General features: G+C 45.5%; 1 protein-coding gene across 8 annotated transcripts; it reads left to right on the top strand.

Moving 5' to 3' along the window:
* Positions 1–27618: 27618 nt before the first annotated feature.
* Positions 27619–68818, top strand: LOC141271879 (uncharacterized). 8 transcript variants are annotated; one of them, XM_073682087.1, is made up of 11 exons: positions 27633–27691; positions 55675–55917; positions 58828–58979; positions 62300–62392; positions 62468–62546; positions 62768–62917; positions 63043–63222; positions 63306–63429; positions 63513–63610; positions 63787–63877; positions 67021–68818. In XM_073682087.1, exons 6-11 carry the CDS (start codon positions 62840–62842, stop codon positions 68331–68333), a joined length of 1884 nt encoding a protein of 627 aa, XP_073538188.1. In that variant the 5' UTR covers positions 27633–27691; positions 55675–55917; positions 58828–58979; positions 62300–62392; positions 62468–62546; positions 62768–62839; the 3' UTR covers positions 68334–68818. The 8 variants fall into 8 exon arrangements, with proteins under 8 accessions (XP_073538184.1, XP_073538182.1, XP_073538183.1 ...); XM_073682084.1 differs by having other exon boundaries at positions 58738–58979; XM_073682083.1 differs by lacking the exon at positions 55675–55917 and having other exon boundaries at positions 27619–27691; positions 58738–58979; positions 62310–62392.
* Positions 68819–72089: the final 3271 nt, after the last annotated feature.

Raw genomic sequence — 72089 nt, 5'->3', positions numbered from 1 at the left:
GGGAGGCCCTGGCCTGGCTAAATCCTCTATGGGAGAGAGGAGACCCCCTGGTGTCCGACTTGCCTGCCTTTCTCACGGCTTTCCGGAAAGTCTTCGACGAACCTGGACGGAAGACCTCATCCGCATCATCTCTGCTACGCCTCCGTCAGGGAAGTCTCACCGTGGGCCAATATGCCATACGGTTCCGTACCCTTGCCTCGGAGCTGGCCTGGGATAACGACGCTCTGGTATCTGTCTTCTGGGAGGGTCTGTCCGGCCGTATTAAAGATGAACTTGCCGGTCGAGACATTCCTACCACTCTCGATGACCTAATAACTCTTGCCACCCGGATTGACCTACGGTTCCAGGAGCGTGCCAAAGAAGTCACCCGTGAGAGGAGGTTTCCACGTCTAGCTCCTACTTTTCAGAAATCCGTCACTCCCTCCGTTTCTCCCCAGGTACACTCTCCTGAGCCTATGCAGGTCGACCAGACCAAGATGGTCAAAACCCGTCAGGACTTACGCCGTGCCGAGGGGAGCTGCTTCTACTGTGGCAGTAAGGAGCACCGGATCCGTACCTGCCCGGAGAGGTCGGGAAACGCCTGTGTCTAGGTTCGCTCAGAGAGGTCGACCTAGACAAGAATAAATCCTCTCCATCTCTGCTGCTGTCAGTCTCAATTATCTGCGGGGAGAATCGTTATTTCGAACTAGCCCAACTTGACTCTGGAGCGGCCGGGAATCTTATTTCACAGGCCCTGGTAGAAAAATACCGCATTCCCACCAAACCTCTGGCTATACCATTATCTGTCGCTGCTGTGGATGGGGGCCTCTTACCACGTCCCATCCAACTCATCACCGAATCCGTAACTCTGCAGGTGGGAATGCTGCATTCTGAGAGCATCTCTTTTCATGTTCTGCCTGGACTCTCTCACGCCCTCTTACTAGGTCTACCTTGGCTCCAGAGACATGCACCCGTGCTTGACTGGCAGACCGGAGAAGTCCTTCGCTGGGGACAGGACTGCCATAAGACCTGTCTGGTTCCCGTCCATCCCGTCCGTCCTTCTCCTACCCCAGCTAATCTACCTGGACTTCCGATTCCTTATTGGTCTTATGCTGATGTCTTTAATAAAAAGGAGGCAGAGACACTACCCCCTCATAGACCATACGACTGCCCTATCGACCTGTTACCTGGTACTACTCCTCCCCGTGGGCGTATTTATCCATTATCCGCTGCTGAGACCCGGTCGATGTCCGAATATATTGAGGAGAATCTGGCCAGGGGATTCATCCGGAAATCTACCTCCCCGGCGGGAGCAGGCTTCTTTTTCGTCAAAAAGAAGGACGGCTCTCTCCGTCCCTGTATAGACTATAGAGGCCTTAACCAGATCACGGTGAAGAATAAGTACCCCCTTCCGCTCATTCCGGAGTTATTTGATCATCTGAGGGGGGCTAGAATCTTCACCAAACTGGACCTCCGTGGGGCGTACAACCTGGTTCGTATCCGTCAGGGGGATGAATGGAAGACGGCATTCAACACCCGGGACGGCCACTATGAATATCTGGTATTGCCCTTTGGTCTCTGTAACGCTCCTGCCGTCTTTCAAGAGTTGGTCAATGACATCTTCCGGGACCTTCTCTACTCCTGCGTAGTGGTGTACCTGGACGACATCTTGGTCTTCTCTCCGGATCTCCAGACTCACCGGAGGGACGTTCGTCAGGTCCTGCTCAGGCTCAGGCAGAATCACCTCTTCGCTAAATACGAGAAGTGCCTCTTTGAGCAGACCTCGCTTCCGTTTTTGGGCTACATTATTTCTCAGACCGGCCTACGAATGGATCCAGAGAAACTGTCTGCCATCGAGAAATGGCCTCGACCGGAGGGGTTGAAGGCCATTCAGCGATTCCTGGGCTTCGCCAACTACTACCGCCTCTTCATACCACACTTCTCTTCCCGGACTGCCCCAATTTCCGCGCTCACCCGTAAGGGTACTAATCCCAAAGAGTGGCCGCCCGAAGCAGAGGAGGCCTTTCTTTCCTTAAAACAGGCCTTCTCTTCCGCCCCGGTGCTGCATCGCCCGGACGGCAACAAGCAGTTCTTCCTGGAAGTTGACGCCTCCTCCTCTGGAGCCGGAGCGGTACTTACTCAAAAATCATCTTCCGGGAGGATGGTAACTTGTGGCTTCTTCTCTAAACTCTTCTCCTCCTCAGAGCGCAATTATTCCATAGGAGACCGAGAGCTATTGGTCATCAAACTGGCATTGGAGGAGTGGCGTTACCTGCTCGAGGGGGCTCTTCACCCGGTAATAATTTACACTGACCACAAGAACTTAGCTTACCTCCAGCATGCCCAGAGACTTAACCCGCGCCAAGCCCGGTGGTCCTTGTTTTTTGCTCGCTTTGATTTTGTTCTTCATTTTCGCCCGGCTGACAAAAACGTCAAGGCGGACGCCTTGTCTCGATCCTTTCTGGTGTCTGATCTCGAGGAAGATCCGAAACACATCATCGATCCCGCCAGAGTAATGCAGGTGGCTCCCGTGAGTCTAAATCGTCTCCCTCCCGGAAAGACGTTCGTATCTGTACCTGATCGGGAGAAGATCCTTCACTGGGGTCACTCGTCTAAACTGGCTGGCCACGCCGGTCAGAAAAAGACCCTCCAGCTTATTACCCGGCACTACTGGTGGCCTACCCTGCACAAGGACGTAATAGACTTTGTTTCTGCCTGTGTGTCCTGCGCCCGCAACAAGGTTCCGAGACATCTGCCAGCCGGTCGCCTCCTTCCGCTTTCTGTACCTGCTGCCCCCTGGCAGCATATAGCAATGGACTTTATAACTGACCTCCCAGTCTCTGCCGGTTGTACGGTCATTTGGGTGGTCGCTGACCGCTTCTCCAAGATGGCTCATTTCGTTCCCCTGCCAGGCCTCCCGTCTGCACCCGAGCTAGCTAAAGATTTTATTCGTCACATCTTTCGTCTTCATGGCCTGCCCCTCCACATCGTGTCGGATCGTGGGGTACAGTTCACCTCACGCTTCTGGAGAGCCACTTGTAAACTGCTAGACGTCACCCTGGACTTCTCTTCCTCTTACCACCCACAGTCCAATGGTCAAGTGGAGCGGATCAATCAGAACCTGACCAGTTACCTCCGGCACTTCGTTAATGCCCATCATTCAGACTGGGTGGATCTCCTACCATGGGCCGAGTTCTCTTACAACAATCACGAGAGCGAATCCTCCTCCAAATCCCTGTTTTTTGTAGTCTTCGGTCAGCATCCTCGGATTCCTTTTCCTGTCTCCACCTCTGTGGACAACCCGGCTGCGGAATCTCTCGTTAGCAAATTTTCCTCCATTTGGGAGAGTACCCGATCCGCACTCCTTCAGTCGTCCGAACGGATGAAAAGACACGCTGACAAAAAACGCCTGGATCCTCCACAATTTGGTCCTGGAGATAAAGTCTGGCTCTCATCTAAATATGTCCGACTCAAGATACCTTCTTACAAGTTAGGGCCTCGGTTCATCGGTCCTCTGGAGGTCATCAGTCAGATCAACCCGGTGGCCTATAAATTGAAACTCCCGGCCAACTTACGGATCCCTAACTCCTTCCATGTATCTCTCCTCAAACCTGTGGTACTTAACTCTTTTTCCAAGTCTACAGGTACGCCTCCTGCTCCGGTTTCTGCTGAGGACGAGTTTGAGGTAGAGAACATTCTTGCCACCAAAAGGGTAAGAGGAAAGACCTTTTTTCTAGTAGATTGGAAGGGGTTTGGTCCTGAGGAGAGAACGTGGGAGCCCCGGGAGAACATCCATGCCCCTCTCATCCTAGCTAAATTTCTGTCTGGCCTAAAAAAGGGGGGGCCTAAAGGGGGGGGTACTGTAGCGCCGGCGTCCCTGCCCTCTGCTAGGCAGGGACGCTGTTCCCCTCACCTCTCTGCTCCTAGCCCGGCGTCCTCCTCCCGCTCTGCTGGCAGCGCGCGCTCCTTCCCGGCCACTGTGCTTAGGGCGCGCGCGCTCCCTCCCTCTTAAAGGGGCCGCGCGCGCCGTCCTAAGGAGTCCCCGGCCAATGGCCGGAGGACTTCACCATATATAAGGCACCTCCTCCAAAATGGAGGTGCCCGAGCAATGTTGTTGCACTGTTCACTACTCTGCTTCAGCCCTCAGGTCCCGTTGCCAGTTACCTGCCAGATTCCTGCCAGTTCGCTGTCTGATTCCTGCCTGATATTCTGCTTACCTGCCTGCTAGCCTGAGGTCCGACGGTCTGCCTACCGACTCCTGTCAGTCTGTCTAGGACCAGCTTGCCCGCTCACCTGGGAGCGCTCCTCTGCTACCTGCCTGCTAGCCTGAGGTCCGACGGTCTGCCCTCCAACTCCTGTCAGTCTGTCTATGGACCAGCTTGCCCGCTCACCTGGGAGCGCACACCTGTTACCTGCCTGCTAGCCTACCTGGAGGCTCCGCCGTCACGTGCTGTGACCACCTGCCATTCCAGAGACTCCTGCCCGCTCACCTGGGAGCGCACACCTGTTACCTGCCTGCTAGCCTACCTGGAGGCTCCGCCGTTACGTGCTGTGACCACCTGCCATTCCAGAGACTCTCGCTTGCTCACCTGGGAGCACACATCAACCATCTGCCTGCTAGCCTACCTGGAGGCTCTGCCATCACAGGTCGTACCTACCCTTTACCCAGAGACTGCCCCGGTCACTTGCCGTGACCTCCTGCCCGTTCATCCAGAGACTGCCCCGGTCACTTGCCGTGACCTCCTGCCCGTTCATCCAGAGACTGCCCCGGTCACTTGCCGTGATCTCCTGCCCGTTCATCCAGAGACTGCCCCGGTCACTTGCCGTGACCTCCAGCCCGTTCACTCAGAGACTGTCCCGGTCACCTGCTGTGACTGCCTGCCCGTCTTCCCTGGTCGCCACCCGCTCCCTTACAAGGACCGCCCCCTTGTATAGTAGCTCAGAGGTTCCGCCTCCCAGACCCGTTACAGTATGGGGGCCAGTATTCCGTATGGAGCCTTATATGGGGGCCAGTATTCTGTATGGAGCCTTATATGGGGGCCAGTATTCCGCATGGAGCCTTATATGGGGGCCAGTATTCCGCATGGAGCCTTATATTGGGGCCAGTATTCCGTATGGGGGCCAGTATTCCTTATGGGGCCATATATGGGGGCCAGTATTCCGTATGGGGCCTTATATGGGGACCAGTATTCCGTATGAAGCGTTATATGGGGGCCAGTATTCCGTATGGAGCCTTATATGGGGGCCAGTATTCTGTGTGGAGCGATTCACCGGTTTCTGAGCTATTGTGGAATTTACAATAGATATCACTCATGTAATGTAAGAAGTGAAATCTTTGCATTGTACTATATATATATATATATATATATATATATATATATATATATATATATATATATATATATATATATATATATATATATATATATATATATATATATATTTCTCCGCCGTATCTCTGCATCATGAATCGTGGTATGTGTTAAAGGGGCCCACTGAGACTCTTTCGCTCGGGGCCCGGAAAAACCTGGAGCCGGCCCTGGGTCTGAGGATCTCATCTCGGTACTTAATGGCAGTCAGGCTCCCTCTGGCGAGCACATGGAGGGCTGTGCGGCACTCCAACGAAATGCCACCCCACACCATTACTGACCCACTGCCAAACCGGTCATGATGAAGGATGTTGCAGGCAGCAGATCGCTCTACACGGCGTCTCCAGACTCTGTCACGTGCTCAGTGTGAACCTGCATTCATCTGTGAAGAGCACAGGGCGCCAGTGGTGACTTTGCCAATCCTGGTGTTCTGTGGCAAATGCCAAGCGTCAACCCCCATCTGTGGACGTCGAGCCCTCATACCACCCTCATGGAGTCGGTTTCTAACAGTTTGTGCAGACACATGCACATTTGTGGCCTTCTGGAGGTCATTTTGCAGGGCTCTGGCAGTGCTCCTCCTATTCCTCCTTGCACAAAGTCGGAGGTAGCGATCCTGCTGATGGGTTGTTGCCCTGCTACGGCCCCCTTCACGTCTCCTGGTGTACTGACCTGTCTCCTGGTAGTGCCTCCAGCCTCTGGACACTACCCTGAAAGACACATCAAACCTTCTTGCCACAGCTCGCATTGATGGGAGGAATAGAGCTAAGCAACAGTACATGTGAAAAAGACTTAGGTATACTAATAGATCATAGACTGAACATGAGTCAACAGTGTGATGCAGCAGCAAAAAAGGCAAATACAATTCTGGGATGTATTAACAGAAGCATACAGTCTAGATCACGTGAAGTCATTATCGGTCTTTACTCCTCTTTGGTCAGACCTCATCTGGAATACTGTGTACAGTTTTGGGCACCACATTTTAAAAAAGACATCGACAAACTGGAGCAAGTTCAGAGAAGAGCGACCAGAATGGTGACTGGTCTGCAAACCATGTCCTATGAGGAACGGTTGCAGGATTTGGGAATGTTTAGCTTGCAAAAAAGAAGACTGAGAGGAGACTTAATAGCTGTCTACAAATATGTCAAGGGCTGTCACATTGTAGAAGGATCATCTTTATTCTCATTTGCACAAGGAAAGACTAGAAGCAATGGGATGAAACTAAATGGGAGGAGACACAGATTAGATATTAAAAAAAACTTTTTGACAGTTAGGGTGATTAATGAGTGGAACAGGCTGCCACGAGAGGTGGTGAGTTCCCCTTCAATGGACGTCTTCAAACAGAGGCTGGACAGACATCTGTCTGAGATGATCTAGTGAATCCTGCTTTGAGCAGGGGGTTGGACCAGATGACCCAGGAGGTCCCTTCCAACTCTACCATTCTATGATTCTATGATTCTATGTGCCATCCTGGATGAGCTGCACTACCTGAGCAACTTCTGTGGGTTGTAGAGTCCGTCTCATGCTACCACGAGTGTGAAAGCACAACCAACATTCAAAAGTGACCAAAACATCAGCCAGAAAGCATTGGTACTGAGATGTGGTCTGTGGTCCCCACCTGCAGAACCACTCCTTTATTGAGGGTGTCTTGATAATTGCCAATAATTTCCATCTATTGTCTATTCCATTCCATTGTTGCTTCCTAAGTGGACCGTTTGATTTCACAGAAGTTTGATTTACTTGGAGTTATATTCTGTTGTTTAAGTGTTTCCTTTATTTTTTTTTGAGCAGTGTATTTGTGATTGAATAACATAATCACTTCTGTGGTTCCAAGTGTTAGGATTTTCAGACATGGAAAACCACAGAAATGTAATTTTAACCCAAATTATGGATATATCATAGTCATGTTTGGTGTGTCTAGGATGGTGTAAGTATGCTTGGAAATATGGCAGTCATATTATTCTAGGAAGGATAAGCCTTTGGGGAAAATCTAATATATAAAGGTGTGTGTGTGTGTGTGTGTGTATATATGTCCGTATGTATGTGTGTATGTCCGGGATTGGCATCTGCACCGTCGCAGCTACAGCCACAAAATTTTGCACAGTCACACGTCTGGACCCCGAGAGCGTCATAGGCTATGTTGTGAGGCAAAATTTTAACCCCGCGCATTCCAATTCACCAGACAATTTTGCCCCTATCTACATAATGGGGAAAAAGTGAAAGGAAAAGTGTTGGAGGCAAATTGACAGCTGCCACATGTGAACAAGGGAGAATTAAAGAATGAGAGCGATGGCGCCAAAGAGTATATACCGTACAGTTGCTAAGGTGGGGCCCCGACATGGGATACTCATACTCACCACACACGGGGATATGAACACACACACAAAATGCGCCACACACTAGCACGTGCTTGAACACATATACCACCCTCAGCACACACAAAACTCATCTCACAAAGATTTATCAGGCTGCCAATAGCAACCAATCACAGCTCAGCTTCTATTTTGCTACAGTTAATTAATCTGAGCTGTGATTGGTTAATATAGTCAACATAGGACATTTTCAGTATAACAAAGCTTGTGTAAGGTAATAAGATGTCAGTTAGGGTGTGTTGGTGGAAAGGCTGATGTCAGTCACATTACTTCTATGTGAGAGGATATAGAAACTGCCAGTTACAGACTATTTTTACCACAATAATGCCTCATAAGAAAAGGAATTTCATGACACGAATGTCAGCTGATGCGAAAAGAAAAGCCGCATTACGGGCCAATGAAAAATGTGAAGACCAAGAAACAAGGATGACACACATGAGAACAGCAGCTGCTTCCTCAAGAGCCAATGAACTTTCTGAGGAGAGGGAAGCGAGGCTGGCACACAAGAGAACAAGAGCTGCTTCCTCAAGGGCCAATGAACTTTCTGAGGAGAGGGAAGCGAGGCTTGCAGACATGAAAACAAGAGCTGCTTCCTCAAGAGCAAATGAACTTTCTAAGGAGAGGGAAGCGAGGCTTGCAGACATGAAAACAAGAGCTGCTTCCTCAAGGGCCAATGAACTTTCTGAGGAGAGGGAAGCGAGGCTTGCAGACATGAAAACAAGAGCTGCTTCCTCAAGAGCCAATGAACTTTCTAAGGAGAGGGAAGCGAGGCTTGCAGACATGAAAACAAGAGCTGCTTCCTCAAGGGCCAATGAAATTTCTGAGGAGAGGGAAGCGAGGCTTGCAGACAAGAGAACAAGAACTGCTTCCTCAAGAGCCAATGAACTTTCTATCTATTTGTTTTGTGTTTTTTGTGTGGAGAATAAATTTTTGTTAACACATTCTATTTTGCTAACAGTAGTTATTAACCCGGGCGAATCCGGGTAGTACAGCTAGTATGAAATAAATTAGAATTATGTCCTGCACCCATTTTTACTTACACACAATTAACCATCTCCTCTCAACTGACCAGGAGAAGAGGTGAGATGTGTGTAGGAAACCCATTAACCCCTTTACCACCTTTGGGTGTTTGTGTTTTTGTTTTTTGCTCCCCTTCTTCCTAGAGCCATAACTTTTTTATTTTTCCGTCAGTATGGCCATGTGATGCTTTGTTTTTTTGCGGGATGAGTTGTACTATTGAACGACACCATTGGTTTTACCATATTGTGTACTGGAAAACAGGAAAAAACATTCCAAGTGCAATGAAATTGCAAAAAAAAGTGCAATTCCACAATTTTTTTTTTACCATGTTCACTAAATACTTAAACTGACCTGCATTATGATTCCCCAGGTCATTACAAGTTCGTAGATAACAAGCATGTATATACAGAGAAAAAGAGGAAATGTCCAGCTATACTTTTATTTTATTTTATCTTCCTTTATTGATTCCTTTAAAATAATCCTGAGTAGAACAGACCACACCAACACACTACAGCTCGATCTACGCGTTTCAACTTTAGCAAGTCTTAGTGATGCTGTAGGTTCTTATAGCATGTATAAGTTCTTTTTTATTTAAGTGGTGAAAAAAAAAATCCAAAGTTTATCCCCCCAAAAAAATAAGACGCCGTTTTCCGAGACCCATTGCGTCTCCATTTTTCGAGATCTGGGGCTGGGTGAGGGCTTATTTTTTGCCCGCAGAGCTGCCGTTTTGATACCATTTTGGGATAGATCCGATGTTTTGATCGCCCGTTATTGCATTTTATAGCAATGTTGCGGCGACCAAAAAAACGTAATTCTTTGATTTTTGTCTCATTACGCCGTTTACTGATTGGACTAATTCTTTTTATATTTTGATAGATCGGGCGTTTCTGAATGCGGCAAAAGGGGGGTGATTTGAAATTCTATATTTTTTTAATATTTGTAAAAACTTTTTTTTTCACTTTTTACATGATTCAATAGTTTCCTTAGGAGACTTAAAGCTGCAATCTTCCAATCGCTTGTGTTACACATAGCAGGACTTCAACCTTGCTATGTGTAACAAAAATGCTCATCTGTTATGAACGCCGACCACTGGGCGGCGCTCATAGCAGATCGGCTATGACAACCACAGGGGTCTCCTGCAGACCCCGGGTTGTCATGCCAGCCCATCGGCGGCCAGCAATTATGTGACGGGCGCGCTGATGGGCAGAGCCAGTGACAGTGCAGCAGGTTTGTGCGAGTTAAATGCCACTGTTGGAGATTGACAGTGGCATTTAACATGTGTGGATTGCGATTCCACTCGCAGCTGTTAGGGGCAAGTGACAGCTGATCAGATTAGCTGTCATGTGCCGGAAAAGGTGCAGTCTCGGCACCGGAGCCCGCACCAAAGAGGGGGAGGCGACCTATGACGTACCTATACGTCGTAGGTGGTAAAGGGGTTAAAATCACTTCTCCAGAAAACTCTATAACTCTGTTTCTATACATCTGTCCTGCTCAGGTCAGGAGAGCAAGACGGCCAGTCCCAGGATTGCTATGCGATCCTCAGCCATGCGGTAGTCTGACTGAATCACTGACACCGGAAGAGGGGTGGGCAGGGGAAGTGGTGAATATTCATTTGGCATTAACATAGCATTCATCCATCAAGTCACCATGGCTTCAGATCAAATCAAAGACCAATAAACAAAAAATCAAAACACAATCAGTGAATACATCAACGTTTTATCATTAAGCAGAAAAAAAGGAAGAATGTCAAACAGCAATCAATCATTGTATCAAGATTTTGTGTCATATCACTTCAATGCAAAACAATTCAATTTGTTATTATAAATGAGAATATGTGAAAAGGATATAATAATCAAATCCAGTAGTGACTCCATTCATAAAACCCATATCACACAGCCAGTAATGTAATTCCATAAAAGGGTCATTCCATTTCAAGTGATCCAAATCTGATTTTTTTTTTTATCTGACATTTTAGGTATTTATTTTCTTTGGTGTTTTTTGAAGTGGTACTTTAGTGAATTAAAAATAAATTTTGAATTTTTATTTTCATTAGTTAATTTTTTATACATTTCTAAAGTTTTAAAATAGCCTGAATTTTGGGCTTATATGACTTTTTACATTTTTATCATATCTTGGGCTAGAATTAAGAGAGAGAGATGGGGGAGGCACCATTTTGTTTGTAATTGTACAGGCTTTAATTCGATATGTCACAAGACTATGTTTGTTGATATTTTGTTTTTGAGGAGTCAAATTCTTAATTTTGATTAGCGAGTTTGGGATAACAATGTTATAAGTTTTTCTAAAGATGAATGTGTTACTTGTGATCTTGGTTACATTTCTATAGGGTGTGACTGGTAGGATCTATGAGGGGAAGCATGGGTCACACAGGTTGCTAGCCTGTGTGAACTGAAACCAATAAACTTTCTGCCAGCATCTTATATGCTGGAGGGTTAACTCATTTAAAGGGTGTGGTTTTATGGTAATGACGTAGAGATGGGAGGGAAGTCATTCTCCATACCTCTACCCCAGGATGTGGCTGAGCAAGGTTTAAATGCTCAGTCACCATTTTTTTTGTTGTTGTTGTGTTTGGAGAGGCAAGGACTCCAGACTGGACAGCCATAGCTCAGGAAGGAGCTGAAGGCTGGACTATAACCTGTGTGGGCGAACCGCACACACACATGGATTGTGCTATAGTTTATCTTTTGTTTTGTTGTTTTGCCAGTAAGGCCGTGTTTATTTTGCCATACAATAAAGCCTGCAGAGAAAACCTGGGTTCCAGAGTCTACTTCCGCAAGCGGCCGAGTGAGTCGTCTTACCACAAGGGATTCAACTTGCGATCTCAGTAGGATCATATTTTGAAGTGTGATTTTCAAAATGCAGTTTCATCCTAATCATATATGTTTAATGCTAAATTAAAAGAATCAATATTTTTAACACATTTTTATGATGTACAATACAAAGTTATATTGTGGTACCGTGTTAGCCATAAAAATCGATGTAAATACTTTTATGCCCAAAAATGACAAAAGTATTCTTGGAGTGATACCTTTATTGGCCAACCAGAAAAAAATATATATGTGCAAGCTTTCAACGCAGAGAGGCTCCTTCGTCAGGCAATATTACAAATGAATTCATAAGACAAGGGGCACAACATTTAAGAGATGTTACAGTACGACATTTGTTCATGAGGAGGAGGGGATGATGCCTCCTAATGATAAGTCCAAGAGATGTCTGTGGGAATGCTTAATTATTTGGAGACCATCTGTTGGAGGTGTGCATTGACTCCATGTAGTGATTCATAAACCCAGGTGTTAGATTGAGTCCTGTTGTCAGTGAATTGAACATCTTTATCAGTTTGAATTCCCAGATTCTTCTCTCCCTGACATCTTTGAAGTGACCTTTTAGTACTAAAACATTTAGCGCTGTCATACAGTGTCCCTGACCAGAGTAATGTTTTCCAACAGGCGTGTCCAGTTCATTCTTAATTGTGTGTCTTGAAATGTCTTGATTTAAGGCAGCTGGGTCTGTCTCAGTCTGTCTGTGTGTTGTGCAAGGTGAGCAGACTTTGCATGTGCTGCTCAGACTCTGCTGGAGGCAGAGAAAGGCACTTGTATTTAAATGGATGAGGCTGTGCTGTATGGACTTGTTGTTTTGAGTTTTGTTCTGTTATATCTTTTTGTGCCAGAAAACGGCTGTTTTGTGTTTGCTCCATGAGCGGTTTATGCTGTCAAAATAAACCAGCCTGGATACTCTAATGAAAGCGCCTCCTGTGCCTACCTAAACCGCAGCGGATTGAGTACCAAACCCTACAATTGGTGCTAGAAACACGGGCACGAATCCCAAGGGGCAGTGTGAATGCTACAGGAAACCGTATATGTCCTGGATGAAGGCCACCAGCCAGCAAGTGTCGTCCGGCAGCATGGAGGAGCTGATAAAGCAACTGGTGCAGGCAAATATGCATCAGCAGCAAGCTCAGCAGGAGACCAACAAATTGTTAATACTACAATTCCAGCTTCAACAGATTCAGCAGAAGCAACAGCCGCAGGAACAGATGACACTCCTGGCGGAGGCCGTCCGTGTCACAGAAGCCGCACCACCTCCAGGCCAAAGCGACGAGACCCAGGTGAGGAAAACCGTGAGAGGGGAGTTGCTAAAGATGTCTCCGGGGGATGACGTCGAGGTGTTCCTGGCTGTGTTTGAGAGGGTGGCAGACCGTGAGAGACTACTACCGAAGCAGTGGGCAGAGGTTCTAATGCAATATCTGACAACAGAAGGCGTACTTTGATTTGTCCCTGCAAAATGCTAAGGAGTATAGCAAACTTAAGGCTGAGATGCTGGCACGGCTAGGCCTAACTCTGGCAGTCAGGGCACAGCAAGTTCACCTCTGGGACTTCCACAGGGACAAACCTCCCCTGTCAAAAATGTTTGACCTTCTGCACCTAGTCCAGAAGTGGCTGCAGCCAGAGACTTGTTCCCGAGCCCAGATGATCGAGAGAGTGATCATGGATCAGTTTATCCACTCTCTGCCAAAGCCGATTCAATCCTGGGTTGCACAGGGAGATCCCCAAAATGCAGATGACCTGGTGGGCCTAGTGGAGCGGTACCAGGCGGTAGAGGGTTCCCTGAGTGGTCTAGCAGGGTTTAGATCACCTTTCTGGGGTTTCCAAAGCGGGGATGGCTCCCAAAAGAAGGGGACTAAATCCTCACTGTGTGGGCGTCCAAAGTCCCAAGAGGCAGCTGAATCACAGCTGGGTAATCAGTCTGATTCCATCCTCTGTTGGGTATCCCATAAACTCTGAGCCAATGGACAGCAACACAGGCCGGCATTGCTCCTATTTGGCCTACCCCGCCTGCAGCATAGTTCCTCATCATGGCGAGGGCCCTCAGGCATGCTCAATGTCCGTAAACGGGGTGCAAGTGTCTGGACCGTTGGACTCAGGAAGTTTGGTGACCCTGATAAGGGCCACCCTCCCTTATCGGCTGGTTCCTGGGAAGGTGGTGGGTGTCTGGTGTATCTATGGGGACGCTAAAAACTATCCTGTTTTTATGCGGGGGCATTTATGCATATAGCATTTATGCATACTTTATGGAAGTGCCATAATTTATCAAAGTGCCGCGGCAGTTAGATATGGCATTGCTAACATTCATCTTTCTTCTCTTCTTACAGGTATATATTTCTCACTCCTATGTGTGATCTATTCTGAAAACTGCTTTGTACCTCCATGCAATGCTCTGCAGCCTATCACTGGTATATATTTCTCACTCCTATGTGCGATCTATTCTGAAAACTGCTTTGTACCTCCATGCAATGCTCTGCAGCCTATCACTGGTATATATTTCTCACTCCTATGTGTGATCTATTCTGAAAACTGCTTTGTACCTCCATGCAATGCTCTGCAGCCTATCACTGGTATATATTTCTCACTCCTCTACGTTGTTTAATCCATGATACTTTAAGGTCATCACACTTACTTAATGATCCATGTAGAGTTGCCAGTCTGTTTTTTTTTTCTGCAGTTTTATGGTCTCCTGTTGTCTTAAGCTAGTTGATTGATTGCTAACAAGCTAAATCTGTGTAGATCTAAGCAGATACGTCCCTATATATTGAGACATAGTCAAGGGGCAGCATTTATGCGGGGGCATTTATGCATACTTTATTGACGTGCCATAATTTATCAAAGTGCCGCGGCAGTTAGATATGGCAGTTGGACAGGGCAGGAGACAGGTAAGACATGCAAGACAATTAAACAAACTTGCTTCCAGGTCATCTTTTTGGCAAACAGTATTCACCATTTGTATCTGTGCCATTTATATTCTGGCTGCTACAATCATCCACATTCACCGTTCTCCCACAAATTCGGCACACTTCATCCATATTAACCCCTCACTCCTCTCTTCTCCTATGTACAGCTGTCATGCTCTCTTCACAATGTTATACCATACAGATCCATTCATTCCCACCATACTACACAGGAAACGCTCTCACAAATCACTCAACCATCTGCTCACTCTCTGTATCTTCCTTCTCTTAGTCGCAGGTGATATTTCTCCTAATCCAGGACCCTCCAGTAATAACACTAACTCTTTCCCTGTTACATTCAGAAACCCTGCTAATCTCATTAATATTTCCTGCATAACTTCTGTCTCATTCAACTGTGCCCTTTGGAATGCGCACTCAGCATGTAATAAACTCTCTTACATCCATGACTTTTTCCTCTCTAATTCCCTCAACCTTCTGGCTCTCACTGAGACCTGGATCCAGCAGTCGGACACCACCGCCGCTGCAGCTCTCTCCTATGGTGGCCTACACTTCTCTCATACTCCGAGACCTGACAACAGATCAGGTGGAGGTGTTAGTCTGCTTCTTTCAACAAAATGTACTTTTCAGGTTATCCCCCCAGTACCCTCCCTTATCTTCCCTTCTTTTGAGGCCCACACAGTCAGACTCTACCGGCCCTTTGCCCTGCGAGTGGCGGTTGTCTATCGCCCTCCAGGTCCCTCCCATCAGTTCCTGGATCACTTTGCTGCCTGGCTTCCAAATTTTCTATCCTGCGACATCCCCATGATAATCATGGGAGATTTTAACATCCCAATTGGCGATCCTCTTTCCCCATCTGCCGCTCACCTTTTATCACTAACCTCCTCCTTCGGCCTTTCACTGCTTGCTAATTCTCCTACACATGAGGACGGGAACACATTGGACCTGATCTTCTCCCGGCTTTGCTCAGTACATGACTTTACTAACTTTCCCCTTCCACTGTCTGACCATAATCTTCTTTCATTCTCGGTCAAGAACTGTGACTCTACTCAAGACCCCCCCCCCACACACTTTCCACACTTATAGAAATATACGCGCCATTAACACCCAGAAATTTATGAAAAAGTTGTAATCATTGGGCCCAATCTCCTCCCTCTCATGTCCCGACTCTGCATTGAAGCATTATAACGAAATAATGCTATGCACCCTGGATGAAGCCTTACCTCCTATACAAAGAACAATTCGGCACAGACGGAAACAACCCTGGCACACGCCTCAAACACGTCTCCTCCAGTGGTGTTCCAGGTGCGCTGAAAGGCTGTGGAGAAAATCTAATCTGCCCGAAGATTTCCTCCATTACAAATTTATGCTGAAAACATATAACTCTGCTCTTCACCTCTCCAAACAAACCTACTTTAACAACCTCATAATCTCACTTTTCAATAATCCTAAACGACTCTTTGACACGTTTCATTCTCTCCTCAATCAAACAGCACAGGCCCCGATCACCGACCTCAGCTCAGACGATCTGGCCAATTATTTCAAAGAAAAATTGACCATATCCGTCAGGAAATTTTCTCCCAATCCCCAAACGTTTTGCATGCTCTCCCCCGCCACATTGTATCTTGCTCACTTTCTGATTTCGAACCAGTCACGGAAGATGAAGTGATCAGACTCCTTGCATCTTCTCGCCCTACCACATGCACCAGTGACCCTATTCCCTCACATCTCCTTCAGTCCCTTGCTCCAGCTGTCACCACTCACCTAACTAAAATTTTCAACCTCTCCCTCTCCTCTGGTATCTTTCCCTCTTCTTTTAAACACGCCAGCATACATCCATTACTTAAAAAACCATCCCTTGACCAGAACTGCACGGCCAACTACAGACCTGTTTCCAATCTTCCCTTTATCTCTAAAGTCCTGGAACGCCTGGTCCATTCCCGTCTAATCCGCTATCTCTCAGACAACTCTCTTCTTGACCCTTTACAATCTGGTTTCCGCTCTTTACATTCTACTGAAACTGTCCTCACTAAAGTCTCTAATGATCTACTAACAGCTAAATCTAATGGTCACTATTCCCTGCTGATTCTCCTAGATCTCTCTGCAGCATTCTACACTGTGGATCACCAGCTCCTTCTCTCTATGCTCCGCACTGACGGCCTCAAGGACACTGTTCTCTCCTGGTTCTCCTCCTATCTCTCTGACCGCTCCTTCTCTGTGTCTTTCGCCGGCTCCTCCTCTCTCTCCTTCCCCTTACTGTAGGGGTTCCTCAAGGATCTGTCCTAGGCCCGTTCTTTTCTCCTTATACACCGCTCCCATTGGACAAACAATCAGCAGATTCGGTTTTCAGTACCATTTCTATGCTGATGACACCCAATTATACACCTCTGCTCCAGACATCACCCCTGCATTACTACAAAAGACCAGTGATTGTCTTTCTGCTGTATCTAACATTATGTCCTCCCTCTGTCTAAAACTGAATCTGTCAAAAACTGAACTACTCGTATTTCCTCCCTCCACTAACCTACCTGTGCCCGATATTGCCATTTCCGTTTGTGGCTCAACCATTACTACCCAGCAACAAGCCCGCTGTCTTGGGGTAATTTTTGACTCAGATCTTTCCTTCACTCCTCACATCAAATCACTCGCTCGTTTATGTCATCTACACCTCAAAAACATCTCAAGAATCAGGATTTTTCTCACCTTTGACTCGGCAAAAACTCTTACTGTCGCTCTTATTCATTCTCGTCTGGACTACTGCAACTCTCTACTTATCGGGTTCCCTCTTACTAAACTCTCCCCTCTCCAATCCGTCCTTAACGCAGCAGCCAGGATCATATTCCTCGCCAACCGCTACACCGATGCCTCTTCCCTGTGCCAGTCATTGCATTGGTTACCCATCCAATATAGAGTTCAATTTAAACTTATCACGCTTACCCACAAAGCTCTCCATGCTTCAGTACCCCCCTACATCTCCTCCCTTGTCTCAGTCTACCACCCTACACGTGCCCTCCATTCTGCCAGTGACTTAAAACTTAAATCCTCCATAATCTGAACCTCCCACTCCCGTCTCCAAGATTTCTCGTGTGCTGCGCCAATTCTTTGGAATGCACTACCCAGGACAGTTCGATTAATTCCCAATACCCACAGTTTCAAGCGAACCCTAAAAACACATTTCTTTAGACTGGCGTATCGCCTAAACACACTCTGTCTGTCCCAGTTTTCCCTCATATTAAAATCTTCTTCAATTTCAGGTTCATACCAACCATGCACTTAATAGCCTCTCTCAGGACTGTACACATACTGTATTATTTATCCTATATAGTATATCAAGGCTGCATTATACAATATATGTACATTCTACCTTTTGTGTCTCCCCCATTTCCTCATAGACTGTAAGCTTGTGAGCAGGGCCCTCACTCCTTTCGATATGAGTTATGTTTATTCTGTATTGTTTGTATAAGTCCCCCCTAAAATTTGTAAAGTGCTGCGGAATATGTTGGCGCTATAAAAATAAAAATTATTATTATTATTATCCTGTGGCTTGTTTGGATGTAAACACGGACTGTGGCACCACAGCTCAGGAAGTGGAGGTCGTTAAAGACTTGTTGCACCCGATAATAATCGTCTGGGACTTTGCATTATTCTGAAACGTGGGGGAAAGCGGGGACACCTGGTTGCTCGGACGACAGCCAGGTCACCCCTGAAGAAACCTCGCCGCAGGCCGTAACAGACGAGTTTCCCATCTGTATGCTTGTGGGCGATGAGGATGAGGTAGCATCACCTGAGGCCAACATCCCTGAGCTGGCGCTGTCCGAGGGAAACTTTGGAACTGCCCAACTCAGGGAGCATTTGATAATGTGTCTGTACTTAACGGTGTTGCTCAAGAGCCGGGGGGTGACACCAGATACCCATACTTTGCCGTCAATGGGGAGTTGCTATACCGAATCACCAAGGTGAGAGGGGAGCTTGTCGAGTAGTTGCAGGTGCCAGGACCATACAAGCATAAGGTGTGAGACATGGCACATGCACATGTGTTAGGTGGTCATCTGGGGGTAGAAAAAACACAGGAACGAATCCTCCAGAGGTTCTATTGGCCTGGTTGTCACCGAGAAATTGTGAATTATTGTAGATCCTGTCCCACTTGTCAGCTGACCTCCCCGGTGGCACATTTCCATAGCGCCTTAGTGCCGTTGCTTATCATTGAGGTACCGCTTGATCGCATAGCCATGGATCTAGTGGGGCCCCTTGTCAAGTCCGCCAAAGGGCATCAGTACAGTGGGGAAAAAAGTATTTAGTCAACCACCAATTGTGCAAGTTCTCCCACTTAAAAAGATGAGAGGCCTGTAATTGACATCATAGGTAGACCTCAACTATGAGAGACAAAATGAGAAAGCCAATCCTGAAAATCACATTGTCTGATTTGGAAAGAAATTTTTTTCAAATTTTGGTGGAAAATAAGTATTTGGTCAATTACAAAAGTTCATCTCAATACTTTGTTATATATCCTTTGTTGGCAATGACAGAGGTCAAACGTTTTCTGTAATTCTTCACAAGGTTGGCACACACTGTTGCTGGTATGTTGGCCCATTCCTCCATGCAGATCTCCTCTAGAGCAGTGATGTTTTGGAGCTGTCGCTAGGCAACACGGACTTTCAACTCCCTTCAAAGGTTTTCTATAGGGTTTAGATCTGGAGACTGGCTAGGCCACTTCAGGACCTTGAAATGCTTCTTACAAAGCCAATCCTTCGTTGCCCTGGCAGTGTGCTTGGAATCATTGTCATGCTGAAAGACCCAGCCACGTTTCATCTTCAATGCCCTTGCTGATGGAAGGAGGTTTGCACTCAAAATCTCACGATACATGGCCCCATTCATTCTTTCATGTACACAGATCAGTCGTTCTGGTCCCTTGGCAGAGAAACAGCCCCAAAGCATGATGTTGCCACCCCCATGCTTCACAGCAGGTATGGTGTTCTTTGGATGCAACTCAGCATTCTTTCTCCTCCAAACACGACGAGTTGTGTTTCTACCAAACAGTTCTACTTTGGTTTCATCTGACCATATGACATTCTCCCAATACTCTTCTGGATCATCCAAATGCTCTCTAGATGGGCCCGGACATGTAATGGCTTAAGCAGTGGGACACGTTTGGCACTGCAGGATCTGAGTCCCTGGTGGCGTAGTGTGTTACTGATGGTAGCCTGTGTAACATTGGTCCCAGCTCTCTGCAGGTCATTTGCTAGGTCCCCCGTGTGGTTCTGAGATTTTTGCTCACCATTCTTGAGATCATTTTGACCCCACGGGGTGAGATCTTGTGTGGAGCCCCAGATCGAGGGAGATTATCAGTGGTCTTGTATGTCTTCCATTTTCTAATTATTGCTCCCACAGTTGATTTCTTCACACCAAGCTGCTTGCCTATTGCAGATTCAGTCTTCCCAGCCTGGTGCAGGGCTACAATTTTGTTTCTGGTGTCCTTCAACAGCTCTTTGGTCTTCACCATAGTGAAGTTTGGAGTGTGACTGTTTGAGGTTGCGGACAGGTGTCTTTTATACTGATAACAAGTTCAAACAGGTGCCAGTACTACAGGTAATGAGGACAGAGGAGCCTCTTAAAGAAGAAGTTACAAGTCTGTGAGAGCCATAAATCTTGCTTGCTTGTAGGTGACCAAATACTTATTTTTCACCAAAATTTAAAAAAAATTTGTTTCCAAATTAGACACTGTGATTTTCAAGATTTGTTTTCTCATTTTGTCTCTCATAGTTGAGGTCTACCTATGATGTCAATTACAGGCCTCTCTCATCTTTTTTAAGTGGGTGCACAATTGGTGGCTGGCTAAATACTTTTTTTCCCAACTTTATATCCTGGTGGTACTTGACTATGCAACACGGTATCCGGAGGCTGTACCCCTACGAAACTCCTCTTCCAAGTGTATAGCCTGGGAGTTGGGCCATATCTTTTCTAGAACGGGGTTGCCTAAGGAGATCCTAACAGATCAAGGAAACCCATTTAAGTCAAAAGTGATGAGAGAGTTGTGCAAAACTTTGAAAATCACACAACTACAGACCTCAGTCTACCATCCACAGACGGACGGCTTGGTGGAAAGGTTCAATAAAACCTTGAAGGCCATGTTAAAGAAGGTCATAGAGAAGGACGGCAGAGACTGGGACTGCCTACTGCCTTACCTTCTTTTCTCCGTCAGAGAAGTACCACAGTCCTCTACTAGATTCTCGCCTTTTGAACTGTTGTATGGCTGACACCCCAGTGGACTCCTGAATGTAGCAAAGGAGACCTGGGAGACAGAGTCCACACCCTACAGGAGTGAAATCGAAAACGTGGCCCAGATGCAAGAGAGAATTGCCAATGTGATGCTACTTGTGCAGGAACACCTCCTCAACCCTGGGGATTGGGTACTGGTGGCAAGGGCCCCTATGAAATAGTTGAAAAGGTTGGCAAGGTCAACTATCAAGTGCACCAGCCAGGGATAAGGAACCCCTACCAGGTGTACCACGTCAACTTGATTAAGCCATGGCGAGATAAGGAGCCCGTGGAAGCTCTGTGTTTTCTGGCTGAGGCTCATGCAGATGTGAAAGAGGTCAAGGTGGCAGAGTCGCTGTCACGTGCACAGCAGCAGCAGTGCAGAGAGTTGCTACATCGAAATAGAGACCTATTCTCAGAACTACCCGGTTGTACTCAGATCATAGAGCATGAAGTTCTTACAGAGCCTCATGTCTGGGTAAACTTGAAGCCATATCGGATTCCCGAAGCCCACCGACAGGTGATCTCGAAAGAGGTGAAGCGGATGCTTAGCCTGGGAGTTATTGAAGAGGCCAAGAGTGGCTGGTCCAGTTCCATAGTCTTAGTGCCGAAACCAGATGAAGAATGGTGGTTTTGCAATGACTATAGGAAACTTGAACGAGGTCTCGAACTTCGACGCCTAACCAATGTCTAGGGTGGATGAGCTTATTAAAAGGCTAGGACCCGCTCGGTACATCACCACCTTGGACCTCACCAAAGGATACTGGCAAATTCCCGTCTAAAGAGGCCAAGGAGAAGACGGCCTTCTCAATGCCAGACTGATGTTATCAGTACGTCAAGATGCCATTTGGGTTGCAGGGAGCTCCAGCCACTTTCTCCTAAGAGTTTGTGGTCCAGACGGATGCATCGGATGTCGGGCTGGGAGAAGTCTTGTCCCAGGAGATTAACGGAGAGGAACACCCTATAATGTACCTCAGTCGGAAACTGTCCACATGTGAGAGGAACTACTCTATAGTGGAAAAATAATGTTTAGCCATCAAGTGGGCATTGGACACTCTGAGGTATTACCTGTTAGGTAGAAGATTCAGGTTAGTGTCGGACCATGCCCCACTGAGGTGGATGCAAGAAAAGAAGGGGAACAATGCCCGAGTACCTAGGTGGTTCCTAGACCTACAAGATTTTAGTTTCCAGGTGGAGCATAGGCCTGGGAAACAACATGGGAATACCTATCAAGGGTCTATTGTATGTTGGCAGAAGGTGCCAAGTCCCCGCGGCTTTGGGGAGGGGGGTATGTAAGATTGCAGCTGGACAGGTTATGAATGGGAGGTATGTGTCCCCGAGGTGCCAAGCCTCCGTGATGTAGGACCCGGAGAAGCAGGCTCCAGCACACATAGTGCTGAGAGGTAGTTAATGGGCCCAGATTATAGGGCCGAGTTTTACGAGCAGCTGAAAGAGCTGGGTGGGATTGGCTGCTCACTTACCTACAGTCCAGGTCTTGAAATGTCTTGATTTAAGGTAACTGGGTCTGTCTCAGTCTGTCTGTGTGTTGTGCAAGGTGAGCAGACCTTGCATGTGCTGCTCAGACTCTGCTGGAAGCAGAGAAAGGCACTTACATTTAAACAGCTGAGGCCCTGCTGTATGGACTTTTTATTTTAAGTTTTGTTCTGTTAAATCATTTTGTGCCGGAAAAAGGCTGTTTTATGTTTGCTCCATGAGTGGTTTATGCTGTCAAAATAAACCAGCCTGGATACTCTAATGAAAGCGCCTCCTGTGCCTACCTCAACCACAGCTGAGTGAGTACTGAACCCTACAAGGTGCTTACTAGGAGCAGCTACCTCCATATACAAATAAACAGCAAAGTAGCACTCTGCAACGCTAAGTATGCGAACATGAAATATATGAAGTTTCAATAGCATTACTGCTCTAAAAAATTAGCAGAGTGCTGCTTTGATTTTTATTTGTATATGGAGGTAGCTGCTCCCTAGTAAGAACCTGTACTCACCTATTTTTTGTTTTGGATGTGCCTCTTAAATGTTGCATTCACTCTTGATCGCAGCACGTAGGGGGTTAAACAGCCATGGGCGCTGCGGGCACCATCCCTGGCTGTTACAGCTATGTCCACCATTGGTCGTTAAGGGGTTAATACCTGATTTTTGGTTACTTTTAAAATGTCTCGTTTTCTTGGATACACACAAGATGGTGATGGACCAGAAAGTGCAAAAAAGTCACTTCTACTTTTTCATTAGCATAATCTTTGGAGAGTCCATTAGCCATCAGCGCCGATCATATTCACAGGTCACATATCTAGTTATGTCATCCGTTGCCAATCTCGTGCCATCTCCAATCACTTCATGGACTTCAATGTCATTGCTGAATGAAAAAATCCTTGTTTTTATTTCAGTTTCACTACAAGGAATGAAAGTGTGGTATTGCTGAGTCCCTTTGATGGATTCTGCTTCCTATAACCGATGTTTTAACAAGCTCTCCTCTTCTTCGTAGTCCTGGTTTGTACAGTACATGAACTGGATGTTAGGGTTATTTTTCTCACTCCAGTTGAAAAGTTGCATGGGTGTTAAGACTTGGTCTGAATAAGGCCTCTGGAGGCTAGCTAGAGCTGCAAAGCGTTTCAAGGTGCCTGCTAAACCATCACCTACACCTGTGCCATGAGTTGTGGCAGAAAAGTGCCATTCAGCATCCACTGCAAGCTTCTTGTGATGGCAGACATTTATAAAGTTTTCCCTATTTTTATACTGTGCAGAAGAGACATCCGAGAAGTAGTAGACCTTGCTCAAACTTGGTAGGATGTCAGTTTTTATCACTGAAATATTTTTTTTTTAAACAAATGAACTGCTATTGAATCATGAAGTAAACACTCAGAGATCAGAACTACACTTTTGTATTTTATTTCTCCATTCTAAATATGATAGACCGCAAAAAGGGGGACAGTTGCTTGATCACTGTTCCAATGAAATGACTGTGCTTCATCCTGAACAACAAAGGAATAGTTTTCTGAAAAGTCTAAGCTTATTACTGCCTCACTCTGTTCGATGTTTTCTTTGAGGTGATTGTAGCAGTCCGACTGTTGGTGAGCTATAAATGAGTGTTTCTTAAAGGGTTAGACGGAAAGCTAAAAGTAAATTTCAATTAAAAAATCTTTAAAAACTAATAACTTTTAATTTAAGTCAAGGTAAAATTCCCCACCATTCACTCTGTACGGCAACTTAGGGTACTGTTTATATTACCCACTTCCTATGACGATTTGTTTGAGAATTCCCAGTGCATGATGGGATACTCAAACAAATCGTCATCTTCTGTCACTCCCCTTTCCTCCCTAAAACGAAGGGTTATCTTTGGGGGCTGGGACATCCCAACACTCTCCTTGCTTTGTTTGCCGCCCTGAAACTAAGCATCATCAATGATCAGTTATTAATTTTTGTTTATTAATTGAAATTTACTATTGAGTTTCGGACTAACCCTTTAAGGACTATCAGCTGGTCACAAAAACATTCTGCACTTCTAGAAACAGAGACAACATCTGCAAGGAGTTTGTATGTTCTCCCCGTGTTTGCATGGGTTTTCCCCGGGTTCTCCGGTTTCCTCCCACACTCCAAACACATACTGATAGGGAATGTAGATTGTGAGCCCCAATGGAGACAGTGCCGATAATGTCTGTAAAGCGCTGTGGAATTAATGGCGCTATATACGTGAGTAAAATAAATAAATAAAAAGTCCATCTGTCAATAGTTAGATACTTTTTATAAGTTATACTTATCTACCATAACCTCTTCCAAATTATTTAAAAAAAATTGGAGGACATTTTTTTGCAGATATTTAGGTAACAGTTTGAAGTCTTTTCTGGAGTTCAGTGGCAGAAAAGTGGCAGTGCATTGAGTTTGTATGACACTGTTTTACTTTCACACTTCGGGCAGCCATTAAGTTGATCAGGTATTGTTAAATTTCACACCTTGGTCGACCAATGTTTACTTTTCACACATCACTAATTTCATTAAACTGTACTAATCCTAATTAAATTGTACTAATCCTAAACTGCCATTCTCAGGTGTGGAGATCAAGACATTGTTTTTAATTTGGGAAAATCACAAAAATAAATATGATCCACATACTGCTGTACATGCTTTTTTCACTAAAAACACAGCAAAGCCTGATAACTCAGTTTTTGCACTTACTTATTGCTTTCTATGGGTGAAAAAAACGCTGAAAGAAGTGACATGCTGCAGTTTTCAAAAACGCAGCAGTTTTCCAATTCAGTCAGGAAAAAAACACAATGCATGTCCATGAGATTTCTGAAATCTCATAGCTTTTGCTGGTACTGTAAAGCGCAGCTTAAAATTTGCGTTAAAAAACTCTACGTGTGAACATAGCCTAATTCAGCTCACTTCATCACTATTGTAAAAACCTTTCACTGTATCCACTATAGATTTATCCAATCATTTGCTTGGTTTAAGATCAGGACAAGACATGAAACTTTTTTTTTTTTTAATTTTATTTGGAAAACATAGACCCTGCACTTTCAGACCAAGGCTGAATAGATCTGAATCTGAGATTTTCAAGTTGACACTGTTTATATAGTTATGCTTTTAAGTATGATCCCTTTGAGATCCAAACTTGAATTTTGGTACAGATGTGGCTAGGAGCATAGGAGGCACATGTGATTTTTTTGAATTTTTTTTATATTAATTTTTTGGAAATGCTTTTCAAAATGTTGCGCTTGGGTCCGCATGGGTAAAATATTAACAAAGATATTCTTGTGATGTATCGGGTGAAAGCCTATACAGTTCTAAGTGTAATGGTGTTTTTCTCGTTTCTCTATCTTGGTTCTGGCCTGAGTTATGAGGAGAAACATAAAGACATCCAACGCAGAAATTCACATTTTTTTAAAAACTTTGAAAATATATTTTAAGAAAACTAAAGTATCTAGAGACATTTTTTCTTCACACACACCTTTAACACACTATTCCTAGAGATTAAAATCTCAAAAGAATTAAAAACAGAGGAAAAATTGCATTGCTTCACTTGAAATGGAATGACCCAAAAAAACTACCCACACTGGATATCCATGGGGTACAAAATGTGCTTATAATGGCGCATGTCCACAAGTATTATCCATCATCCATAGAGAAGGGGAAAAAGGGAGTTAAAAAAAGAAAATATGAAGGAATTTCCATCTATCGTATCATTAATCGATGCAAAAAATGATTCAGCGGCTATCTTGGATAAGGATATAAGTGGGGTTATAGGCCATAATTAATGACTATTTGTCAGGAAAATATTAATGCCAGTAAAATGTTCTTCCATATCTTCCTGACATAGATGTTCACCCCCTTCCCTTACTCCCCTCACCACTTGTCAGCACCGAGCTGTCCCATTTTCCTCAGTGCAAAAGCCCTAATTAGCACACACCTGAGAAATAGCTTATGCAAACAATGCCACCAAGGAGTGTTACAACTTCATTAGGAAGTAAGCATCTTGTCTCTGAAAGACGCAGGAGGTAATTAAAACACAGGCTTGCACTAATTTGCGTGTAACTGTGAGGCTGCTTCCCGAGCCTCAAAGGGAAATTTGCAGACGAACTGACTCCGATATAAACTATGAAATATTATGAGTTCCATACGTCCGACAGTAACGGGACCCATATGTTTAGTGACCAAATCAGCCCAGAAATGTATAGGTAGTTTTCCAGGGCCGTAGGCAAAATCAGGAGGCTGTAGCGCAAAGACTCCAGAATAGCAGACTGCAGCTATGTGATGTGTAGTCTCTAAATAAAGATAAAATCCTAAGGGAAAAAATGGCGTAGTTTGAAAGCTTCTGCGATCAACAAGCGATGAGTTATTGCAGAAGTTAGCATTTTTAATAAAAATGTACAGGCTGGAGACCGACCCACCTGATGTCACCACCAGGGGTGTGTGGCCAGATCTCCCCTTAGGTATAAAAGAAACCATGGAGAAGACAGGATCACTCATTGCCAGGGGGGAATAAGAATTATAAGCAACGGGTCCTGTTCAATAACAGCATAATCCAACTGGAGAGCCCCTCCTCCACCTATATTGAATTGTCTCCGTGATCGTATAGTGTAAGTTGTCATCTTTTTACCCTGTTTATTTTATGTAACTGCCTATGTATTTTAATGTCTCCTTTGTAACATCCTTGTATATATTTTTCCTAAACACTGCCTCCCATTTAAATTAAATATAAAATTTAATAGTTCTGTTTCTTTTGTTCTGTAATCGTTCCCTTCCCCGAAGCCATATACGCTACCAAAACGCAGGTGTCCGGCCAGACCTGTATTATATTTCAAACTCTGCTGGTGGTAACAGCGAATATTAATAATAATTGGGCTATCGCGAAGCTGACAGTGACCGTACAGAGGGGGTTAAACACGGATTCCAGGCTTTGGAATCCCCGAGGTGTGGTGCCATTCGCTCACTGGTCGCTTGCAGATATCCAAGTAGCGAGTAGTCTGGATCGTGTGCTCGCAACGGTTAGATATTGCGTCATCTCCCCGGTGTCGTCCCTCAGTGTGTCTCCGCACACATCATATACACACATCTCTGCTCCAGACACCTCATACTCGCACAGCTCTGCTCCACACACATCACACACAAGCAGCTCTGCTCCGCACACATCATACACACGCAGCTCAGCTCTGCACACATCATATACACACAGCTCTGCTCCAGACACCTCATACTCGCACAGCTCTGCTCCACACACATCACACACAAGCAGCTCTGTTCCACACACATCATACACACGCAGCTCTGCTCCAGACACATCATAAACACGCAGCTCTGCTCCATGCACCCTGTGATGGAATCCTGTGACTCCTCCCCTTCATGTGACTGATCACATGACTGTGACCTCATCACAGGTCCTGTGCGCACAGAACAGCCATATATGTGGTGGCGGCTCTGTAGGTGGAGGTATGTGGAGATCCCCCATTACTGGGCGCAGGGGGCATTAACCCCTCCATTCCCGGAGATAGTGCCCCCTTCCCCCAGTTCTGCCATGTGTATATGTACAGTAATATAATGCTGGATGTGCTCATATATACAGGGGGCATTAACCCCTCCATTCCCGGAGATAGTGCCCCCTCCCCCAGTTCTGCCATGTGTATATGTACAGTAATATAATGCTGGATGTGCTCATGTATACAGGGGACATTAACCCCTCCATTCCCGGAGATAGTGCCCCCTCCCCCAGTTCTGCCATGTGTATATGTACAGTAATATAATGCTGGATGTGCTCATGTATACAGGGGACATTAATCCCTCCATTCCCGGAGATAGTGTCCCCTTCCCCCAGTTCTGCCATGTGTATATGTACAGTAATATAACGCTGGATGTGCTCATGTATACAGGGGGCATTAACCCCTCCATTCCCGGAGATAGTGCCCCCCTCCCCCCAGTTCTGCCATGTATATATGTACAGTAATATAATGCTGGATGTGCTCATGTATACAGGGGGCATTAACCCCTCCATTCCCGGAGATAGTGCCCCTCCCCCCAGTTCTGCCATGTATATATGTACAGTAATATAATGCTGGATGTGCTCATGTATACAGGGGGCATTAACCCCTCCATTCCCGGAGATAGTGCCCCTCCCCCCAGTTCTGCCATGTATATATGTACAGTAATATAATGCTGGATGTGCTCATGTATACAGGGGGCATTAACCCCTCCATTCCCGGAGATAGTGCCCCCTTCCCGCAGTTCTGCCATGTGTATATGTACAGTAATATAATTCTGGATGTGCTCATGTATACAGGGGACATTAATCCCTCCATTCCTTAAGATAGTGGCCCCTTCCCACAGTTCTGCCATGTGTATATGTACAGTAATATAACGCTGGATGTGCTCATGTATACAGGGGGCATTAACCCCTCCATTCCTTAAGATAGTGCCTCCTTCCCCCAGTTCTGCCATGTGTATATGTACAGTAATATAATTCTGGATGTGCTCATGTATACAGGGGACATTAACCCCTCCATTCCTTAAGATAGTGGCCCCTTCCCACAGTTCTGCCATGTGTATATGTACAGTAATATAACGCTGGATGTGCTCATGTATACAGGGGGCATTAACCCCTCCATTCCTTAAGATAGTGCCTCCTTCCCCCAGTTCTGCCATGTGTATATGTACAGTAATATAACGCTGGATGTGCTCATGTATACAGGGGGCATTAACCCCTCCATTCCCGGAGATAGTGCCACTCCTCCTGCCTCCTTCCCCCAGTTCTGCCATGTGTATATGTACAGTAATATAACGCTGGATGTGCTCATGTATACAGGGGGCATTAACCCCTCCATTCCCGGAGATAGTGCCACTCCTCCCAGTTCTGCCATGTATATATGTACAGTAATATAATGCTGGATGTGCTCATGTATACAGGGGGCATTAACCCCTCCATTCCCGGAGATAGTGCCCCTCCCCCCAGTTCTGCCATGTATATATGTACAGTAATATAATGCTGGATGTGCTCATGTATACAGGGGGCATTAACCCCTCCATTCCCTGAGATAGTGCCCCCTTCCCCCAGTTCTGCCATGTGTATATGTACAGTAATATAATTCTGGATGTGCTCATGTATACAGGGGACATTAACCCCTCCATTCCTTAAGATAGTGGCCCCTTCCCACAGTTCTGCCATGTGTATATGTACAGTAATATAACGCTGGATGTGCTCATGTATACAGGGGACATTAACCCCTCCATTCCTTAAGATAGTGGCCCCTTCCCACAGTTCTGCCATGTGTATATGTACAGTAATATAACGCTAGATATGCTCATGTATACAGGGGGCATTAACCCCTCCATTCCTTAAGATAGTGCATCCTTCCCCCAGTTCTGCCATGTGTATATGTACAGTAATATAACGCTGGATGTGCTCATGTATACTGGGGACATTAACCCCTCCATTCCCGGAGCTAGTGCCCCTTCCCCCAGTTCTGCCATGTGTATATGTACAGTAATATAATGCTGGATGTGCTCATGTATACAGGGGACATTAACCCCTCCATTCCCGGAGCTAGTGCCCCTTCCCACAGTTCTGCCATGTGTATATGTACAGTAATATAATGCTGGATGTGCTCATGTATACAGGGGACATTAACCCCTCCATTCCCGGAGATAGTGCCCCTTCCCCCAGTTCTGCCATGTGTATATGTACAGTAATATAATGCTGGATGTGCTCATGTATACAGGGGACATTAACCACTCCATTCCTGGAGATAGTGCCCCCTCCCCCCAGTTCTGCCATGTGTATATGTACAGTAATATAATGCTGGATGTGCTCATGTATACAGGGGGCATTAACCCCTCCATTCCCGGAGATAGTGCCCCTTCCCCCAGTTCTGCCATGTGTATATGTACAGTAATATAATGCTGGATGTGCTCATGTATACAGGGGGCATTAACCCCTCCATTCTCGGAGATAGTGCCCCCTTCCCCCAGTTCTGCCATGTGTACAGTACAGACCAAAAGTTTGGACACACCTTCTCATTTAAAGATTTTTCTGTATTTTCATGACTTTGAAAATTGTACATTCACACTGAAGGCATCAAAACTATGAATTAACACATGTGGAATTATATACTTAACAAAAAAGTGTGAAACAACTGAAAATATGTCTGATATTCTAGGTTCTTCAAAGTAGCCACCGTTTGCTTTGATGACTGCTTTGCACACTCTTGGCATTCTCTTGATGAGCTTCAAGAGGTAGTCACCGGAAATGGCTTTCACTTCACAGGTGTGCCCTGTCAGGTTTAATAAGTGGGATTTCTTGCCTTATAAATGGGGCTGGGACCATCTGTTGTGTTGTGCAGAAGTCTGGTGGATACACAGCTGATAGTCCTACTGAATAGACTGTTAGAATTTGTATTATGGCAAGAAAAAAGCAGCTAAGTAAAGAAAAACGAGTGGCCATCATTACTTTAAGAAATGAAGGTCAATCAGTCCGAAAAATTGGGCAGACTTTGAATGTGTCCCCAAGTGCAGTTGCAAAAACCATCAAGCGCTGCAAAGAAACTGGCTCACATGAGGACCGCCCCAGGAAAGGAAGACCAAGAGTCACCTCTGCTTCTGAGGATAAGTTTATCCGAGTCACCAGCCTCAGAAATCGCAGGTTAACAGCAGCTCAGATTAGAGACCAGGTCAATGCCACACAGAGTTCTAGCAGCAGACACATCTCTACAACAACTGTTAAGAGGAGACTTTGTGCAGCAGGCCTTCATGGTAAAATAGCTGCTAGGAAACCACTGCTAAGGACAGGCAACAAGCAGAAGAGAGTTGTTTAGGATAAAGAACGCAAGGAATGGACATTAGACCTGTGGAAATCTACGCTTTGGTCTATGAGTCCAAATTTGAGATCTTTGGTTCCAACCACCGTGTCTTTGTGCGACGCAGAAAAGGTGAACGGATGGACTCTACATGCCTGGTTCCCACCGTGAAGCATGGAGGAGGAGGTGTGATGGTGTGGAGGTGCTTTGCTGGTGACACTGTTGGGGATTTATTCAAAATTGAAGGCATACTGAACCAGCATGGCTACCACATCATCTTGCAGCTTCATGCTATTCCATCCGGTTTGCGTTTAGTTGGACCATCATTTATTTTTCAACAGGACAATGACCCCAAACACACCTCCAGGCTGCGTAAGGGCTATTTGACCAAGAAGGAGAGTGATGGGGTGCTATGCCAGATGACCTGGCTTCCACAGTCACCAGACCTGAACCCAATCGAGATGGTTTGGGGTGAGCTGGACCGCAGAGTGAAGCCAAAAGGGCCAACAAGTGCTAAGCATCTCTGGGAACTCCTTCAAGATTGTTGGAAGACCATTTCCGGTGACTACCTCTTGAAGCTCATCAAGAGAATGTCAAGAGTGTGCAAAGCAGTCATCAAAGCAAAAGGTGGCTACTTTGAAGAACCTAGAATATAAGACATATTTTCAGTTGTTTCACACGTTTTTTTTTGTTAAGTATATAATTCCACATGTGTTAATTCATAGTTTTGATGCCTTCAGTGTGAATGTACAATTTTCATAGTCATGAAAATACAGAAAAATCTTTAAATGAGTAGGTGTGTCCAAACTTTTGGTCTGTACTGTATATGTACAGTAATATAATGCTGGATGTGCTCATGTATACAGGGGGCATTAACCCCTCCATTCCCGGAGATAGTGCCCCCTTCCCCCAGTTCTACCATATGTATATGTACAGTAATATAACACTGGATGTGCTCATGTATACAGGGGGCATTAACCCGTCCATTCCTGGAGATAGTGCCCCCTTCCCCCAGTTCTGTCATGTGTATATGTACAGTAATATAACGCTGGATGTGCTCATGTATACAGGGGGCATTAACCCCTCCATTCCTGGAGATAGTGTCCCCTTCCCCTAGTTCTGCCATGTGTATATGTACAGTAATATAACACTGGATGTGATCTTGTATATAGGGGACATTAACCCCTCCATTCCCGGAGATAGTGCCCCCCTCCCCCCAGTTCTGCCGTGTGTATATGTACAGTAATATAACGCTGGATGTGCTCATGTATACAGGGGACATTAACTCCTTCATTCCCTGAGATAGTGCCCCCTTCCACCAGTTCTGCCATGTGTATATGTACAGTAATATAACGCTGGATGTGCTCATGTACACAGGGGACATTAACCCCTCCATTCCCGGAGATAGTGCCCCCTTCCCCCAGTTCTGCCATGTGTATATGTGCAGTAATATAACGCTGGATGTGCTCATGTATACAGGGGACATTAACCCCTCCATTCCTTAAGATAGTGCCCCCTTCTCCCAGTTCTGCCATGTGTATATGTACAGTAATATAACGCTGGATGTGCTCATGTATACAGGGGACATTAACCCCTCCATTCCTTAAGATAGTGCCTCCTTCCCCCAGTTCTGCCATGCGTATATGTACAGTAATATAACGCTGGATGTGCTCATGTATACAGGGGGCATTAACCCCTCCATTCCCGGAGATAGTGCCCCTTCCCCCAGTTCTGCCATGTGTATATGTACAGTAATATAACGCTGGATGTGCTCATGTATACAGGGGACATTAACCACTCCATTCCTGGAGATAGTGCCCCCTCCCCCCAGTTCTGCCATGTGTATATGTACAGTAATATAATGCTGGATGTGCTCATGTATACAGGGGACATTAACCCCTCCATTCCCGGAGATAGTGCCCCCTTCCCCCAGTTCTGCCATGTGTATATGTACAGTAATATAACGCTGGATGTGCTCATGTATACAGGGGACATTAACCCCTCCATTCCCGGAGATAGTGCCCCCTTCCCCCAGTTCTGCCTTGTGTATATGTACAGTAATATAACACTGGATGTGCTCATGTATACAGGGGGCATTAACCCCTGCATTCCCGGAGATAGTGCCCCCCTTCCCCCAGTTCTACCATGTGTATATGTACAGTAATATAACACTGGATGTGCTCATGTATACAGGGGGCATTAACCCCTCCATTCCCGGAGATAGTGCCCCCTTCCCCCAGTTCTTCCATGTGTATATGTACAGTAATATAACGCTGGATGTTCTCATGTATACAGGGGGCATTAACCCCTCCATTCCAGGAGATAGTGCCCCCTTCCCCCAGTTCTGCCATGTGTATATGTACAGTAATATAACGCTGGATGTGCTCATGTATACAGGGGGCATTAACCCCTCCATTCCCGGAGATAGTGCCCCCTCCCCCAGTTCTGCCATGTGTATATGTACAGTAATATAACACTGGATGTGCTCATGTATACAGGGGGCATTAACCCCTGCATTCCCGGAGATAGTGCCCCCCTTCCCCCAGTTCTACCATGTGTATATGTACAGTAATATAACGCTGGATGTGCTCAAGTATACAGGGGGCATTAACCCCTCCATTCCTGGAGATAGTGCCCCCTTCCCCCAGTTCTGCCATGTGTATATGTACAGTAATATAACGCTGGATGTGCTCATGTATACAGGGGACATTAACCCCTCCATTCCCGGAGATAGTGGCCCCACCCCCCAGTTCTGTCATGTGTATATGTACAGTAATATAATGCTGGATGTGCTCATGTATACAGGGGACATTAACCCCTCCATTCCTGGAGATAGTGCCCCCTTCCCCCAGTTCTGCCATGTGTATATGTACAGTAATATAACGCTGGATGTGCTCATGTATACAGGGGACATTAACCCCTCCATTCCCGGAGATAGTGCCCCCTTCCTCCAGTTCTGCCATGTGTATATGTACAGTAATATAACGCTGGATGTGCTCATGTATACAGGGGACATTAACCCCTCCATTCCCGGAGATAGTGCCCCCTTCCCCCAGTTCTGCCATGTGTATATGTACAGTAATATAACGCTAGATATGCTCATGTATACAGGACACATTAACCCCTCCATTCCTGGAGATAGTGTCCCCTTCCCCCAGTTCTGCCATGTGTAAATGTACAGTAATATAACACTGGATGTGATCTTGTATACAGGGGACATTAACCCCTCCATTCCCGGAGATAGTGCCCCCTTCCCCCAGTTCTGCCTTGTGTATATGTACAGTAATATAACGCTGGATGTGCTCATGTATACAGGGGACATTAACCCCTCCATTCCCCGGAGATCTTTCCTAGTATAATGTCCTCTTTCTGGTATAATGTGCCCCATCGTGGTCCATTTCCTTTTATAATGTGCCCCATCCTGGTCCCCTTCTTTTGATAATGTGCCCCATCCTGGTATAATGTGCTTCATCCTGGTATAATGCGCCCCATCCTGGTCCCTTTCTTTTGAACATGTGCCCCATCCTGGTTTATTTCCTGGTAAAATGTGTCCCATCCTGATCCCCTTTCTTTAGTAATGTGCCTCATCCTAGTGAATGTACCTCATTCTGTTCCACTTACTGGTATAATGTGCCCTATCCTGGTTCCCTTCCTTTGATAATGTGCTCCATCCTGGTCCATTTGATGGTATAATGTGCCCTATCCTGGTCCCCTTTCTGGTATAATATGCACCATCCTGGTATAATTTTCCCCATTTTGATCCACTTCCTGGGACAATATACCAAATGCTGGTCACCTTTCCGGTATAATGCACCCTATCCTGGTCCCCTTCCTGAGATAATGTGCCCCACCGTGGTCCCATTCCTATTATTATGTGCACCATCCTGGTCCCCTTCTTGGTATAATGTGCCCCATCCTGGTCACTTTTCTTTGATAATGTGCCCCTTCCTTTGATATTGTTCCAGATCCTGGTATAATGTGCCTCATCCTGGTCCAATTGCTGGTAATAATAATAATCTTTATTTATATAGCGCCAACATATTCCTCAACACTTTACAATTCAGAGGTTTACATACAACAGTCATAAGTAACAGTTAAAGATAATACAATAATTAAAGTAAAAATAATGATGGCCCTGCTCGTACGAGCTTACAATCTACAATGAGGTGGGGTTGACACTAAGTACAGGGGCTTATTTACAATGATGGTCCAGCCATCTTGACAGAATATAAGATAAAGACTGCATGAACTAGTCACCTGCCAATATTTGTAGTGCTTTTGGGTGCGGTGGAGTTTGATGGAGAATTATGTTAGAAGAAATAGCGAATGGGCTATATATATAAAGGGACTTCGATTAGGGAACATGATAGGCCGCTCTAAAGATGTGTTTTTAGGGAGCTCCTAAAACTGTGTAAGTTGTGATTAGTCCTAATTTCTTGGGGTATAATGTACCCCATCTTGGTCCATATACTGGTAGAATGTCCCCAATCCTGGTCCATTTCTGGTATAATGTGCCCCACCCTGATCCCCTTCCTTTGATAATATTCCTCACCCTGGTATAATGTGCCCCATCATGGTCCATTTACTGGTATAATGTACCCCATCCTGGTTCATTTCCTGGTATAATGTGCCCCATCCTGGTCCATTTTCTGGTATAATGTGCCCCATCCTGGTCCATTTCCTGGTATAATGTGCCCCATCTTGGCCCTCTTCCTTTGATATTGTGCCCCATCCTGGTCCATTTCATCATATAAAGTGCCCCATCCTGGGCCCCTTCCTGGGATAATGTTCCCCATTCTGGTCCTCTTCTTGGGATAATGTCCCCGTCCTGATATAATGTGCCCCATCCTTTGCCATATGCTATGTGCTATCGTGCTCTCCGCTGAAAGATACATATCTATATCTGAGTATTATCATTTTTTCTGTGGTTATATATACATTTACTTCTTTTGATTACCACTAGAAATTTCATTACAAATAATAGTTTGGGTCATAATATAATGTCATTATCCTTGGAAGTGGAAAATGGAGCTTGTTTGAAGCCCGATTTTCCATATGATGAAGACCACATGAAAAGACGTAATAAAGCGGCGTCTATGTTCAGTCTTAACTCATCTCAACCTGCAGAAGCAGGGCAGGAATTACATCCACACCTGAAAGCATTAGAGAACCTTCTCATTAAGGAAACAAAACTATGGTGGGAGAGTACTACGTTGCAATCCTATGTGGAAAATAACATGATACCACGAGGATTACGCATAAGAAAACTTTCTACCCATGTATTTAATGATGAGTTTAGTACGAAGTGGTTCAGTATTTTGGATAATTGTTCCTTCCAACTGATGAAGTTATTAATATCCTTTGAGGAACAACAGTTATCATCTATTAAACTGGAAATGTTAAAAATTAAATCACTTATCAATACACTTCCAATGGATAAAGTTTATGGTGATTGGAATACTTCCATGAAACAAAAAATTATCCGACTGGAGAACGATATTGTCGCTATGAAAAATAATAAATTTGAAAGAGATACACAGGACTATGCAAATAAAGAAGTCTATCTGTGGAAACAAAAAACTAGACATTTTTCTCAAAGACCCATACTCAGACAGGGAGGCACGTTAAATAACGATAAAAAAAGCACTTTTAAGCATTTTGGCAAAAAAGTTAGTTTTTCAGAAACGGACTCATCTTGGGATAATTCAGAAGCCACCACCTCAGATGATCTTTCAGATTCTTTGACAGATTTTTCTAATTTCAGTGCAACTAGACGCAATACTGCATACAAAAAAAGGTCCAATGGGTGTAAACACGCTCAATACTACCTTAGTATCAAAAAACGGAAGAGGACGAAATGAGGGGGCAGAAAACATAAAAGAACCGCTATCATACCCACTGAGATACAAGAAGAAATACAATGTCGGTTAATTAACTTGTCCAGTTATATATTGTCTGAATCTCAAATTTCTGTTCTATCTAAAGGACTGTCTTTTTCACCTTCTAATGAATTTGATATATATAAAACCATGATGGATGTCAGCAAATTTGCAAGAGCATTGACTTTACGTTGTAATTTCTTTGAAGAATCATCCAATTCAGTGAGTACAGATTATAATAAGTGCCAATCCAAATCAGAAATCCCTAATATAGGTACTTATGAGGAACAAAAATCTCTTTTTGATTTACAATTATTACAGTCAGAAAGCATACAAGATTGTATCAATTTGAACCATAAATACATTATCAAGAATCCTTATTACTATCCACTCCAATCCAGACCGTCTATTCTAGATGATTTTCAAGAAGCTGTGGAAAAATACTTACACTTTTTAAAACAATCTTTGAAACGACCCAATCGTAAGGGGGGAATAGAGCTAATTTAACCAAACTGGAGAGAGAGGCTATTATGGACATCAAAAAGAACAAGGATCTTATAGTGAGACCAGCAGATAAAGGAGGAGCGGTGGTACTTCTGGACGGAGGACTATATGAAAAAATAAACCTAGACATGTTACAGGACAGCAATACTTATGAAGAATTACCAAGTGACCCCACAACTAATTTTAAAAAAGATTTTAAAAGTTTACTAGCTCATGGTATACGGTTGGGAGCTATTACTGATAAATTAGCAGAGGATTTTTTGGTCAAATGTCCCATTACTCCCATATATCATTCCCTCCCCAAAATACATAAGGGTAATTTTCCTCCACCTTTTCACCCAATAGTGGCAGGTATTGGTAGTTTAAATGAAAAACTCAGTATGTGGGTCGATATATTTTTACAACCTTTGGTCAAACAATTACCTGGATACATTAAGGATACCAAACATCTTATAGCATCCCTTGACAATACCAAATGGGGAAGCTCTTCCCTTTGGCTTTCATGTGATGTTGTAGGTCTTTACCCGTGTATACCACACACTCTTATGATTTATATATTAACATATCATCTTCATGTTTATAGTGCTTATAGCGAAGATCTACAACGATTTCTAGTACTTTCAGTAGAATACTTACTCAGCCATAATTATTTTTCCTTCAACAAAAAAATTTTCTTGCAGAAATGCGGAGCTTCGATGGGGGCGGGTTTTTCACCTTCCATAGCCAATATTTTTATGGCTTATTGGGAAAAACAGTTTATCTTTTCTGGTTCTGGTCCTTTCTCCTCCCATATCAGGTGGTATGGCCGCTATATAGACGACCTGCTCCTGATATGGGATGGGACAAGGTCAGAGGCAGAGCTCTTCTTGGAATTTATTTCTGATAACTCTATGAATCTCAAATTCACTCACAATATACAATCTAATTCGATTGAGTTTTTAGATATCACTCGGACCCTGACTGACCATACTGTGGTTATTACGCCTTATAGAAAAAGTTTATCAAGGAATTCTATCTTATTAGCTTCCTCCTGCCATAATAGAAAGACTATAATCAACATACCGGTAGGTGAATTGATACGTGCAAAAAGAAATACAAGTAATCCACGGCAATATGAGATTGAGGCAAAAAAAGTTCTAGATAGTTTGTCAGCAAGACAATATCCTAATTGCACATTAAAAAGAGCACATAGTATAGTCAATCAAAAGGACAGGGGTGATATGATTGGAATCAAGTCCAGGAACAACACTGGTGGTGGAGGTGAGCCCAGACATATCACCTTTGTTTCCCAGTATAGTCCCCAATTTTCCATGATTAAAAATATTATCAATAAATACCTTCCCATTAGTGTTGAGCGAGCACTAAAATGCTCGGGTGCTCGAAGCTCGGGCCGAGCTTGCCGTGATACTCGGGTGCTCGACCCGAGCAACGAGCCCAATGTTAGTCTATGGGAGACTCGAGCATTTTTGCGGTGGCACCCCCGGCAGTCTTTTAAAAGCCTAACAAGTGCCCAAAACGATAGTGACAGTGCTCAAATGACATGGGGACAGCATGGGGATCACCCCAGGAAGCATTTCTGACCCCCAGGTCACTGCTGTCAACAACGTGGTCAGAGGTATTAAGCCACTTTTACAGGCTCACAATAAAACGTTCAAAAACGAAAGTGAAACTTTTTTCCTGTGAAATATGTTAAGGAACATCCTTTCCAGGGTAAAGACTTGTGTATAAGTTAAAATAAATGACCAAAAACAAAAATACTCCTCCACACCTTCGGCTATGTTCACAAGTAGCATTTTTTATGCGTTTTTGCACTTTTGTATTGCTTTCAACTATGACAAATGAATTCACCGTGAAATGTCATTTTACCATTTTACAACCTTATCTGGCCATGTGCTGTGTGACATATGCATAAAGTGCTGAAAAGACAAGGGAACAGCATGGGGAAGACCACTGGAAGCATCTCTGACTCCCAGGTCACTGTCTAAAAGTGTGCCCATCATAAGTGATCCTTACCGCATCAGAAGATGCAGACTTGCAGCTATCCCCATGCAAGTTCTAGTCCCAGGGCAGTGTTCAATTGTAACTCCCCCATTCCTTGCAATACAAGCTCAAGTATGCAGCCTGCCACCCACCCACCCCCAGGCTGCAATACCATACTGCTTGCTTGCTTGAACTTGAAATTGGGCCTTTTAGGCATGTGGAGGCGGAATCTGGCCACCACGTCATGGCTGTGTTGGTGGCCTGGAATCCATACTCAGTCCCCAGCCGCCCGGCGGCCGGGTGTCCGTACTTGGTCCCCAGCCGCCCCGTGGCCGGGTGTCCACACATGGTCCCCAGCCGCCTGGGGGCAGCCGGGTGTCCATAAACGGTCCCCAGCCGCCCCTATTTCTCCTTGGAACATCCCCCCACACACTTTTCTTAGCCCGGCCTGCTTTAGGCAGCATTGGACGAGCCCACCAGAGAACCAGACTCCTCCGGTGGGCCCTGACTTCTCCATCGGTGGAGTTGAGAGTGCCAAGGTGAGGAGCATGATGATGATGACAGAAGTTAGCATCTGCTATGTTTTCTTTTAATGCAAGTGTAGCACCCTGAGGATTCGGCTGCTACAGGGGTATTGCACCTCAACCCAGAGGTGTGATATTCCACTCCCGGGTAAGGATGGAGTGTGGATCTGAGCTCGGTAGGCTGCATGCACTACATACATCCCATTTCCGAGGAACAGGCCGACGGTACTCCCACTTAGAAATGTGCAGGTACGACCGAGTCTGTTCCTGGCTGGAGTGGGAGGGGGGGTGGTACATCCCATGTAGTGTAGGGGCAGATAGGGGGAGCAGCCTGGGTAAAGTTAGGAGCTCATTGGGTGCTGGTCACCTGAGCTCACACATAGAGGGTGTATATAAGGTGGGCACCAACTAGAATCAGGGTCAGACGCAGAGAGTCAGATGCAGAGGATCAGATGCAGGAAGTGAGTCAGCTGCAGAGAACAAGTTAGGAGCAGAGGAGAGAAGAAAGACCAAGGCCCAGAGTGAGAGAGGAGAAAAGAGAAAGACCCAGAGCACAGAAGAGAAGGGACCCAAGAACCCAAATCAGAGCACCGGGTGAGGAGTCAGCATCAGGGTACCGGAACCCAAGCTGGTGGGGGTAAAAACAATCCCCAGCCAGAGACCGGAGACCGTGGGCAGTGTCTGTCACGGTCACCCACCACATTCACCCCGAAGGCACACCACATGAAGGGTCAGGGAACCCAGGGCCAAGGGTGTCCCAACAGAAGGCCCGAGGGAGCTGGACCTAGGTGGATCACTGGTGGGGACGGCTGAAGAAAGGACAGAGGGAGAGCTCAGGGCCACGCTCCGGACTTGTTTGGGGGTTGGCTGGATCCAGGACTTGGTGGACGCAGCACGGCTCGGGTGGTCACTAGCAGCTGGAGTGACCAGTACAACATCTGCAGTAAGTAAACACCCTTAACTGCACAACCCGACTCTGTCTTCACTGCCGTCTGCACTACACCACCACAACCCCCATCCTCTGCGCCTGTCCCCTCTGAGGCTATACCCCTCCCGTTGGGGGTTATCCCACCAAGCTGCGCACCCACCATCAGCCTCAGCGGACCCTGCTGCAGCGGCGGCCACAGTGACCGCATCACAACGGGTGGCGTAGTCGACACAAAAGAACTTTAGTAACATCTATAGAACTGCCACATCACACTGAGCTTGACGCCCTGGGCACGGGACCGGGTCACAGCCGCTCGGAGACTACAACCCCCCATCTGATCCGGTGCCGGGTATTCCCCTCAAAAAGGAATATGTCCCAGGGGGCGCGTCAACTTTGGCGTAGTCGGCAGGATTACGTGCCCACAACAACCGGGTACTGCGTGCCTGAAGAAAAGTGCAAGTTTACCTCAGAAAGAAGTCTCCCGCCGGTTCCGGAGGGTCCACGCCATCGGACTCCATCACCAGTCGTTTCCCGCCGATTGTCCGCCATTTCCAACTTGTTCCCGCCATCTGCAGAGTTTCCCGCCACTGGGCGACGCTTCCCGCCAAAACCGCAGATTTCCCGCCTTGGAAGAGCAGCGGACGCCATTATGGGCGTGCCAAAGGAGGGCAAGAGGCCACCTCCCATCGTGGGCCGGGACAGAAAATGGCGCCAAAAGTGGAAACCGCCCCCACCAACAGAGACTGTGATGCTGGAGGTGTCTGTCAGCGTGAAAGAACTACCCCTGGAGCTGACAGTCACCGAGTTGCCCCGGGACCGCCCTCGAGGTGGGAGGAGACGAAAGAGAAGAGAAAAGATGGGTGTCGCTTGGAGCAGTCTGGAGCGAGCGCACCCGGAGGCAAGAGGTCTAACGAGGAGTAGCGGAGGAGCTTACCCGGAGATGGAGAGAAAGCAGAACAGCACCGGCCCGCTGGCCAGGAGTCTGCTAGAGACCGAGGAAGGAGGGCAGAGCAGCACCGGCCCGCTGGCCAGGAGCCTGCCGGAAGGAGAGCAGAGCAGCACCGACCCGATGGTCAGGAGCCTGCTAGAGTCTACCACCCCGCTAGGTCTAGCGGAGATATTAGCGCAGCTCCCCCGAGACCGGGAGTGTGCACAAACTGCCTTGGAGGGCCTCGCACGGAGGATGGCCCGGGTACAGCGCGAGATACTGGCGGAGTGGAGCCGGGAGATGACCCAGCAAGCTGAGACCAGTCAACGGAGCACGCTACCCTGGAAGAGGAAGCAGACCGCCTCTGAGGATGGCGCGGGAGGACCAAAGGCCGGAGACGGCGCCGAGGAGGGAGCCGAACGCATGGAGGCAGGTAAAGGGGACGCCTATACCCCAAGCCGTGACACCGCTCACCTGCCCCAGCTCCCCGTCGCAGAGCCCGAAAGTCCCCCTGCTGTGCCCGTAGCCGCCACGTCACCGCTATGGACTAGGCCCCGACCGGAAGCCGCCGCAGCGACCCCTGTGACGTCACGCGCCTCGACCCGGAGCGTGACAAAGCAGGAAATACCACCAGCCTGGTCGCAAGGCCTAGTACCCCCGGGCGCCGCATCACCAACAGCGCCCCCTACCTCCGCGGAGCCTCCGGCCTGGCCGCAAGGCCAGGTAGCCCAGGGCGCCGCCGTATTAACGGTGCCCTTCACCTTCCAGGTGCCCCAGGCCTGGCCGCAAGGCCTGGGCAACCCGGGCGCCACCACCACCGCGCCCGCGCCCGCAATACCAAGGGTGCCACACCTGGGGGAGGACCTGTTCAGCCAGCTCACATGGCCGGACGGGCGGCCCTTCATCTGGCCCGAAGGATACCATGAGCTGGAACGGCAGCAGAGACTAAGACCCCTGGATGAACCCCTGATTCCGGCTCCGAAGCCCGTGGCACGGATCTCGCCCCCGCTAGCGGAAGCACAGTTTGAGTGGGACCCCACCGGAGAAGATCTAATGGGGTTCACTCAGGAAACTAGGGCCGCTGCAGCAGAGCGTGCAGAGTGCTGCCGCCAACAGCTCGAAGAGTTCGCGAGGGAGCGGAGAGAGAGGCGGGTCCGGGAACAGCAGGCCCAAGTACGGAGTGCCGAGCAGAAGAGCCGGACCAGGAGGGACCCCCGTGCAGCGAACAGTCCCCGTACCACCGGGACTGTAATAAAGTTCAACCAGCAGCACGGGTGGGGCTTCATTCGAGACAACAACACCCACGGCGACGTCTTTGTCACACGCAGAGACGTGGAGTCCCATCTGCCGGAAGGGCACAGAGGTCGTGACCTCTACATCGGAGATGAGGTCACCTTTACCCGGCACAAGTGTGCCAAAGGACCTTACGCCCTCCACGTACACCGCTTGACGGAGGAGGAGTTGCGGTACGGGGAGGAGGAGCAAGAGGACCCGGACGGGTCTGAAGTTCAAAGAGCAGGAGGAAGACGCCGTTGAGTGCGGCAGAGCAGGAGCTGTAAATAAGTTACCCAATGGGGGTATAAAGAAACTGAAACTGTTGCTGCTAAAATAGTCCCCGTTGGGACCAGTGAACTGTTACCCGTTAACCCCTTCATCCTACAGGCTGAGGACTGTGAGCAGCCATTCCCTTCCCTCTACCTGGCCGAGGACTGAGAGCGGCCAACTTCCCCTGTAAATAGTTGCGCGTCCTAAAGCGCCCCCTACCGGTTTTATAGGAAAACCAGTTTTTCTAAGAGACTGTCGTACTTTTCCCGGACACACGTTGCACAGTGTCCGGAGGAGGAACCTGAAACAAGAAACGACTACGAGAATGTTTTATCTGAAAAGTTTTATATGATGTTTTATATATATATAATGTTTTGGTGTTTTATGTCTTACAGCCCGAGGACGTGCTGTGATTTACCAGGGGGGAATGTAGCACCCTGAGGATTCGGCTGCTACAGGGGTATTGCACCTCAACCCAGAGGTGTGATATTCCACTCCCGGGTAAGGATGGAGTGTGGATCTGAGCTCGGTAGGCTGCATGCACTACATACATCCCATTTCCGAGGAACAGGCCGACGGTACTCCCACTTAGAAATGTGCAGGTACGACCGAGTCTGTTCCTGGCTGGAGTGGGAGGGGGGGTGGTACATCCCATGTAGTGTAGGGGCAGATAGGGGGAGCAGCCTGGGTAAAGTTAGGAGCTCATTGGGTGCTGGTCACCTGAGCTCACACATAGAGGGTGTATATAAGGTGGGCACCAACTAGAATCAGGGTCAGACGCAGAGAGTCAGATGCAGAGGATCAGATGCAGGAAGTGAGTCAGCTGCAGAGAACAAGTTAGGAGCAGAGGAGAGAAGAAAGACCAAGGCCCAGAGTGAGAGAGGAGAAAAGAGAAAGACCCAGAGCACAGAAGAGAAGGGACCCAAGAACCCAAATCAGAGCACCGGGTGAGGAGTCAGCATCAGGGTACCGGAACCCAAGCTGGTGGGGGTAAAAACAATCCCCAGCCAGAGACCGGAGACCGTGGGCAGTGTCTGTCACGGTCACCCACCACATTCACCCCGAAGGCACACCACATGAAGGGTCAGGGAACCCAGGGCCAAGGGTGTCCCAACAGAAGGCCCGAGGGAGCTGGACCTAGGTGGATCACTGGTGGGGACGGCTGAAGAAAGGACAGAGGGAGAGCTCAGGGCCACGCTCCGGACTTGTTTGGGGGTTGGCTGGATCCAGGACTTGGTGGACGCAGCACGGCTCGGGTGGTCACTAGCAGCTGGAGTGACCAGTACAACATCTGCAGTAAGTAAACACCCTTAACTGCACAACCCGACTCTGTCTTCACTGCCGTCTGCACTACACCACCACAACCCCCATCCTCTGCGCCTGTCCCCTCTGAGGCTATACCCCTCCCGTTGGGGGTTATCCCACCAAGCTGCGCACCCACCATCAGCCTCAGCGGACCCTGCTGCAGCGGCGGCCACAGTGACCGCATCACAACGGGTGGCGTAGTCGACACAAAAGAACTTTAGTAACATCTATAGAACTGCCACATCACACTGAGCTTGACGCCCTGGGCACGGGACCGGGTCACAGCCGCTCGGAGACTACAACCCCCCATCTGATCCGGTGCCGGGTATTCCCCTCAAAAAGGAATATGTCCCAGGGGGCGCGTCACAAGTGTAAGTGTGCAGCCTGCCACCCACCCACCCCAGACTGCAATTCCATACTGCTAGCTTGTACTTGAAATGGGGCCTATTAGTTTGGAGGAGGCCGAAGTTGGCCACTACCTCATGGCTGCTTCGGCAGCGAGGTATCCATATTCAGTCCCCAGCCGCCCATATTTGTCCTGGTGTGCCTTATACATAAGATTAAGCGTGTATACCAAAACATTACCTGTGCCCTCCCCAGTGCATTTAGTGGGAAGGAGAGCCTATTCCGCTGTAGTGTGTGCATGCCAAACCCCTGTTCATGGTACATGCGAAGATGCCTCCCACCTTGCAGCTGTCGTTGCAGACTTGCAACTATCCCCATTCACGTCCTTGTCCCAGGGCAGTGTTCAATTGTACCTCTCCCATTCCTTGCAATGCAAGCGCAAGTATGCAGCCTGCCACCCACCCACCCCCAGGCTGCAATACCATACTGCTTGCTTGCTTGCAATTTAAATTGGGCCTTTTAGGCATGTGGAGGCGGAATCTGGCCACCACGCCATGGCTGTGTCGGCGGCCTGGTATCCATACTCAGTCCCCAGCCGCCTGGTGGCCGGGTGTCCCCGCTTGCTCCCCAGCCTCCAGGGGGTGGCCGGGTGTCCATACTCGGTCCCCAGCCACCCCTATTTGTCCCGGTAACCTTTCCCACACTTTTCTTAGCCTGGCCTGCTTTAGGGCAGCATTGGCCGAGCCCACCGGACTATCATACTCCTCCGGTGGGCCCTGGCTTCTCCATCAGGGGAGTTGAGAGTGCCAAGGTGAGGAGCATGATGAGGATGATAGAAGTTAGCATCTGCTTTGTTTTGTTGTAATGCAAGCGCATGTATGTAGTAGCGGCTAGGCCTGAGGTGGTCAGCGTTTTGGCGCATATCCTACCTCCTCCGAGGATTGCTGCATGTTTTCCTGCTACTATCCAAGTTCTATGACTCCCGTTAAAACAAAGCTTCAGGTGATAAATGATGGATGAGGTAGTGGCAAAGGAGAAAGAGCAGGAGGAACAGGGACTATTCACATCAATATCAGGCCAGTCAACCAGATATGTCTTGTAGGATATGTTTCTGTAACAAAAGGAGCGGTTCGGCTACACAGTTATAGGGCATACAGTGAGTGCAATGCCTACCAAAAATTTCGAGCCACTCCAATGCCCCTTGGAAATGACATGGAGGTCAGAGGGCATTAACTAAATCTTTTTTTCCATTTATAGCAACTGGGTCTCCCGTGCACTGTTGGCCTAAGCAGTGAATGGAAGGCTTTCCAAAAATTATGAGGAACTGCAATGCCCCTTACAAGAGCCATGTGTGGCACCCCAGGGGTCTGGTCACCACAGTAATAGAGATATTACGTCGGAGAGCAAGTGGGAGGTTTCCTGGTCAGGATCCCTTAAACATGCAACATCCTCTTGCCCCAATCCTGGGAGGGGAGAATTCTGCCCTTATAAACTGGATCTGGGGCGGGGTTGAGTGAGTCAGAGAACAGTCAGAGTCAGAGTGAGAGCAAGGGAAAGTAACAGCAAGGAGCTCTGTAGGAGCTAGGAGCTAAAGACCAGGGGCTGGAAGCTGAGCAGAGCTCGCCCTGGCAGAAGACAATAGGAACCGGACACAGGAGTCCGAAGCTGTGAGGACTTATATATCCAGCAGCAGAAACCAGCCAGCAGGGGATTTCAGGTCCTCTGGCCATAGAAGCCCGGAGGCTCAGTCACAAGCATGGGACCAGCACCGCCGTTGTGGAGCGGAGGCTAACAGAAGGCCCCAAGTCACCAGCCATACGGGTGAGCACTACACGGTACACTCAGGGACGTGGGCTACTTCTACCCGCTTACAGCAAGGTAGCCAGGAAGAGTGCAGACAGACGGGGAGGCCTACAACTCCACCTGGCCAGGGGAACTCCTGCTTGCTCACAGACTGACCAGGCCTCTTATGCTAGCCAGTACTCCCGGGAGGGTCTACCTTATAATCATCAGTAAAGACCCTGAACTGCACTGCAAAGACTCTGAGTCATTCCTGCTGCGCTCGTGCACCATCACCCCCATCATCCACACTCACTGCCCTGAGGCTATACTCCTCCCGAGGGGAGTTATCCCATTCTATGCTGCGCACACAACACCAGCCTCAGTGGTCTGCCTCGCAGCGGTGGTACTCCCTGACCGCAATCCACGGGTGGCGCAGTCGGACAATTAACCTCAAAACCTAAGAAAGACTGCCACTGGTTTGACCAGCCTGAGCCATGGGACCGGGTCACCGCCACGGAGACTACAGACTCCAGAGACCCGGCACCGGGTATCCCACACACGTGTACACACGGCCCAGGGGGCGCGTCACATGCAGTACAGCATATTACAAACATAAGTCCCATTATTGGGGAGTGGGTGTCCCATAGTATTTGCTTATGCTTTCCCAGCAAAAGCTGCCAAAAATTAGGATGGAACAACTTGCAATGCCCCTTACAAGAGCCATGCAGTACAGCATATTACAAACATAAGTCCCATTATTGGGGAGTGGGTGTCCCATAGTATTTGCTTATGCTTTCCCAGCAAAAGCTGCCAAAATTAGGACGGAGCAACTTGCAATGCCCCTTACAAGAGCCATGCAGTACAGCATATTACAAACATAAATCCCATTATTGGGGAGTGGGTGTCCCATAGTATTTTCTTATGCTTTCCCAGCAAAAGCTGCCAAAAATTAGGATGGAGCAACTTGCAATTCCCCTTACAAGAGCCATGCAGTACAGCATATTACAAACATAAGTCCCATTATTGAGGAGTGGGTGTCCCATGGTATTTGCTTATGCTTTCCAAGCAAAAGCTGCCAAAAATTAGGACGGAGCAACTTGCAATGCCCCTTACAAGAGCCATGCAGTACAGCATATTACAAACATAAGTCCCATTATTGGGGAGTGGGTGTCCCATAGTATTTGCTTATGCTTTCCCAGCAAAAGCTGCCAAAAATAAGGACGGAGCAACTTGCAATGCCCCTTACAAGAGCCATGCAGTACAGCATATTACAAACATAAGTCCCATTATTGGGGAGTGGGTGTCCCATAGTATTTGCTTATGCTTTCCCAGCAAAAGCTGCCAAAAATTAGGACGGAGCAACTTGCAATGCCCCATACAAGAGCCATGCAGTACAGCATATTACAAACATAAGTCCCATTATTGGGGAGTGGGTGTCCCATAGTATTTGCTTATGCTTTCCCAGCAAAAGCTGCCAATAATTAGGACGGAGCAACTTGCAATGCCCCTTACAAGAGCCATGCAGTACAGCATATTACAAACATAAGTCCCATTATTGGGGAGTGGGTGTCCCATAGTATTTGCTTATGCCTTGCAAGCAAAAGCTGCCAAAAATAAGGACGGAGGAATTTGCAATGCTGGCACCCTGGTGGTATAGTGGTGGTGGAGGCTGAGGATAAGGAGAAGAAGATTAAACAGCCGAAACGTGTGAAGGGTGTGAAGCGGTGCATGTGAATACACCTCCCGAAATAACACAGTGGATTTGACTTTATGTTACTCTGCTGTCATTTGGTGGTGATGAGAAGTCTGGCCCAATCCAGCCCTTGTTCATTTTGATCAGGGTCAGCTTGTCAGCATTGTCAGTTGACAGGTGAGTGCCCTTATCAGTTATAATTCCCCCAGCGGCACTAAAAACTCGCTCCGATAACACGCTAGCGGCAGGGCAGGCCAGGACCTCCAAGGCGTACAGAGCGAGTTCATTCCAAGTGTCCAGCTTGGATACCCAATAATTAAAAGGCACAGAGGAATCACGGAGGACGCTGGTACGATCGGCAAGGTACTACCTCACCATCTTTTGAAACTTTCCACTCCTTGTGAGAGTACCCCGCGCCTCAGGGCCTGTAAGCTGGGCGGGTGTCAGAAAACTGTCCCAGAACGTTGACAGTGTTCCCCTGCCTCTGCTGGATTGGAGTTGCATCTCTCTCGCCTGTACGCCTTGGTTGGGCAACGAACTGTGACCTCTGCCGCTAGCGTGTTCAGATGGGAATTTTTTTAAGAGTTCTGCAGCAAGGGCCTTCTGGTATTGCCCCATTTTTGTAGACCTCTCCACCTCAGGAATAAGAGAGTGAAAGTTCTCCTTGTAGCGGGGGTCTACAAGTGTCACCAACCAGTAATGACTGTCACCCAACATTTTGACAACGCGAGGGTCACGGTTAAGGCAGCGTAACATAAAGTCAGCCATGCGTGCCAGACTGGTAACGGGCAAGATTTCCGTGTCCTCACCAAGATGATGACTGACCATGCTCTCCTCCTCCTCCTCTTCCTCCTCCCCCCTGTCCTCAGGCCACCCACGCTGAACCGACGGTATGACACTTGTACAGGTACTACCGTCTACAACGAATGATAGCAGCTCCTGTTCTTCCTCCTCCTCCTCCTCCTCCTCTCCCTCATTGTCCCCCAATGCACGTTGGGATGAGATGAGGCTGGGCTGTGTGTAATCGCCCGCTACGGCTTCTTGATCCATCTCATCATACTCTGGCTGCAATGCCTCCTCTTTAATTCTCTGCAGAGAGCGTTGCAAAAGACAGACAAGTGGGATGCTGACACTAATGATGGCGTCATCGCCACTCACCATCTTGGTGGCCTCCTCAAAGTTTGTCAGGATGGTACATATGTCAGACATCCAGGTCCACTCCTGAGGTCTTATGTGTGGAGTCTGACCTGAATATCGACGGCCTTGTTGTAGCTGGTACTCCACAACTGCTCTCTTCTGCTCACAAATCCTTTGCAACATGTGGAGGGTAGAGTTCCAACGTGTGGGAACATCACACACCAGTCGGTGTGCCGGAAGCTGCAAACGCTGCTGCAACACAGCAAGGGCGGCGGAAGCTGTAGCCGACTTGCGAAAATGAGCTGACAGGCGGCGTACTTTCATGAGCAGATCTGGCAACTCGGGGTACGATTTAAGAAACCGCTGAACCACGAGGTTAAGCACATGAGCCAGGCATGGTACGTGTGTGATCTCACCTCGCCTCAGAGCCGCCACCAGGTTACGGCCATTGTCACACACAACCATGCCGGGATGTAGGTTCAGCGGTCTCAGCCACAGATCTGCCTGCTCTTTCACAGCTGTCCACAACTCACAAGCAGTGTGAGGTTTCTCACCTAAGCTTATGAGTTTCAGCACAGCCTGTTGCCGCTTGGCGGAGGCAGTACTGCAATGCTTCCAGCTTGTAACTGATGTGGTGATATCTGAGATGGAGGCTGAACATGAGGAGGAGGAGGAGGATGCGCAGGAGCTGTACACTGTGGGGGCAACTCTGACTGACATATGGCCCGCAATCCTCGGTGTGGGGAGGATGTGTTCCGTCCCAAGGTCCAACTGGGTCCCGGCTTCCACTATGTTTACCCAGTGTGCCGTCAGAGATATGTACCGTCCCTGGCCACAAGCACTTGTCCACGTGTCCGTTGTCAGGTGGACTCTCCCAGTAACTGCGTTGTTGAGGGCACGGCAGATGCTTTGGGACACGTGCTTGTGTAGTGCGGGGATGGCACACCGGGCAAAATGGTGTCGGCTGGGTACCGAGTACCGAGGGACGGCCACTGCCATAAGATTGCGGAAGGATTCCGTCTCCACCAGCCTAAAAGGCAGCATTTCCAATGCAAGCAGTCGTGAAATGTGCGAATTTAGGACTGTGGCCTGTGGGGCGTTAGCTGCGAATTTCCGCTTTCGTTCAAAGGTCTGGGATATGGACAATTGAACGCTGCGGTGGGACGTGGACGTTGATGCTGTTTCTTGAGAAACTGCCATAACAAGTGAAGACTGAGAGGAGGGGGCATCTTTACATGCAGTATGGACAGGGGATTGCCTTGCACACACAACAGGGGGTTCTATTGCACGCACAACAGTGGAAGAAGCAGTGGTGACACCCGCTGACACTGGTCGTGGACCCTGGGTTTCGCCCCACAAAGTCGGGTGCTTTGCTGCCATGTGCCTGATCATGCTGGTGGTGGTCAGGCTGGTAGTTTTGTCACCCCTGCTGATGCTGGCATGGCAGGTGGAACATTGGCCTTTTTGGGGTTATCAGCAGAGTCTTTAAAAAAATTCCAGACTCTGGAAGACCTACCGCTTGTACTGGCAACGTCCCTCGTGTTGATGTTACGGGGAACGGTTGCCTGCCTTCTGTATGCGGCCACCACACTGCTTCTTCCTGCCTGTTGGGGTACTCTGCCTCCCTCCCCCTGTGTGCTGCTGGCCTCACTCTGCATGTCCTCCTTCCACGTTGGGTCAGTTACTAGATCATCCACCACCTCCTCCTCTTCCACTGGCGCACCACGATCCTCCTCCTCACTTCCTGGCAATTGTGTCTCGTCATCGTCCACCTCTTGTGACAGATTGCCAACGTCGACTTCCTGTGGCCGTGGCTGTTCAAATATTTGGGCATCGCAACATGGGATCTCCTCTTCCACCACTTCAAGCCTATCAGGGGAGTGGCCCAAATATGGAAATGGACCAGTGAACAGCTCTTCAGAGTGTCCAAGTGTGGGATCACTTGCTGTCTGACGACACTCGGCATGGTGGGAGGAAGGAGCATCAGGGTGAGGAGGAGTATGCGGTAGAGACTCACGGCTACTAAGAGTTGACCGTGTGGAAGACAGACCGGAGGTGGTGGTGCCCAGGTAGCTGGAAGTATTATCTGCTATCCAATTAATAACCTGTTCACACTGATCAGTTCTCAATACTGGTGTTGTTCTGTGCTTCCCTAGTAATTCGGTCAAGAAGTGGGAGCGAGAAGATGTGGCTGTTGGTTGTGGCACATTTTCACCTTGGCCACGGCCCCGTCCTCTGCACGAACCATCACCAGAACGTCCACTTCCACGTCCCTTGCCACGCGCCTTGCCCATTGTAAATGAAGTAAAATAGCTTACACTTGCACTATCAATGGAAAAAGGGTAATAAAGAGTAGATTAGAACCGTGGAAGAGGAAAACCACAGTTATTGTTTACTGGGGTATACCACACTTTTTTAAATAGAGATATTTGCGGCTGAACAGTGAGCAACACACTCAAACTGCTTTTTTTTTAGATACCAAAGGCCCAAAACTGGATAGTACAGCGATTTGACCCGTGGAACTGCGAAACCACACTGGGATGTCGGGCCTACACAAGACTATTTTCAACAGATATATTTTTGTGTCACAACAGTCAGGAGACACTACTGTTTTTCTTTACGGAAAAAACTACCAAAAGCTGAATAATAGAGATTTTTTACTGTGGGATGGCAAAACCACAGTTATTGTTTACTGGGGTATACCACACTTTTTTAAATAGAGATATTTGCGGCTGAACAGTGAGCGACACACTCAAACTGCTTTTTGTTTAGATACCAAAGGCCCAAAACTGGATAGTACTGCGAAACCACACTGGGATGTCGGGCCTACACAAGACTATTTTCAACAGATATATTTTTGTGTCACAACAGTCAGGAGACACTACTGTTTTTCTTTACGGAAAAAACTACCAAAACCTGAATAATAGAGATTTTTTACCGTGGGATGGCAAAACCACAGTTATTGTTTACTGGGGTATACCACACTTTTTTAAATAGAGATATTTGCGGCTGAACAGTAAGCGACACACTCAAACTGCTTTTTTTTTTTTGATACAAATGGCTCAAAATGGATAATACAGAGGTTTGAACCGTGGAAGTGCAAAACAACACTTCTGTTTCTCTAGCCTACACCAGACTATTTTCAACAGTTATATTTGTGTCTGAAAAATCAGAGACACGCTTTTTTTTGGGGGGGGGGGGGGACACACCAAAAGGTTAATAAGACGGGTATTTGTAAAGTGTGAAAAAAAAAGGATTTTTCCTGGCCCCCGACACCTGGTGCTAAGTCCAGCAATTTCAGCAACAGGAGCACACAGGACTGTAATGCAGCGTTTGCTGGTATAACCACTGTGTCTCCTATACAGCCTGCCTGCCTGGCATCTGGGATGGATATTAGTCCTGAAAAGGACTTTGTTTGTTTGTTCTGGCAGCCTTTACAGACCCTACACTAACTATTTCGCAGTTTATATCTCTCCCTAAATCAGCAGCGCTGTCCCTACACTGTCTAATCCGGAGCGACTGTGTCCAAGATGGCGGCGCCCCGTTTTAAATACTCGAGGTGACGCTGTGCGGCCAGCCAATCACTGTAATGCCCACAACCAACATGGCTGCAGCATTACAGTGACTGGCTGGCAATCCCTGCATGTTCATTAGCTCTGTAAAGAGCGCCAAACATGCAGGGCGGAGACCCGAGCTCCCGCCCGAGTAACCCGGAAATGCTCAGTGCTCGCCGAACATCCCGAGTAGCGTGATGCTCGGGTGAGTACCGAGCAGTGTCGAGCATGTTCGCTCAACACTACTTCCCATGCTTTCTGTGGATCCTAAGTTGAGAGAAGTACTTTCAACACCAGTCAGATTTACAGCCCGCAAGGCACCCACTTTGGGTGATCTCTTATCCCCTAGCCTTTTTTTAAAAGAAGATCGTTCCAATTCTAATACGTGGTTACACACAACTGTTTTTTACAAATGTGGTCATTCTATTTGTACATGTTGCACCCATATAACGAACACAGCCAGGTTTACATCTTTTTCTACTAACATGAAATATAATATAAAAAATGTTATTAATTGTAACACAACTTATGTTATATATATTATTTCATGTAATGTGTGCTGTCTTCAATATGTGGGATGCACGTGTACTTCATTGAAAAAACGCATCAGACTACATCTATCCGATGCGCATAATAAATTGATTATCAGGTGTTCTGCGGCATCAAGACATTTTTCGTTATGCGATAATGGGGACACTTCAACATTTATAGTAACAGGTATAGAGAAAGTTTTGAAACCTCATAGAGGGGGAGATTATAGGAGAAACCTCCTTAATAGAGAAAGTTGGTGGATTTATACACTTAATACACGTGCACCAGCGGGTCTGAATATTAGACATGAGCTGATGTATCATTATGAATGAATATTTGCAGATTATTGTTGCATATATGTCTTTTCTCGTGGGTACTTCACATTGTTTGTATTGTTTTTAATGTGTTATACGATTTTAACATGGTATGTGTGTTTCAATTCTTGATTAGCTTACCTTGAACAGGTGTATAGCAGGACATGACATATAATACCATTTCCTTGCTGTTTCTTGCCATGCAATGATTAAGAACTTATAGTTCGAAACGCGTTTGCTGTTCTTCTCCAAGGTGGACTTTTTAAGTATTTTTCATGACCCAATAAACTATGGATTTTAGAAGATTGTTCTGCTGGATCTTCCTGGTTCCTCATCCTTGTATAATGTCCCCTATCCTTATCTCCTTCCTGGTATAATTAACCAAATCCTGGTTTAATGTGCCCTATCCTGCTCCCCTTTGTGGTATAATATCCATAATCCTGGTACTCCATCCTGGTATAATGTGCCCCATCCTGGTAACCTTCCTGGGATAATGCTCCCTATTGCGGTCCCCTTCCTGGGATAATGTGCAACTTCCTGGGATAATGTGCCCTATATTGGTCCCCTTTCTACGATAATGTACCCCATCTTGGGATAATGCACTCAGCCTGGTCCCCTTCCTGAGATAATATGTCCTATCCTGGTCCCATTCCTGGGATAATGAAACTCATCCTGGTCCCCTTCCTAGGATAATGTGCCCCATCCTGGTCCCCTTCCTGAGATAATGTGCCCCATTCTGGTCCCCTTCCTGGGATGGTGTGCCTCATCCTGGTCCCCTTCCTGGTATAATGTGCCCAATCATGGCCCCCTTCCTGGGATAATGTACCCATTCTGGTCCCCTTCCTGGGATAATATGAACCATCCTAGTACCCCATCCTGGTATTATTTTCCCTATTTTGGTCCACTTCATGGGATAATGTATCCCATCCTGGTCCCCTTCCTGGGATAATGCGCCTCATCCTGGGCACCTTCCTGGGATAATGTGCCCCATCCTGGTATAATATGCCCCATCCTGGTCCCCTTCCTTTGATAATGTGCCCCATCCTTGTCTCCTTCCTTTGATAATGTGCTGCATCCTGGCATAATTCGCCCCATTCTGGGCCCCTTCCTGGTGCAATGTTTCCATTCCTGGTCCCCGTCCTGATATAATGTGCCCCATTTTTGTGCCCTTCCTGGTATAATGTACCTCATCCTGGTCCTCTTCCTGGTATAATGAACTCCATCCTGGTATACTGTTCCCCATCTTGTTCTTCTTGAGTTAATGTCCTTATACCGGTCCCTTTCCTGGGATAATGTGCCAGATCCTGGGATAATGTACCTATCCTGGTCCCCTTTCTGGGATAAGGTTCCCCATCCTTGTACAGTGGGGAAAATAAGTATTTGATTCACTGCTGATTTTGCAAGTTTTCCCATCTACAAAGAATGGAGAGGTCTGTAATTTTTATCATAGGTACACTTCAACTGTGAGAGACAGAATCTTGTAAAAAGAATCCAGAAAATCAGTACGATTTTTACATAATTAATTTGAATTTTATTGCATGAAATAAGTATTTGATCACCTACCAACCAGCAAGAATTCTGGTTCTCACCGACTTGTTAAATTTTCTTTAAGAAGCCATCCTACTCTGCACTCATTACCTGTATTAATTGCACCTGTTTGAACTTGTTATCTGTCTAAAAGACACCTGTCCACACAATCAATCACACTCCAACCTCTCCATCATGGCCAAGACCAAAGAGTTGTCTAAGGACACCAGTGCAAAATTGTAGACCTGCACAAGGTTGGGATGAGCTACAGGACAATAGACAACAGCTTGGTGAGAAGGCAACAACTGTTGGCACAGTTATTAGAAAATGGAAGAAACACAAGATGACTGTCAATCTTTCTCTGTCTGAGGCTCCATGCAACATCTCTCTTTGTGAGGTAAGGATGGTTCTGGGAAATAATATAATAATAATAATTTTTATTTTTATAGCGCCAACATATTCCGCAGCACTTTAGAATTTTAGGGGAGATTTATACAAACAATACAGAATAAGCATATCTCAAATCAAAAGGAGTGAGGGCCCTGCTCGCAAGCTTACAGTCTATGAGAAAGGTCAGATATCAGCCCAGAACTCCAAAGGAGGACCTGGTCAATGACCTGAAGAGACCTGGGACCAAAGTCTCAAACATTATCATTAGTAACACACTACGCCGTCATGATTAAAATCCTGCAGGGCACGCAAGGTCCCCTGCTCACGCCAGCACATGTCCAGGCCCATTGCCATCGCCAATGACATTTGGATGATCCAGAGGAGGCATGGGAGAAGGTCATGTGGTCAGATGATACCAAATTAGAAATTTTTGGTATCAACTCCACTTGCCGTGTTCGGAGGAAGAAGGATGAGTACAACCCCAAAAACAGTGTCCCAACTGTGAAGCATGCCACCACCAATTGTTTATACAAGCCGATAGGACACCCGTTACAAGTAGCGTATGGCTTCAGTGGTGCGATTCATAGAGCAAGAGGAACTATTTTATAAAAATATACATAAGATGTTACAAAAGGGGGCAAAACAATACAGTACATACAATCGCATAAAATAAAAAGAGATAAAAAAAGAGGTAAAAAAAATAAAAGTACTAAACTTGTGTCACGGAAATGACGCAGTTCTTAGCGGAGGAATGCGCTCCTTTTTGGTACAGAACCACAGCGAATTGTGTCTTCCATGACTGACAATGATTATAATTCAAAATCTGTATTTGTCAGAAAAAAGTCATTGCCCACATACCTCCCCTGGATGAGCCCAGATTGGGATGCAGCTAGATCCCAAAAAATTATGGGAGACCTGATTTTCAGGATATTACCCCACCTGGAAGTCCCAGGTGGGAGATATTAATGCCATATTTCATATCATGATTTTAGCTTTCTATAGATAGGAAACATGACATATATATTGTTATCCATCTGTCCGATATTAATTTGGAGCCAATGCGGTGACTGACCAGTGATGTAAGTAAATGCGTTATGTTAGCCACTTCGTCACAATAGCAAAAATATGTCTTCCACAAGTAGAGGACCTACGCTGCTCACCATAAAAAAAACGATATACATAACTGGAATCCAGCTCCACAAAGTCTGCTATAATTCCTATGAAGACCAAATCAGTTTTCTCAGGAGGTGATAGATTTTTCGCTTCTCAGCCTACACAGAGCCCAGACTTCATAGCTGTTCTTCAACAGATAATCTACTTCAATTGCCTGTTCCCAGCATAAGGTCAGAGCTGAATAAGGATTGGAATGAAGTGCGAGCTCTTGTGTCCTTCAAATCATAATTAACCCATGTTTCAATCCTCAATATGAGGGTGACATGTCCGCTCTTAAGAGATGGCTTCATAGATTTTACCATTTCGTCTAGGACAATTTCTCCCATCCTGTTACTATGTCCCGTTTTTGTATAATGTGCCTGTCACGCAAGGTGAGGGAAGAAACACGTGTACAACAACGGGAAGAGGGAGAAGGGAGCCCAACAACTTGGGAAAGGGAGAGTGGAGACCCCTAGGCAGATCTAATATCACCCTGACAACCCCATCGTCCCTATATATAGGTTCCGCACCTATTGCCGAGCAGGAAACCTAATCCCTGAATTTGCCTAGCGCTCGTTCTGCCCATTCGACTGAGGATGGAAGGCAGAGGAAAAGGACAGCTGCACCCCCAGTCGAGTACAGAAAGCTTTTCAGAACTTAGAAACAAACTGGGTTCCCTGAACTGACATCACATCGGAGGGAACCCCATGAAGCTTCACGATCTCATTTATAAATGCCTGAGCAAGAGTCTTGGCATTCGGAAGTGCCGGTAATGCAATGAAGTGAACCATTTTACTACAACCCCATCCTGGTCTATTTCCTGGTTTAATGTGCCCCATACTGGTCCCCCTTTTTTTATGTGTCCCATCCTGGTCCATTTTGTGGTATAATGTGCCCTATCCTGGTCAAGTTCCTTTGATAATGTGCCCCATCCTGGTATAATGTGCCCCATCCTGGTCCATTTCCTGGTATAATGTCCTCCATCCTGGTGCCCTTTCTTTGATAATGTGCCCCATTCTAGTCCATTTCCTGGTATAATGTGCCCCCTCCTGGGCCCATTTCTTTGATAATGTGCCCCATTCTGGTCTATTTCCTGGTATAATGTTCTCCATCCTGATCGCCTTCCTGGAATAATGTCCCCCATCCTGGTATAATGTGCCCCATCCTGGCATAATGTGCCCTGTTCTCTTCTCCAATACATTAAAAAAAGGATACTACTCACCTTCCACCACTCCCACGCTGCACAGGGTCCTCTTCTACAGCTGAAGCAGAAGCCGGCAGCTGACTTCGGCGTCCCCGCCATGGAGCATGACGTTACTGCCATACACCCACGACAGTATCAGCTGCAGGTCTCTGGCCGGTGAGATGTATTGCATAGGATGGAGCTGGCGGGTCCCCTGCGCCGCAATACATTTCAGCTGAATGTGCGTCCTGAGATGCACAACTAGTTGAAATAGTTGCTGGTGTTAGCGGGCCCCCTCCACCTCTTTGCCCCGAGGCAACTGTGCCGGTGATATGCCACAGCTGTATCTGTGGGTAAAATTGCCAAAGATTTAGTATCTGGAACTCATGAACGCAATATCTCCATGAATTATGGATTTGTCATATTCATGTGTAGTATGTATAGAATTCTTGAATGATGTTCGGTAAGATGACAGCCATATTGTTTTTCTAGGGGGTTCCTGGGGAAAAATATGACCAACAGCAGAAATGTGGCCTAAAGCTGGATTAAAATCAAATCTAATAAACTATCATCTTACCTCAGCAGAGGGAGGAGTGAGGTACCTGGTGAGACCATTTATTACATCTCCCTTTACCGAATATCAAGGTCAGACCCAAGAAGAAGCAGCGAGTATTTGCTGATCTAACAAGGCGTTCTCCTCTGCCAGAAGCGCTCACGGATCCAATTAGTAAAAAGTATGCATTTATCTCTTTTATTTTATGCTGTTTTTGCCTGTGTGTATGTCTTTTTGTTATTTCATCTTCTCTTACCTTTTTAAGCACAGTACTTTTTTTGTATATTAACTATGAATGTTCCCTGAAGAGGGCGAGTATGGCTTAGTTGTGTTACCCTGTGTATGCCAGAGTGCAAGAAGAGTACTTATCAGGTGCTCGAGAACGCTGGCTTTGCTGTGTGCAAGTGAGTGATTCAGTGCTGCTGTTTCTTTGGCCTATCAAAACCGCAACTGGTGGCAGCAAAAAATTTGGTGTGGATGTGAGAATCGCCTGTGGGGTGCGTTTAGCTGTCAGCCTATGGCGATCGGGGAGTAGATGAATGAGTGTGGGAAGCAGAGTCCCCCTTTACAGTAGCATCCGAGGCACCTGTGTCACGAGCAGTAGTGGTGTTCTTGACAAACCACATCATAAATTATAATGACTACATGTTCTATCTGTGAAAGACAAAAATAGAACCACATACCTGAAAGACAGATGTCTGTATGAGGCCTTATTGTGGTTTATACTCAGTAGAAAAAATTATGGCTGAAAGATTTCTTAAACTGTCTACAGGATAATCTGTTTTTGTTGCAGTTGGATTTTGCACTAAAACCACCTCCACGTTATGACTCTGATAACCCTCCGTCACATACAATATCGGTTCTAACGAGTTAACATACAATGTGACTGTCAGGCGCAGGCTAGAAAAATACCTATAATATCTAACGTTTGCAATTTCAGTGCTCTAAAAGTGATCAGTGACCTTCATAGGGATGTAATAAAAGAGACTACACATAATCAGGTGCAAAAAAAACCCATTTACTTAACATAAAACTAATAACTCTGAAATACAAACATTTCAAAACTCCCGCCAAATAGTCCTCAGTTCGACTCTGTCAAAAAACTCTACAAAGAAAATTTATGGAAACAAACTTAATTTTAAGGTACCTTAAGTACTATTAAACACATATTCAATCAGAATTAGATCCTGAAGTTTCCCCAGAAAAATTACACTTGCAGAGCAAAGAGCAAGAATTACACATCATTTTTGCATGTGTCAGGCAGATTGCATTATGACATTTGTGACATTCATAATTAGAAAGCCTTCTGATTCCGCTTTCCTTGGTGCAGGTGGTGCATCTCCTTCTTTTCGGAGGTGGTGCAGGTGGTGAATTTTCACTATCATCTTCTGGGCGGAATCTTTTGAGCTGAACTTGAAGGCGAGAGGGGATACCGATTGTTTTCATACTTCTCCTGCGTAGCTCTCCAAGCACTAGTTCATGGGCCAATTTTTTCAGATAGAATCATCTACGGAGTGGTTCAAGCTTGTTTTCAAGGTAAATGACTTGTGAATTTATACCACCCAAATTCAACATAGCAAAAAATATGACCATTGGCCAGCGTTTGGTGTTTCAGCTGACGTTGAAAGTTGAGCACATCTGATCAGCTGTATCAACACCCCCTTTGGTTGCATTATAAAATGTAATTATCTCCGTTTTTTTTTGTGCCTCAGTCCCAGGATTGATGGCATCATCATCATGAAGTGTTGATAGAAGAAGTACAATTTTTTTTGCTTGTGGTACATAGGAAACCAAAACCTTTCCATTATGGAATGCAAACATACTGCTGTACTGTTGTCTCCCTTTCACACTTACAAACTGTGTAGGCAATTCTTTTTTATTTTTTCTTACAGTTCCGACATATGAAAGCTTCTGCATTTTCAGATAATCAATCAGATCACAATTTGAAAACCAATTGTCAGCTGTTATATTGCGACCCGATCCAAATAAGGGCTCAGCCAGTCTTTTTACAACATCACTGGGTTTGTTGCTGACACAGTAAGGACCTTCTGGTTGTTTTCCTGCATAAACTTCCAGGTTGTAAGTGTAGGTCTTACTGGCATCAACAAAGGCATACGTTTTTATTCCATATTTGTTAGGCTTTGATGGAATATATTGACGAAAGGCACATCTATCACGAAAACCAGGGAGCATTTCGTCAATAGTGAGATTCTCCCCAGGGCAATAGCTTTTTTTACAGTTTTCAACAAATTTTTGGAATATATCACAAATTGGAGCAAGTCGGTCATGTGTTTTACGTTCGGTTCGGGTAGTTCTGTCGTCAAACCGAAGGCAACGAATTAGAAGCTTGAATCTGTTTATGGACATAACAAGGCCAAATTTTTCAACTCCATCCCCATCTTTACTCCAAAGTTCCTCCAAACTTTGTCTATTTGCCCTATAAGCTCCTGCAAGGTATAATAATCCAAAAAAAGCACGCAGTTCTATTTCATCTGTGGCCTTGATGGTTCTGTTGCAGATGAACTTGTCCTTTATAATGTCTATATATTGGTTGGTATATGTGACAATAGAGTCCAGAATGTCATCTGTGAATAAACTATTCCAGCATTCAACTGCAGTTTTTGCATTACTTGCAGTTCCTATAACTGCAGGAAGGTGAGTAATAATGTTTTGAGGTTCCCTACGTTTTTTCTGGAATGGCTTCTTGTTCCCTTGTTTTTTTTATCTTTTCCCATATAATAAGATTCTACATCTTCATCCTCATCACTGTCACCATCTTGCTCTGTTTCAGAATCCACTTCACATACTTCCACCTCATCATGAGAATCAATCTCACTTTCCTCTCCTAAATCCTCATTCAGTGTGGCGTCTGCATCATCTAACAGCATGTTTGTTACATCCTCAACATCAAGGTTTTTTGATAAATTGTACATTTTCCTCTCCATTTCAGCAGATAATCTGAAGCAAGAGAAGGAATATGTTAGGGAACTACTGTATATGCCTGAGATGCACACTTTCTTTTTAATCTGCCTTATTTCTATGAAATATCCTCACACTTTGTGCTATACATTCATAAAACAAGCTAAATAAACAATTGTGATGAATAAAAACATAAAATACCAACCTTATTGAGTGTGATGTGTTTACATACAATGAGCCTGAGAGATTAGCGCAGTTATATCTGTCCTCCTGAAGCTCTGCAATCCAACTGTGGTATGAGGTTTCACAGAGCTGCTAGAGACAGGAGACTACCTGGAGGGAGGGGATTTCCTCACAATCTGGTGAAGAAGGAGAAATGAAAGTAAAAGAGATGTGCCTGTCAGGCCTATTGTATGTGACGGAGGGATAATATCATGGTTTTAGTTTTTCTGTCTGATAATGATACAGATAAGCCAAAATCTTGAATTAAGCTGATTGTGTCCATTCGATTATGTCTGAATAAAATCCGTTCAAATAGAAACTGCCCAGAATTGCATGTAAAGATGTTAATTATGCTATGAGTCCTCTCCAGATCCCAAAGCTTAATAAATGAAGGAAACGGAAAGGTCTTCGGGTTCTCCAGGTGCAGAGGCTGGTAGTACCGTTCTTGTGAAGGTACGACATTCATGAACTTTAGACATAGAGGAGAAGCCGTAATAAGATATTACACTCGTACTCCATTCCATCCAGAAAGGAAAGAATAGGACATCTACACCAGGGGTGGACATATCATAGATGCAACCTGTGCTGCCTCACAGGGGCCCAAGAGGTAAGGGGACTCATTTATACCTCCAAAGCAGATGCGATTGTGCATTTTTAAGAATGCAAAGGGCCCATATATTGTTCTTGCACAGGGGCCCTTTTCTGCCTGTGTCCACCATTGATCTACACGTTCTGTCTCCTCATATGTTTCCCTTTATTATCTCCAGTAATTGTATTATTACATGGGATCTTCATGACTTTACATCAGCTCATCTTCTTCCCATTCAGGCCTCTACAATATCGAATCCTCTCAGTGGAGATCTTCTATATAAGACAATTTTCCTGATTGACCCATCAAGGATGGATAGGGGCAGGGACAACATGGCGGAGAAGATATTACACCTCACCCTAGAGATCCTCTTCCGGCTTACTGGAGAGGTGAGAGATTCTGATGACGTCACATTACATCATTCTTATCTATGGCAGTAACGGATAGAACTGGAGAGGTGAGGACTCTGGAAATGTCTGTAGGGAAATTTATTAATGTGTCTCTCCATAACCAGGATTACACAGTAGTGAAGAAGACCTCTAGTGAGCGCTGTCAGGCTCCTGCGTCTGAGCGATGGGAAAGACCCCCGAGCCCAATCCCGTGGCCTCCACCTCACCCCCTGATACATGAGGACATCAATGACCAGAAGATCCTAGAACTCACCTACAAGATGATTGAGCTGTTGACTGGAGAGGTGACACTGCTGGGAATGCTGGGACATTATACAGTAATGCTATGAAGGGATTGCGGGGATGACGGTATCATTGTATGTGTCAGGTTCCTATAAGGAGTCAGGATGTCACTGTTTATTTCTCCATGGAAGAGTGGGAGTATTTAGAAGGACACAAAGATCTGTACAAGGACATCATGATGGAGGTTCCCCAGCGCATCACATCTCCAGGTAATAGACAGGAGTAAATACACACGGCCTATAATTATCTGTATGTAAAGAATGAATTCAGTCCATGTATGTGTTTCCTCCAGTTCTATCTAATAAGAGGACAACACCAGACAGAGGTCCTCATCCTCTTCTCCCAGAGGACGGTAAACAAGAAATTTCCAGTGTTCCTCAGAATCATCAGGTAGATGGAGAGAAGGTGTCATGAGATCTCCTCTATGATGTGTAGACGGCTGTGAAGGTCTTGTGCTCAGTCTTGTTTTATACTTGTGTAATGAGAACGGTGGAGATGGCAGGATTAGAGCTGATCATAGATGTGACTTCTCCATCTGTCTGTGACTTTTACAATATTTCTTTCAGGGTGAAGATCTGACCCATATTAATACTACAGAGACATATGTGAGGGGTGATGAGGAGTGTAAAGAGGAGATTCCTACATATGACTACCCAGGTGAGTAGTAACCACTTAATTCAGACACAGATAGAAAGTGCATTGAGATCAAGCTACTGTATAATTCAGATCTGTGGATCCAGAGGAAGGTAGAAACCCCAAGAGAGTGGTTTAAATAAAAAAAAACTTTGGATATTCTCCCTTCAGTTAAATACAGGTTTCTTAGTTATAAATGGCACTGGTTTAGTATCCTATCTCCTGTTCCTGATGTTTTTGAGTCCTGTGTTATGGCATCAGACATTATAGAGTTGTACACTCATGACAGAGAAGAGGAAAGACAAGCAACCAGATAAAGTAGAGCGAATGAGAGATAAAGGTTTCTCACAAATTACTGGAACCGATTTAGTCTCCTGTCGTCTGTTCTCATCCTGATTTTTGCTCCTGATGTTTTTGGCTCACACATTTTGGCACCAGGAATTGAGAATAAAAACAACATTAAACAGCAGTCCACTTTAAGAAGTTGTTTTTTTAAGAGCTTTGCATAAGCATAAAATTATACATTACATCAGACAAGAAAGATCTAATTGGCAGTAGACTTACCAGGTGCCCGATCATTCTGTACCATAAAACATCAAGTCTTCTCTGTTATCTTCTAGACACTGGTGATCATGGACTTTCCTTATTATATTGTTATATTCTATATTATATATTCCTTTATGTAAAAGGAGTCCTCTCTATGGCTATTCATATCATTTATATACACACGAAGTAATATTATGAAATGAGCAATATTTACCTGTATATTAAAGAATGTTTTATTTTATTATTCTTGAAGCATTAGAATGACATTACAGTCAAAATGGTGCAAAGGACTAAATTGCGTAAAAAAAATTTCCTGTATCTTTCAAAAAAATAAAATCTGTATGTGCTAACCCAGGATTACACTATTGAAAGCCAAATCTTCTTCATACATGACCATTTATTTTGCTTTTTTCCTTCCACCTGCACCTTTGTTAGCTCTCATCGACATGAGCATATTAACCCCTTAACAACATTTGACGTACTAATACGCGTCTGTGCCCTGGGACTTAAGAGCCAGACCCGTATTAGTACGTCATGGCGATCGCGCGCGCACACAGGCTGTGCGGGCGCGATCGCCGCCGGGTGTCAGCTGATTGTCACAGCTGACACCTGGTACTATGTGCAGGGAGCGGTCACGCACCACTACGAGCACATTAACCCCCGCGATGCTGCGATCGAAGTCGATCGAAGTCGATCGCAGCATTGCGGGGGCAAGGGGAGGTGATCGCAGATACTCACCTCCTCTTCCGGCTTCCAGCGCTGACTGCCGTGGCTTCCAGGATGTTGCCATGACGACCCGATGTCGTCATGACAACATCCGGGTCACCAGACAGCAGGAAGATTTTTTGGACATGCGCAGTGCATCTCCAAACAATCTTCTCCCTGTCCAGCGCTGACAGCCTGCATGACACAGGGATGGTGCTGCATTCCTGTGCCATGCAGGCGATCAGAGAAAAAAAAGTGAAAGTCCCACAGTGGGACAAAGTAATAAAGTATAAAAACTATCAGAAAGTGAAAAAAAAAAATAAAAAAAAAATGGTAAAAATATAAAAAAATAAATAAAAAAAATAATCCACCAAAAATAAAAATATAATATACCCATCAATAAATATTATTATAAAAAAAAAACAATAAAAGTACACATATTTGGTATCGCCGCGTCCGGAACAACCTGACCTAAAAAACTGTCCCACTAGTTAACCCCTTGAACACAGTAAAAAAATAAATAAAAAACGAAGCAAAAAACAATGCTTTATCACCATACTGCCAAACAAAAAATGGAATAACACGCGATCAAAAAGACAAATATAAATAAAAATGGTACCGCTGAAAACGTCATCTCGTCCCGCAAAAAACAAGCCGCCATACAGCTCCATCAGCCGAAAAATAAAAAAGTTATAGCTCTCAGAATAAAGCTATGCTAAAAAATTATTTTTTCTATAAAATTGCTTTTATTATGTAAAAGTGCAAAACATAGAAATGCGATATAAATGTGGTACCGCTGTAAACGTACTGACCCGAAGAATAAAGCTGCCTTATCAATTTTACCACACGCGGAACAGAATAAAAAAAAAAAACAATTCCTGAATTGTTGGTTTTTGTTTATTCTGCCTCCCAAAAATCGGAATAGAAAGCGATCAAAAAATGTCACGTGCCTGAAAATGGCACCAATAACAATGTCAACTCATCCCGCAAAAAAAAAGCCGTCAAATGACTGTCGGCCAAAATCTGGAAAAATTATAGCTCTCAAAATATGGCGATGCAAAAACTAGATTTTACAAAAAATGCGAAATTGAGCCGATTTTCCATTCAATTTGTTAGCGGACATCATGTTGCATTTGGAGAGTCCCTGTGTGCCCAAACATTGGAGCTCCCCCACAAGTGACCCAATTTTGGAAACTAGACCCCCCAAGGCATCTATCTAGATGCATAGTGAGCACTTGGAACCCTTAGGTGCTTCACAAATTGATTCGTAAAAATGAAAAAGTGAAAAAAAAAAATCACTTTTTCATATTTCGAATCAATTTGTGAAGCACCTGGGGGTTCCAACTGCTCACTATGCTCACTATCATGTGATGCCTGTGAGCGGCCAGCTATAGCGACCCTCACAGGCAATACATACAACTAAAGGTAATTACAAAAACACTTGTGGGCACATCCTAAATACATTGGAACAATTCAAAAATGTAGTGGACAACTCCTTTAAATAAAAAACTGGTAGTATACAGACAACACAAGAACCATGAGCAGTATGCATGGACACTGGCCATATGATTTCAGCCAGGTATGTTTGAATCTGAAACGTTATGGGGTTTCAGAGATAACCATAGATTAGTGTTAAACAATATTTGAGAGTTAAACATATATGGCTGAAATCATGCAGCCAGTATGTGATACATGCTGTTCCTTTAAAGAGATTGCAGATGTTAGAGAGTGCATCGAATGGATAAAAATTACTTAATGGTCCATTTATGATTCTCCACTGAGAACTTCACTTGAAAACATGAACTTATGAACTATCTGGCTTTAACAAACTATTCAAAAAAACTAACATTGGTAGGTTAATACCATCATCCCAATTCCCAACATTATTAGGCTGAACTCCTTTTTATTCTTGGCAGGTGACTGTTTCACAAGCTCAGAGGAATATGTGATGACTACAGATTTTAAAGCAGATATACCCTCCGCTGTACACAGCAAAGATCTCTCATCTGATCATCTACAACAGCTTCTATCTTTTGAGGCATCACAGGATGTTAAGAAAAATAAAAGAGAGGAAGTTGACCATCAAAGTTCTCAGATAGTGAAGAAGCCATTTTCATGTATAATATGTAGTAAACGTTTCACAGATAAATCAAATCTTGTTAAACATGAAAAACACCATAAAGAGGCAAATCCATTTTCTTGCTCAGATGGTGTGGATCGTGTTAACCTAAAATCAAATTGTGTTAAAAATCAGAGAATTCACATAGGAAAAAAGCCATTTTTATGTTCGGAATGTGGAAAATGTTTTAAACAGAAATCATGTTTAGTTAGACATCAGAAAACTCACACAGAGGAGAAGCCATTTTCATGTTCGGAATGTGCGTCATGTTTTAGCAGGAAATCACATCTTATTAAACATCAGAGAACTCACACAGGGGAGAAGCCAATTTCATGTTCAGAATGTGGGAAATGTTTTGAAAAGAAATCACAATGTGTTACACATCAGAGAGTTCACACAGGGGAAAAGCCATTTTCATGTTCAGAATGTGGGAAACGTTTTGCAAATAAATCACGTCTTGTTATACATCAGAGAATTCACACAGGAGAGAAGCCATTTCCGTGTTCAAAATGTGAGAAATGTTTTGCAGAAAGATCAAATCTTGTTACACATGAGAGGACTCACACAGGGGAGAAGACCTTTTCATGTTCAGAATGCAGGAAATGTTTTAAAGAGAAATCTTATCTTGCAGTGCATATGAAAATTCACTCGGGGGAAAAGCCATATTCTTGCTCAGAATGTGGAAAATGTTTTAAGAAGAAATCACATCTTGTTATGCATCAGAGAATTCACACAGGGGAGAATCCATTTTCATGTTCAGAATGTAAGAAATGTTTCAAAAAGAAATCACAGCTTGTTATACATCAGAGAGTTCACACAGGGGAGAAGCCATTTACATGTTCAGAATGTGGGCTATGCTTTAGCTTTAAATCAAATTTTGCTATACATCAGAGAGTTCACACAGGGGAGAAGCCATTTCCATGTTCAGAATGTGGGAAATGTTTTAACCAGAGAACACATCTTGTTAGACATCAGAAAATTCATACAGGGGAGAAGCCATATTCATGTTCAGAATGTGGGAAATGTTTTATCCAGAGACCACATCTTGTTAGACATCAACGAAGGCATACTGGGGAGAAGCATTTTCTTTTAGCTACCGATTTATGTTGACAGGGTTGTAAAACAAAACATATACCAGTAATAGTGAAGTAAGGTCACATGTCAAAAGGAAGAGAAAGCAATTTCACATCAGCACTATTCAATACAACACTCTTTGTAATCACTAATAAAAAACTTGTTACAATATCATTATGGATTAGGTAAATAAATATTCACTATCTCTGGACACCTAACAGCATCTGCTGTGAGTAGATAATTAAATTAGCGAGGAGCTGACGGTCACAGGAAGAGCAAATTTTCTGTGTATTTTTCTTGCTATCAAATAGTTCAATCTTCCCTGCATTCAAAAATCCAAAGGTAGACTGGACGTCTCCAGTCCATACCAGGGACATCACATGGCACAATGGAACTGCAATATTTACATACCATATCGATGATAATCTGCTGTCAACACAGTCTACTGATATATATACAGTGGGTATGGAAAGTATTCAGACCCCTTTAAATTTTTCACTCTTTGTTTCATTGCAGCCATTCTAAAAAGTTCATTTTTTTTCTCATTAAAGTACACTCTGCACCCCATCTTGACTGAAAAAAAATGGAAATGTAGAAATTTTTGCAAATTTATTTTGAGCTAGTACAGCCATGAGTCGTCTTGGGAATGATGCAACAAGTTTTTCACACCTGGATTTGGGGACCCTCTGTCATTCTTCCTTGCAGATTCTTTCCAGTTCCGTCAGATTGGATGGTGAATGTTGGTAGACAGCCATTTTCAGGTCTCTCCAGAGATGCTCAATTGGGTTTATGTCAGGGCTCTGGCTGGGCCAGTCAAGAATGGTCACAGAGTTGTTCTCAAGCCACTCATTTGTTATTTTAGCTGTGTGCTTAGGGTCATTGGCTTCTTGGAAGGTGAACCTTCGGCCAAGTCTGAGGTCCAGAGCACTCTGGAAGAGGTTTTCATCCTTTCGTCCAGGATATCTCTGTACTTGGCCGCATTCATGTTTCCTTCAATTGCTACCAGTCGTCCTGTCCCTGCAGCTGAAAAACACCCCCATAGCATGATGCTGCCACCACCATGTTTCACTGTTGGGATTGTATTGGGCATGTGATGAGCATTGCCTTGTTTTCTCCACACATACCTCTTAGAATTATTACCAAAAAGTTCTATCTTCGTCTCATCAGACCAGAGAATCTTATTTCTCATAGTCTGGGAGTCCTTCATGTGTTTTTGAGCAAACTCTATGCGGGCTTTCATATGTCTTGCACTGAGGAGAGGCTTCTGTCGGGCCACTCTGCCATACAGGCCCGACTGTAGGAGGGCTGCAGTGATAGTTGACTTTGTGGAACTTTCTCCCATATCCCTACTGCATCTCTGGAGCTCAGCCACAGTGATCTTGGGGTTCTTCTTTACCTCTCTCACCAAGGCTCTTCTCCCACGATTGCTGAGTTTGGTTGGACGGCCAGGTCTAAGAAGATTTCTGGTGGTCCCAAACTTCTACCATTTAAGGATTATGGAGGCCACTGTGCTCTTGGGAACCTTGAGTAATGCAGAAATTCTTTTGTAACCTTGGCCTGATCTGTGCCTTGCCATAATTCTGTCTCTGAGCTCCTTGGGCAGTTCCTTTGAGCTCATGATTCTCATTTGGTGTTATGTGCACTGTGAGCTGTGAGGTCTTATATAGACAGATGTGTGCCTTTCCAAATCAAGTCCTATGAGTTTAATTAAATACAGCTGGAATGCAATGAAGGAGTAGAACCATCTCAAGGAGGATCACAAGGAAATGGACAGCATGTGACTTAAATATGAGTGTCTGAGCAAAGGGTCTGAATACTTATGACCATGTGATATTTCAGTTTTTCTTTTTTAATAAATTTGCAAAAATTTCTACATTTCTGATTTTTTTCAGTCAAGATGGGGTGCAGAGTGTACTTTAATGAGAAAAAAAAATGAACTTTTTAGAATTTACCAAATGGCTGCAATGAAACAAAGAGTAAAAAATTTAAAGGGGTCTGAATACTTTCCGTACCCACTGTTTGATTGGAGGACATAATCACTTCTGTGGTTCCAAGTGCCAGGATATTCGGCCTTGGAAAACCACAGAAATGTAATATCAACCCCAATTATGGATATATCCTAGTCTTGTTTGATGTGTATAGGATGGTGAAAGTAAAATTGGAAATATGGCAGTCATATTATTCCACTAGGAAGTGCCTGTGGAAACATATGACAAATTCGAATTATGTCCTACACCCATTTTTACTTGCATACACTTAGCTATCCTTCTCTCAACTGACCAAGAGAAGAGGTGAGAGGTATGGATGGAACCCATTAAACTCAGTTTTAAGTGTCATAAATCCAACCTACAATACATTTCTATATGTGTACTTTTATTTTTGTGCTGTTTTTGCCTTGTGTATGTCTTTTTATTATTTAATATTTTTGTAAACATTGCACTTTTTTCATATGTGAAATCTAAAATTAACAAGTTTTCTCCTTGCTGCTCTAAATGTACCCACAACCTCAAAGAGGGAAAGTATAGCCTGGTTGTGTTACCCTGTGTATGCCAGAGTGCCAGCAGCACACCTGTTAGATGCTTTGGAAATCTGTGTGTGCGTGTCTACTAGTGTATTATTCAGGGAAAGCTTAACAAAATGGTGATTAGTGGCATCAAGAAATGTGAATTGGCTTTGGGGTGTTCTTAGATTATTGTGTGTCTATTGCAATATGTGAATGGATGAGTGAATGCGAGAAGCAGTGCCTCACCTTACAATCACATCCTAGTTATGTGTTCAGTGTTTGGGGGTTTTTATGACAAAAATGCAAATAGTTTTTCTTTGCATACTAGAAAAACGTATAATAAAATAAAAACAGATGAAAATTGGATCCGTATCAGCCTATTTTTTTTTTTGCATGAGAAGATAGATGGTTTTCTAAATATTTTAAAAATATAAATCTGAAAATTGTGACGTGCATTTGTATTATCATAGTAGTATCATACCCCTAAATAAAATCCTGAGTAACCAATTGCCTCCAGAAGTCACATAATTAATAAACTGAGTCCACCTGTGTGTAATTTATTCTCAGTATAACTACAGCTGTTCTGTGAAGGCCTCAGAGGTTTGTTTGAGAACATTAGGGATCGAACATCAGAATGTAAACCAATGAATACTCCATACAGGTCATAGGTAAAATTGTGGAGAAGAATAAAGCAGGGTTAGGTTTAAAAAATAGCCCAAGCTCTAAACATCTCACAAAGCACTGTTCAATCCATCATCCAAAAATGGAAGGCGTATGGCACAATTGCAAACCTACCAAGACATGGCTGTCCACTAGTGATGAGCAAGCACTAAAAGGCCTGGGTGCTCATTACTCAGGTCGAGCAAATCGTAATGCTCACGTGCTCGACCCGAGCAACGAGCCTGATGTAAATGTATGAGAAACATGAGCAGTTTTCCGGCGGCCCCACCCCCGGAGGTCTGCAGGGGGCCTAAAAATTGCCCAAATCGATGGGAACAGTGCTGAAATGACATGGGAACAGCATAGGGTAGATCCCTAGAAGTATCTCTGACTCCCAGGTCACTGCTGTGAACAATGTTGTCAGAGTATTACGCCACTTTTATCGACTCACAATAAAACATACAAAAATAAAACCAAAATGGATTTTCCTGGAAAAAATGTTAAGGAACATCCTTTACAGCAGAGGTCCCCAACCGCCGGTCCGCGGTTGGGGTTTTTCAGCCGGTCCGCGGGGAGAGGGGGCCCCTCCAGCCTCCAGCAGGGCCGCCATCAGGGCATGACTGCCCTGA

Source organism: Phyllobates terribilis, unplaced genomic scaffold (genome assembly GCF_046119375.1).
Source record: "Phyllobates terribilis strain yellow unplaced genomic scaffold, ASM4611937v1 Scaffold_5__5_contigs__length_657084704, whole genome shotgun sequence".
Lineage (NCBI taxonomy): Eukaryota > Metazoa > Chordata > Amphibia > Anura > Dendrobatidae > Phyllobates > Phyllobates terribilis.
This window is presented reverse-complemented; position numbering and strand designations above follow the sequence as displayed.

Bases quoted from the DNA above. Each gene is read 5' to 3' on its own strand.
- LOC141271879 (XM_073682085.1), top strand. From the start codon at position 62,840: ATGGATAGGGGCAGGGACAACATGGCGGAGAAGATATTACACCTCACC. The intron at 63,223-63,305 runs GTGACACTGCTG...TGTATGTGTCAG, and splicing joins TTGAGCTGTTGACTGGAGAG to GTTCCTATAAGGAGTCAGGA. The intron at 63,430-63,512 runs GTAATAGACAGG...TGTTTCCTCCAG, and splicing joins CCAGCGCATCACATCTCCAG to TTCTATCTAATAAGAGGACA.